Below are 57,860 nucleotides of genomic sequence, written 5' to 3' on the forward strand. Positions count from 1 at the left end.
TCGGCAGGGAAACATGTTTCCATTTAAGGAGAATGGCGAGCAGGGTGGTAAAGGCCACGACGCGTTGCAAAGTAATTGACAGATTTTTGGCCAGAGGAAGCTCAAAAAGAGCAGTCAGCGGATTGGGTTCCACATTTGCGTTAAGAGCCTGTTTGAGGGTTTGAAATATATCAGAAAAAATTCAGAAAGCTTCGGGAAAGTCCAGAACATGTGTGCGTGGTCGGCTGGGGACTGCTTACAGCGGCTACAAGCATCACTGTGACTAGGGTATATCTTATCGTATAGCACCTTCCACTGTAATAGGCCGTGCCTGGCACTAATCGAGGAAGAGTGGACCAGTTTTAAAATGTCCCTCCACTTGACCTCAGTAATGTCTACCCCCAAATCTTTCCCCATGCTGTGTGGACCATGTATGGAGCGTGGTCTGGTGGCTGGAGAGATGCCAGGTCATCTCCTGGGCACTGCCGAGGTACTGTTGAGCAAAGCACCGAACACCCAACTGCTCGGGGCGCTGGTCTCTGGCAGCCCCCTCGCTCTAACATCTCTCCTTAATTGCATGTATATAGATCCTGTCTATGCATGTGTGTATTTCGGGCCTGTGTGTGTAACATGTATAATAATAAGAGTGAAAAAATTAAATTTCCCCGTGCGGGATAAATAAAGTAATTCTTCTTCTTTATATAAATGACAGATATCAGTCGTTTGTGTTGTACGCTGAGAGACAGGAATTGGTCCATCTCAGCTTCAGGGGGGCGGTTCTGAAAATGTGGGAATTGCTTTAGGATAAATGTCTCATTTGATAACTGCATTATCTCTAAATGTATTCTTTTTCATTAGACATGATTCCCCTGATGATTTTTGCACTGAAAAAACAGCAAAGCTCTGCGAGACACAGCACTGTGTGGTTCTGTAGAGTTAAGATCCACACAGTATGACATCCGTGTAAATGCATGCCAGCACTTGTTGTCATTACTGTCAACACCTTTCACTTTGCTGTGTGCTGCACGCACAAACTCTCTGGCAGTCTCCACAGCACAAATTGGGCGTCAATGTTTGATGAACGTACAGGTCTTTTTATTTGTATTAATCAGATACAAATATATGAGAAGATATGTTTAATATAGAGGCAATCCATTGTTTTATAATCACATGCTGTAAATTAAACTCTCAGGATAACGACATACTTCAATGATATGGAAGAGGCAGAAGCGGTAAATCACACTGAACTTGCCAATGAATGCAACTTGTCAAACTCCTTTCTAATGTCTCTCTGCCAAAACATTTTGGCACAGAGCAGGAAGAAAGTGTTGGCCATACCATCGAAGCTTCTTGTCCTTCTTGTTTTGCCACATACCTCTGGGGTAATATATACATCAACGTTGAATTCTTAATAGTCAGAATCAAACTACTGCGCGGTTCGCAATCATCAAAGCTGGAAGGAACAAACAAGAAGGAGCACATTGTAGCAAAGTTCAAATTTGTATGTAATTGAGTTTCTTCTGTCGGTATCTCTGTATTCAAATCAAAATGAGGAAGGTTATTTTATTGCTGTTCCTCTGCCACGCTGCATCTGCAGGTAAGATTCATTAACTGTACTATACTATATTATACTTAACTGTTCTAAGAAGATACCCTGTTGGTCTGATGTTGCGTTAAAGCGGAACTAAACACTTTCTTTGGTAGTTTTAGGCCTTATGTTTCCGGACGAGCTCCTTTAGAATAATGAATGAATTCAATTCAATTCAATTCAATTCAATTCAATTCAATTTTATTTATAGTGCCAAATCATAACAGAAGTTATCTCAGGACACTTTACAGACTAGGTAAAGACCACACTCTATGATAAACAAAGACCCAACAATTCCCCCGTAGAGTACGGTGGCGTTGAAAACCTTCCCTATTACAGGCAGGAACGTCAGAGCTGGACGTCAGAGCTGGACTGCAGCTCTTACTCCTACCTGCTGCTGGTGAAACCTGTTATGTCAAAGGAAATAAGAAAAATACGTTAATGAAGATAATGTATTCTGTGGGTAACGGGGGCGGGATGAGATAAGCCTCTGCTTCTGCCGATTTCCCTTTCGGTCGTGTGAATTGTAAACTAATATAATGTGTGATGGTGATTTATCAAACTGACAGGCCCAAAATAAACAAATAAATAAATAGGCATGTTGGTATTAATAACACTTTATTTAGTATGTCAAATCCCATAATGAGACACTTGACCAGTTTGGGGTCCAAACAGTTTAAGTCCATTATAATAAAATAATGAAGTATAATAAAATATAAATTTAAAAATGAGTCCTGCACTGTGACAGTTTTAATATCTTTAAGAGTTGTCACTAAAAAGATCCAATCATTATTTCTAACCATTAAATCTACAGGCATGTTTATACTGTATACTGTATATATTTATATAATTTATAGTTTTGGAAAAGATGCATGTTCTGTGTTTCTTTATAAGTTCAAATTTGAACACAGAGCCCTGTTTGGCTGCTGGACTGTCTTTGTAAACAAAAAAAAGACCTGAAAAGCACTTACAGCATGTTTTATTCTTGTGTTTTAAGTGTTGCTTGTTGGGTTATTTTCATAATGAATTGATTATACAGTCTGTTATTATTATCGATTACATTGATTACAGATTGCACCTTTAGAAAAACAATAATGTATCACAGGATAGACTCATTTGTATATATTAATTCTGTAAAAATGTATGTTTTCTTGTGTCTTGTTGTGTTTTTATTAATTTCATCGTTGTATGTTATGTGGTGGATGTTCATTTTTAGCCTCCTTTATATGTTTCATGGTCTTTAGTCTGTCCTCAGGGAATTGATTGGCTTTGATTAATTATTTGGGGGGGAAAAAGAATATTTCAAATATTGGATTAAACTCTACTAACTCTTTTACAGACACTCACTCTCTGAAGTATTTCTACACTGGGTCTTCTGCAGTCCCAAACTTCCCAGAGTTTGTGATTGTGGGTTTGGTTGATGACGTTCAGATGGTTCACTACGACAGTAACACCAGGAGAGCAGAGCCCCAACAGGACTGGGTGAGCAGAGCCACAGCGTATGATCCTCAGTACTGGCAGAGGGAGACTGCGATCTCTTTGGGTGCCCAGCAGGACTACAAAAAGAACATTGAAGTTATAAAGCAGCGCTTCAACCAAACTGGAGGTTTGTCTATGTTTTACCCTTTAACTAAAAAAAGTATGTTTACAGTTGCAAACAGATGAACTGAACGTACTCTCTCACACACCGACCTCTTCCATTCCTCATTCATCCTTTGAGTTTTGCTCACACCGACTGAATTACTTAACGAATATCCAAAATTGCCTCATCATTCAATCTCAAATTTCAATACCTTAACATTAAGTGGCTCATCAGCATGTGTGAGCCAATAAGCTGGTGATTGAATGTACAAAGTTACACATCATTTAGGCATGCAGGAAAAACACAACGTTAGCGATAGAGAAGGCTCACGTTTGTCTTTGTGTTGCATTTTGAGGAGTTTGACTACAGTGTGTGTGTCTCATTGATGTAGAGGAGCTGAAGATACAAGTAATTGTTTGTTATCAGTGTTGTTGGATCAGTGTGTCTCTGTGGTAAACATGTGATATCAACTGAGATCTCTCTCTCTCTCTCTCTCTCTCTCTCTCTCTCTCTCTCTCTCTCTCTCTCTCTCCCTCTCTCTCTCTCTCTCTCTCCCAGGTGTCCACATTGTCCAGAGGATGGTTGGCTGTGAGTGGGATGATGAGACTGATGAGACCACTGGTTTTGATCAGTATGGTTATGATGGAGAAGACTTCTTAGTATTTGACCTGAAGACAGAGTCATGGATCGCTTCAAAACAACAGGCTTCAATCACCAGAGAGAAGTGGGAACATGACAACGCGTTTATGGCTAAGATCAAACACTACCTCTACCAGAAATGTCCTTGGTGGCTGAAGAGGTATGTGGCGTATGGGAGCAGCTCTCTGCAGAGAACAGGTAAAATCACGTGACCTGATGGAGTTTCTCATTTTCTCTCTATCTGCCTCCTTACCCTCAAAATAAATGTGCATGGATCACACACTCACAGCTCTGTTACACACTTGGTCTATTGCACTAATTTTGACTTTCATTGTAAACACCTATATTTATTGACACTTGAATGAAAATGAATATTTTGGTGATTTATTTTATTGGTTACTGACTTGACAAACATAAACGTAGCTGTTTGATTTTTACCTCACAATTATAAGTAGTAGAGATAGACAATAAAGGTAAGGTGATGTGCTGCTTATAGTAATTCAAATGTATGAAGTCACCACATTGATCATACATGACCTGCAAATGTGCATGCGCTGTGCTGCTATGTATAATCCAACCCATGTTAGCCAAACAACTGTAAACAATATTTATTTGTCTGCTGTTTAAGAGCAGACAGCTTTAGATCCTCATTTAAATACTTCCAGTGGATCCTGGAACCGAGACAGAAATATTAGTGTCTCTCTTTCTTCATTTCTCTCTTTTTCTGCAGTCCTTCCCTCAGTGTCTCTCCTCCAGAAGTCTCCCTCCTCTTCAGTCAGCTGCCACGCAACAGGTTTCTACCCTGACAGAGCCATGATGTTCTGGAGGAAAGATGGACAGAAGCTTCTTATGGACGTGGATCTCGGAGAGATCCTCCCCAACCACGATGGATCCTTCCAGATGACTGCTGACCTGAAACTTTCATCAGTCGCACCTGAAGACTGGAGGAGGTACGACTGTGTGTTTCAGCTCTCTGGGGTGAACGAACACATCGTCACCAGACTGGACAAAGATGTGACCAGGACCAATGAAAGTAAGTCTTCTGTCAGGTGGAGATGGCAATGTCATTTGTTCTGTGGTTAATCTTTTTTTATTTTGTTGAATAGAGATTTAATTTTTGAGTGCTTTTATGGTTCAAGCCGATGAAGTAGGAGAAGAACTACATTTATTGTAATAAATTAAATAATCACCTTATTAATTATTAATTAGGCTGATTTTTCCTCGTTTAAACAGTGGATGTGTACTGAACCCGATGGTAGTCTAGTCAGTTTCTCTTATCAATTATTTTACCTTAAGACTCTTTGCAAAACAGAATGAAAGATCACAGACAACAACTGGGGTTTGGGGGATTTACTACAAAAATATGAATACATACATACATAATAGGTTACGGGATGAAATGACACACATGAAAGGTCAAAGGATCAATGGAAGGGGTTCGTTTGTAGCTGGGCCAAGGAGAGGGTCAAGGCACCGACAGGCCAGGGAGAGAGAGAGAGCCAGTCCTGATAAAGCATTAAGGATTTCTGCTCAGACTGGAATTAGGGGTCTCGTCATGAATAGTGAGTCCCCTTTCTTTGATGACGGCAATATTTCCTACAATGGACAGCCCTGAAAAAATCATTTCAAAGAATACTGTTGGGCCCTTATGCAAGAACCACTCGTATTAACAGATTTTTACCAGTTTAAGTGAATGTGTTTCACCAATTTTCTCGTATTCAGAATTCTCTCTTGGGTAAGAATTATTATTTCTACAGATTTCAGTATTGAAACAATGAAAGAGAGAACCTTTTAAAGTAATAGCCAAAGTCCTTGTGCTTCATCTGTTCAAGTTGTGACCGTTTTTATTGTTTCCTGCTCAACAGAGAAGCCCATTGACGCGACCATCACCATCCTGATCGCTGCAGTGGTCGCTCTCGCTGTCGCCCTCGCCACTGTCGTGGGATTCATGGCTTACAAAAACAAGAAAGGTGAGAGAATAAAGGATTTTCTAATCTGACTTTTCCAGTTCTACTTTGATTTTTGTCTCTGAGTTAATGCTTATACAGAGACAAGCTTCAGATCCTCGCACACCAAAGTCCGAAGCAACCAGCAGTGAGTAGATGATTATAAGACAGGACCATCGTGATGTAAGAGAGAGCTGATAAAGTGAGAAAGTGAAAAAGTAGAAGGGATTTAACCAGTTATTAAGCAGGATGGGATCAGTATCCTCACATTTGTAACTTTGACAACTGGAACAATTTGTCAGATTTGACAAATGCGATCAAACCTGTAAGTAAAACTTATTTTTATTGTATTTTACATTTTGTGCTGAAGTTGATACATGTTTAACTCTTAATTGACTCAAATGTGAAGCAAACAGTAGAATAGGATGTGACTCAGAGCCACAGCGCCCTCTGCTGTTTTAGCCACGAACCATCCATCTGCAGATCATTCAGGAGCTCTCTGGAGAACTTCAGAGTCTGTGTTAATGTTGAGGAGCTGCCTAAATACATCAAAGTTGTTAGTTGTCGCTTCCAAACTCATCACAGTCTGACGCAGCAACCAGTGATCATAATGTCTGTGTCAAGATGACGAAAGCTAAATGACGCTAGAGAGGAGTGATAAGTAAATAAAGACCTAAACAGAACTGTAAAAGCTATTTCTAACAATGTTAGTGAGCAGGAGTGGGCGTCAGATTAATGCAGTTTTTCCACCGCATGTTATGTTTCATTTGGAAAACTTATGGATAGAAACTGGTCCTTTTCAGTGCTAACTCAGTCGAGGTTCCAGTCAATACTAAGGTGGAAGCAAATGTGTGTTGCGAGACTCAACTTATGTATATGTGTGGCTTTATTTGTGCAGTTGAAGACTGACAGGAAATGAGAGAGAGAGCGAGGGGATGACATGCAGTGAGCACATTCAGCCTCTGTACAAGGGGCACCCCAAAAACATCTGTTTTTAAAGGTGCTAAGTTTCTGCTGGTGAATACTACTAGTACTACTACTACTACTTATAATGATAATAAGTTTATTTATATACCACCTGTCAAGAACACAGGCAAAATACACTTTTTCCTGATTTAACTGCTTCATAATAAACTCATGTGAAGAAATCATAGGGAAATTATGTGTTTTTCTGCTGTTTTACAGCCACTCCTCAGTCTGACCGGCGTCTGAATTTCAATAGGGTTTGTGTAGTAATATTATGATATGAATTCAGATACATTATGATATGAAATATAACTTCAGGAACTTTTTATGAAACTTCAAATATGAGATTGTTGTTTACCAGTGGTCCCCGGTGGTGCCACTGCGGGGTACGTGAGCTCTGTGCAAAGCACCATTAAAAAACACCAACACATCGCAGACGATATGATAATAACATCCAAAACACATGATTCATTCTCAGTGGTTTCTGTGACTTGAGAAATACTTTCAAAATGACGATCTTTAAAAATACAAAAACTGCCAAATTACACAGAGCTACCATAGAGTCGGACCAAAAAGCCACGCCACTGAATACACCTTTAAGCAGGTAGCCCTGTTGTAAAGCAAATCCAAACCCCCACTGTGCTGGGCTGATGGGCCCATGTTTATCTGATGATCAGAAGATATTTGCAATTGTTGCATCTGAAATCACATGTCTTTTCTTTTTCTTTCAGCTAAAAATCCTGAAAAAAGTAAGTAAAAGTTGTGATTGTATTTAGAACATTATACTTTGAGTACATACTAGTTTACACTTCTTATTTAGTTCCTGATTTAAAATAAAAATAATAATAATAGGCCTAATAATTTGACCAGTAACCTTTATTTTCAATTTCCATTACAAATACATGGAAGAATAAATAGAGATAACCAGCAAAACATGTGGTGTGCAGCATATGAGCAAATACAAAAACTAATAATAATAACAACATTATGATGATGCGTCTGAAATAACTTATGTCTGAGTAGAAAAGGTGACGATGATGAGTGCTCATGATTTTGATTTTGACTGATGAAAATGATGTTTGTGCTTTACTTGATTATTGTTCACATTATATTCTATCGTGTTATCCTCAGAGCCGGAGGCGTCTTTAAGTAGCTGTTCTACTGAAAGTGTCAACAGTTACACACAATTGATCAAAGGTAACTAACCCGTCTGTCTGTCTGAAACACCACCTGCAGTTATGCATATTCTGAGAAACTATAAACATTTATTTCTCTATCCCAGTGGTTTCAACACCTTTTCATTTATTATATGTTATTGAGATAACATGACCTTTTGCACTGTTTATTTATGAATGCTTATTTATCTGTGCAGAGAGAGAATGACAGGGGAAGAGGAGGGTGAGCGCCACTGCACAAGAAAGTGTAAACTTTATCTACAAAGTTTACACATAATCCAAATAATCACAAAAGGGCCGCGTCACCACCAGAACGGATTCAAACGGAAGAGTTTAAAGCTTTTGGGTGTGATGCTTTTCTTAATCAATGGTATGCACTTGCTTTTTGTTTCATTATTATCTTTTAAACAGTTTGGAAACATGATTATATTTTAACTTTAGAGTTAAAGGGATGTTTGAAGGGATGTTTGAAAGGATGTTTGAAGGGATGTGGGATGTTTTCAGCGTCACACTGATAGAAATGTTCATATAAATATCTCCTGTTCGTATTTTGGGAACACACAAACATAATAAAGATGTTTGTGTTCATCTATAATAAACTCACCATAGTTACAGTTTAATTCTTCTGCTGTGGGGTTTTCTGGTTAAATCGATATTGAGACAACACAAATGTTCCTATACACACACACACACACACACACACACACACACACACTCACACACACACACACACACACACTCCTAGAGTCCGGTGATACGAGGATATAAACCTTGAGATAACACATTTGTTGAGAGAAGGAGAGGAAATGGACGGAGTTTTGCACCGTGGTGGTGAATTATTTACACCACAACATGAAATTAAGCAAACAATGATAGGTTGTATCAATGTCAGCCGTCCCTATGCACACATACATAAAATATAAGCATTTTCTTCCAGTTGTCTAAATAATTTGTTGGTATTTTGCTTTAAAACAGACGAAAAATCAAAGAACATGTTTTGATTCTAACCAGGCAGAAGCTTTTTTATTGGGTGAAGGGACTTTTTCTCTCTTAGTTTTATAAACAGAAAGAAGTTGAACATCAATTCTAAAGAAAATCACTTCTTGTGTTTGCTAAGATGAATATTAAATGCAGTTTTCCTTCTGTTTCAGTCATTTTGTACGTTTGTTTTGCTTTTCAATAAAGTTCCCAATATTCCAAATGTCTTTTTGTTCTTCCACGTGTTTACACATCTGTGACTGTAATTATATGAGAGAGTATTTCTGACCTTTGTCCTGTAAACTTTGTGATCTTATAGTTTATTAGGTTTATTACTATAGTTAATCACCCTGCTGACTTCTCTGTGAAGGTAAAGTCAGTGATCCACTCAGGTAATGAGCAGCAGCGAGCAGGAAGAGCCTTTGTCTACCAGTTTCTTTTAATCTTTAATGAACGTTAAAAATAATAATAATAATAATACAAACTAAACAAAGTGATTGAGCTGTAAAAAGGAAAGCAAAACAACAAGCAAATGGGATCCTAGGAGATAAATACATGACTCACATAACAAAATTCATGTTCAAAAGGGACAGGAAGGAATCAAACACTTTTATGGTCCAACCCCCCTCTTATTTATTTTTTATAAATATTTACAATTATTATTAAAGTTTAAGCCACACAGGAGACTCATTGTTTTATGTAATAATCATGAAGAATAATGTCTCAGTTGAACCAAAGATCTGAGTTTTCTTATTAAACCTAAAATGTTACTTTAGTAAAAGTCTGTCATCAGGAAAATGAACTTAAAGTATTAAAAGTAAAAGTATTCAATGCAGAAAAATCCTCTCATTTGAGAACTGATTATTTTTCAACCTAAAAATGACTAATTGGTTAATTGGCTGATGGTTTCAGTTTTACCTGTCGGCCTTTTTATTGTGTTGCAGTTTAATTTATAACAAACCATATTTTATCAACTCTATTTGTTTCATGTAAACAAATCCTCATTTGTAAAATAACTAATAACTTTAAAGCTGTCAGATAAATGTAGCGGAGTAAAAAGTACAAAGAGTCATGAAAAGAAAAGACTCAAGTTCTTTTAAATGTGTTACAGTACTTAAGTAAATGTATTCAGTTACATTCCTCCACTGCCTAAAGTCTATAACTTTATAAAGTGCTTGGAAACAATAAGTGAGGGTGGAAACAGAGGATAAACATGACCAAAGCAAGAGCAACATGAAACACAGCATCAGGTGTTCAAACATCAACAGAGGTGTTACATTTCTCTTGTTGGAGCAGTTTTCAGCGTCCACAGCTCCAAATCCGTTCAGGAGCATTTCACCTGTCGGACAGAGCTGACCTGATCTCATGTTGGTGTTTAAGGGGAGACGCCCTGAGTTAAATCATCATTTGGTCATTTTCCTTCTTTAACATGTCTTCTTTCAGACTGCAGCGATGAAAACATCCAAAAAAATACACATTTAGGTTTTTTATTTGACTTCACTTTGTCTGTTTGTGTCTGCAGATTTCTCTTCAGTTCACCAGATAATTCCTCATTTGCATATTCAAACATGGTGTTACAGAAAACTTGTAATGTAAAAGATAATTGTGTTAATGTCAGTAATGAACTGGGGAAGTTTCATGGTGATATCTGTGAGTGAAATATTTGACCCTGTTCACCTGCAGCGTCTCCTGTGAAGAAGCTCTCTGACTCTTTCTGCTTTAATTTGATTTATTTGCTTCTTGTTTTCAATTCAAAGTTAAACTGAGGTGAAACTCGGAGTAGCTGCTCCTTTGTGTTGAAAGGAGCCAGTTGAGGTGGTTCAGGATCATCTGGTAAGGATGAACCCTGGGCGCCTCCCTAGGGAGGTGTTCCAGGCACGTCCAGCTGGGAGGAGGCCTCGGGGAAGACCCAGGACCAGGTGGAGAGATTAGATCTCCACACTGGCCTGGGAACGCCTCAGGATCCCCCAGTTAGAGCTGGTTAATGTGGCCCGGGGAAGGGAAGTTTGGGGTCCCCTGCTAAAGCTGCTGCCCCCACGACACGACCCCGGATAAGAGGCTGAAGATGAGATGAGATGAATATTGTTTCATGGAAACTCTCTTGTGTTTTCTGATGTTGTGTGTGCTGATAGTAGACCTGATGTGTGCCAGGACCAGTGTGTAGACCTGTACTGAAACTAAACACCTGAACACAAAACACCTTATTGGATCTGGACTTCAAAAAGGAAACAAGATGCCCCACTCCATCTCACTTAACAACCAGATGGTTTGATCGCACACAGGTGTTTATAATAAGAGATCATTGAAAGTGCACTGCTGCACATCAACTGCAGGTTTGAACCACTGGGGGGAGCACCTCACCACATATCCTCACTAGAAGGTCGATGGACGCACACTTGGATTTGTGGTTTGTTGTCGATATTTTGATCAGGGCTGTTTTCAATCAGCCACACAGAACAAGAGAACAATAAGACACAACTGCACCCCCACAACCTGCAGAGTATCTGACCTGTAGCTGGGCCAGTCTCCAGAAATGGTGGAATCTGGTCGATGCAGATCTGCTGAAACCAACTCAAACTTCCTTTATTGGAAACAACTAACTTCTAAACTTGATTAATCCATAAAAAGTAGAGATTAATCTTTTTATTATTATTATTATTGTACACTCTGTGGTTTATTTATACAGGAATGTCACTGGTGTTAGGAGGAGTTTACATTATGGAGGGGAAAACATGATTTTACAACAGCGCTTATCACTGTTTACATAACTGTTATATTAGTAAATCATAATTTTAAGGGTCTGGGCATGTAATGTCTCCTCAGCCCCAGTTCTTCTCCCCATCTTCCCTTTTTGTATGGGACTACTTTCTGCATGATTAACTGATATGGATGAATATCAAAATTATAAAGCTCTAACCAAGTTTGTGTAAACTCACTGATGATGTTGTTACAATGCAAGTTATGCTGGTAAACAAACAAGAGCACAATAAACACAACACAAGTTGAGCCAACAACATGATTTGTTCCACCATTTCGATCATTTCTCTTTAGATGCAAATGTAAAATGTGAAGAATGTGTCTGTAAATACATTTGTTCAATTTTGAATAATATAGTTCACTGGTTCTCAAACTGTGGAGCTCAAGGAAACATTAGTGACAAAGTTAATACAACACTAAGAAAACACTTAAACCTTTAAGATCCGTGAAATGTATTTTTAAATGATATATATAATGTTTTGTTTCAGTGTCAGCCTGTTATGTGCTCACATTTAGAGTTAGGAGCTGAACTGTGATGGCAGGATAGTGAGCAGAGGTAAAACTCTGACATGTCAGATCTGATGCTTCCCCTTCACACAGTGTGTGTGTGGCTGAAGAAAGTCAACAATAAATAATCTTCTGATGAAGCATCAACCTTCCTGTCCGTAGCTGCACAGTGTTGGCCTACACTGCTGTATTTGAACATTGGTCTTTGTGGTGGTTCTTGAGGGACCCTGATAATTTCTGAGGTGCTACGTCATGTACAAAGTTTGAGAACCAATGATATAGGGTATTTTTTTATTTCACTGATGCTAAACAAGAAAAGTGAACGCACACTATTGTACTCAAACTTATTTTCACTTACCCCAGAATAATAAGTGCCTTATCTATATATTTATTTTGATATATAAATATATTTTTATTATTTACTATTTTATTTCTATATATTTTTGTATATTTTATTCCTTAACACCGTCCCGTATCCGTTTGATTCTGATTGTTTGAACACTGATGCTCTGTACTTTCCAATTGTGGAATAAAGAATAAAAAAAAGATATATAGGGTATTTTTATGGGGGGGCAATTTATGTTTTTCAGAAATAGGGGGGCGGGGGGTCCTTTCATCTGCGAACACAGTTGATGAAGCAGAATAAAGCCCCGCGTGTCTCCCCACCCTCTGACACAGGCTCAAATAACAGCAGTTAACTTTCACTTTTGGTTCATAACCTCAGTGGGTCACTTTGACCGAGTTACAGGTGACGTCAGAGCTCATTCTGAATTCCCATTGGCTGAGACAAGAGAGTGATGCAGCGCCACTTCTCCTCTCCTCCTCATTTCAGCCCTGGTGCTCGAGCTCGAAGGACGGTGTCCGAGTATCGGAGCTTCAGATGCGACACATCACCATGGAGACGGTTCTGGTTCTGCTCCTGGGCCTACATGGCGCCACGGCAGGTGGGTTAACTCTGTGTTTGTTTGCTTTTAAAGTTGGTTAATTGTTAAATTAAAAAAATCCACTCGTCTTTATAAACTTTAATGAGGAGTTGAAGCTTCTTGTGATCGACTTTGATGAAGGACAGCTCACAGTGAGTTTGTGAAAATCGTGTAAGTGTGTTTCCCTGTAACTTTCCTGTCTTTTATTTGAGACATTCATTCATAAAATCAGGAGCATGAACCGATACTGTCCGATCGATGTGGATGTTAAAATGGCAGCATGACTCCGCAGCTCACAACAGCCCAACACACACTCACACAACGACATTAAATATGAAATATTAAAATAAGTCGTTAAATCAAAGCGATTCTTGTCCTAAACTTTATTTAGTGCTTTTTTTCAGTTGTGTGCATTGCTATTATTCATGAGTGAGAGTATGTAAATATTTCTATGAGTTGTTTTCATGCATTAGACATAATTAAGACATTTCCACAGTCTGTAAACATGTCACTATAGTTCATCTCAGCACCTACAGGCTGCTGTTTAGGTTTGACTGTTTTATTTTGAACCAACAAGTCAACAAGTGTCGTTGTTTTCCTGCTGAAGACAAACAACTTCCTGCTTTGTTGGAACAATATTTAATATTTTTAACTAAAGTATGTAAACACCATTACTGACAGGTTAACATGAAACATTATTCATTAATGATCTTCTCTGAAATAAAACACAAACTATAAACTGTAGTCTGTGACAAAGAAGCCTAATATTTTATGATTTATTTAAATTTTAAACTCACAAATATAAATCTCATGATCGACTTCAAAAATCAACTCAAATCAGTAAAGTATTTGATCTTTTAACAGGTAATTAGATCTGTGGTGTGACAGCTTCACAGGAATATATTCACATTCAGACAGCAGAGACTTTTTACACACAATATATTTGATTATCAGAAATATCAGTTAAATATTAAATATAATGCTTCACTTTAAATCAACATATATGAAAGTGAGGTACACGAGGAACTGGCTCGGATTATTTTTGTCTTGTTGGTTTTATTTTCTTTTAAACAAAACAACTTTTTTGACGTCAGACATTTAAAATCCACAAACCGACAACAACATAAAACATGAAATCAATTATGACTCGAGTATGAAAAATGAAATGTTCAAATGTGTTTTTCTGCTCAGAGAGAAGAAACGTACGTCGTCACTGGTCACGATTTAGGCCGTGTGTGAAATAAAGACCATAAGAGAGTTTATATAATCAATATAAACAGTTTTAATGTGTTGAATATTGTAAATACAAGTTTATATTTTGGTCAAACTCATCTGATTATGAGGAGTGTAAACTAAAATACATTATTCAAGACAAATGCATCAGAAATATTAAAGGTTACATTTTTCAGTATTATTGATCACACAACAGATGTTATTAGGATGTGTGTGTTTTTGATTCTGTGTGCAGTGATTTATAAAACTGTGAAATAAAAACTGAAGTTATTTCCTGTTTTTCTCACAGCGACTCACTCTCTGATGTATTTCCACACTGCGTCTTCTGGAGTCCCAAACTTCCCAGAGTTTGTGTCTGTTGGTTTGGTTGATGACGTTCAGATAAGTCACTACGACAGTAACACCAGGAGAGTAGAACCCAAACAGGCTTGGATGAGCAAAGTCACAGCAGATGATCCTCAGTACTTGCAGAGGAACACTGAGAGGTCTGTGGGTGCCCAGCAGGTCTACAAAGCCAACATTGAAATTTTAAGGCAGCGCTTCAACCAAACTGGAGGTTTGTTTAAGTTTCACTTTCTACTGATGAAATGTTGTTTATATTTTCATCCTGTATTTTAGTAAACATATGTTCACACACACACACACACACACACACACACACACACACACACACACACTCTCACACACACACACACACACACACACACACACAGGTGAAAGTGTTTCTTGTCTCAAACACATTAAAGTCAACAGAAACATCAGTGAGACTGAGACGACTGGATGCTGCTCCGCTGACACAGTGTTCGTGTCCATCCCATAATAACCAGCAGAGGTTATTAACACTTTATCTGCACTAGATTAGATCAGAGTCACTCTACTGAACTGCCCTCAGTGAGTTGCTCCATAACAACTCTACTGCAGTTTCACAACACACAGCTGATAGAGGAACATTACTGCCTGGTTTCTCAAGCTACGGAGCAGGACTGTGAACGGGACACAGGCTGCTTCTGCTGGGTCCCCATCCGAGAGGAGGAGCAGTGTGTTTGAATAAAGCTGCTGACAGGACGACACGCTGAATGTCTCCTTCAGATCACACGTTTCAAATGTTTAACAGCAGCGCTCCACTGACCCCAGTGTGGCCATCCCATAACAAACAGACTGGATATAGTGCTGAAACCATTAGTCACTTAATCCATCGACAGAACATGAATTGACCAAATGTTGATAATCAAATAATTATGAGTCTTTTATTCAGCAGAAATATCAAACAGTTTCTCCTTCCAGATTCTCAAACATGAGGATTTTCTGTTTTATATCATTTTATATTAAATACAGTTCAGTGTTGGTCGGACAGAAGAAGCTGTTTGAAGATTTCACTTTAGCCTCTCACAACTTGTGATGGACATTTTTCTTTATTTGTTGATATTTTACAGTGTAAACAATAAATTGATGAATCAATAAATAATCATTAAATAAACAGTAAAGACAAGAAAAATTAGTTTAAAACCTAAATATGTACTAATATGTAGTTATGTAATATTTACTTGACCCATGTGTGTCTAAGCCATAATAAATATATAAAGTGCTGAAACAATTAGTCACTTAATAGATTAGATCATCGACAGGAAATTAATTGACAACAATTGTATTTTATTTTATTTATTATTTAATAATCATTTAAATATTTTATTAAACAAAAGTACCATGTAAATATGAGAATTTCCTGCTTTTCTTTGTTTAATATAATTTTAAATAAAGTAAACGGGTCATTGATTAATAAATATATATTAATAATGAAAAGAATAATAAGTTCCAGCACTAAATATAGAGCAGAAGTTCAGATTGTATCAGATGAACTCTACTGATGATGATTGGCTGTAAGTGTCTTTCATCGAGCCAATGAAAGCAGGAGCTGCAGATCCTCTGTTTATGTGTCTGTGGATCAGTGTGTCTCTGTGGTGAACATGTGATATCAACTGTGATCTCTCTCTCTCTCTCTCTCTCTCTCTCTCTCTCTCTCTCTCTCTCTCTCTCTCTCTCTCTCTCTCTCTCTCTCTCTCTCTCTCTCTCAGGTGTCCACATGGTCCAGTTGATGTACGGCTGTGAGTGGGATGATGAGACTGATAAGGTCAATGGTTTTGATCAGTATGGTTATGATGGAGAAGATTTCATAGCGTTTGACCTGAAGACAGGGACATGGATCGCTCCAACACCACAGGCTGTCATCACCAAACACAAGTGGGATAATGACAAAGCTTGGATAGCACAGGACAAACACTACCTCACCCAGGAGTGTCTTGAGTGGCTGAAGAAGCATGTGGCCTATGGGAGCAGCTCTCTGCAGAGAACAGGTAGAATCACATGACCTGATGGAGTTTAATGGACACAACAATGTTAATTTACCTCCATGTGTTTCTAACCAACAGCAACATTACAATAAATATGAACCAACATACAGAGACTCTGTGTCTCAGTGTCCACACTTTTCTCTTTCTCTCATGTTCTCACCTGTATTCATCTCTCTACATCCCTCTGCTTTTTATTTCCTCTGTCACGCTCTCCCACACATTCATCTCTGCTCTTTCCCTCCATTTTCTCTTCCTTTCTGTCTGTCTCTCTTTTCTGTCTTTCTCACACTCACTGTCCTCCCTCCTTTTTAATATCTCCCACCTCCTTTTCTCTGCTTCACTTCAGTGAGAATTATTTACATTTCATAGATATCATAGTGTATTTAAAATCCATTACATCAAATGTGGATGCTAATATTAATCTATAAAACTATAAACTGTCTCTCTCTCTCTCTGTCTGCAGTCTCTCCCTCAGTGTCTCTCCTCCAGAAGTCTCCCTCCTCTCCAGTCAGCTGCCACGCTACAGGTTTCTACCCTGACAGAGCCATGATGTTCTGGAGGAAAGATGGAGAGGAGCTTCATGAGGACGTGGACCTCGGAGAGATCCTCCCCAACCACGATGGATCCTTCCAGATGACTGCTGACCTGAAACTTTCATCAGTCGCACCTGAAGACTGGAGGAGGTACGACTGTGTGTTTCAGCTCTCTGGGCTGAAGGACGACATCGTCACCCGACTGGACAAAGATGTGACCAGGACCAATGAAAGTAAGTCTTCTGTCAGAAGTGATGAACAATAATGTCAATAATGTCAATAATGAAAAATACAATTTTAGTTAGTTTTATAGTTTTGAAATAACCTTTTTTCACCACCTGTGTGAATGTGTTTATTTTTTTAAATTGTTAAATCACCTGCCAAATGACTGATGAAGGTTCACATTTCACCAGACACCAATAGATCACCATTGTTTGTTTTTTGTCTGATGAATGAAGCAAATCCACCACTTTCACATTTTACCTTTAGATAATCGAGGGGTTCATTTTGTGCCCTGACTGTTCAGTTTTAGAAGACGAGAAGATGGATTCATTAAGTACCTGGATAAATGTATTTAAATATTAGTTCATCAGTCAGAAGAATCCACATTTGTTGTCCAAGTATGCTGACGCTGTCATTGTGCCAAAGCCAACATTCAAAACAAAGACCACAAAGTTACCAAGTTACAGACATTCAAACAGTAATTATGTACAGACAAGGAGGGAGACGACTTAAAGTTATGATGTTCTTCTCTTCTAACCGGCTTCATCTGTTCATGTTGTCACCTTTTTGTTGTTTTCTGCTCAACAGAGAAGCCCAATGTCGTGACCATCATCATCATCGTTGCCGTGGTTCTCGCTCTCGCTCTCGCCGCTGCCGTTGGATTCATAGTTTACAAAAGGAAAAAATGTGAGATTTTCTAATTTGTTTCATTCAGTATTTGATTTGTTGCTCACTGAGAAGAAGGTGTTAGAAGATATTTGACAGTTTTGAGAACTTAAATGACCTGTCTTTACTTTGCCGTTCAGCCTGTCGTTCAGCCAAATGCCCTCCATCTGAAAACAGCTCTGAACTGGAGCAGAAACTGAATCCACAGCCTCAGCCATAAACTCACCACCCTGCACACAGTGAGTTGCTTCAACTATTCACAGCTGCGATTGTTTCTTTGTCCACTGTAAAACTTCTGTAAAACCTTTGAGCTGCACAGGAAATATTTGACTTTGAAGTGAGATTATTAAGAGAAGCACACAGATGCTTTCAGAAACATCAGCAGGTCAGAAAAGGTGTGATATTAAAAACTCACATTTATTAAAATAGTGTCAAACCAATTTAAATAAACAAAGGAAGCATTTTAGGTAAATACTTTTACAAACTAAATGTTACTTTAATAATACTGTATGTGTCCAAACATTTATGTTAAATTATTATGTTTTCTATTTGATGTGATGTTCTTTTCTTTTCTGTCTCTTCAGGTTTATGGATACATTTTGCACTGGATCGAGGAGTCGTTCCACGTTCTCCTGTAAACTGGGAAACCATCAGTTATTCATCATCACGTCATAAACTGGTGAATCAGGGCTGGGAATCTGGTTCTAGATGCTCATTTATTGGAAAACAGAGAAAATAAATGTGGAAAATGAGTCGTCAGATATTTTAGAAATCATCAGATCATTAAGTTTCAAATTTTAAAAAAAGTGAGTCTGAAGTAATATTTGTTTGAATGTTGGTAAATAAAATGAGGATTATTATTTTGGGAGAGAAGTAAAAATCAAAATTCAAAACTATGAAAGCATCACAGCGCTCTTCACACAAACATAATAAAGATGTTTGTGTTCATCTATAATAAACTCACCATAGTTACAGTTTAATTCTTCTGCTGTGGGGTTTTCTGGTTAAATCAATATTGTGACAACACAAATGTTCATGTACACACACACACACACACACACACACACACACACACTCCTAGGGTCCGGTGATACGATGATATAAACCTTGAGATAACACATTAGTTGAGAGAAGTAGAGGAAATGGACGGAGTTTTGCAACGTGGTGGTGAATTATTTACACCACAACATGAAATTAAACAAACAATGATAGGTTGTATTAATGTCAGCCATCCCTATGCACACATACATAAAATATACGCATTTTCTTCCAGTTGTGTAAATAATTTGTTGGTATTTTGCTTTAAAACAAACGAAAAATTAAAGAATGTGTTTTGATTCGAGGCAGGAGTAAATAATGATTTATGTTTTGGTTTTTTTTCTTAATTAATCACAAATATGTTGCTGTTTTTGTTTAATATCTATTTTGAAACATATTTTATTGAGATTTAAAGGATTGTTGGATGTTTTCAGCTTCTCTGCACACTGATAGAAGTATTTTCTGCTATTGTTTAGGGTCAAGGGACGATTTCTCTTCATTTTCGTAAACATTTAAATTGAACAGTGACTCTTAAAATCACTAAGGTTACCTTTCTATTTCAGTAATTGGTGTTTTGCTTTTCAATAAAGTACCCTGTGTTCCAAATGTCTGTCTCTTTGTGATTTCATCTGCACATCTGTGACTGTAGCTGTAATTATGTGGATATTAACTACTGTCACAGCAACTTAATGAATGTGTCTCCGACCGGTAGATGTTAAGTTAAAGAGCCAGAACGACAAAATGATTTGGGAAAACCTCTCAGGGATTTGAGTTTTCACATGAAAAGATGATTGTAATGATGGTTTTGTCAGTTTGAGAGATTTCTTTGTGAAACTAATTAGCATTGTCTCTTATGTCTGTTTTCTCTAATAAGAGAGTTTTTCCAAAGGAGGCAAATGGGCTTAATCATGAAACATGGAGGAAAAAATAATGTTTGAAATTACATATTCATGTTATTTCTCACTCTCACTGTGTGTGTTTTATTTTATTATTTGTGTGAGACTTGTTAGATCCACTCCTTTCTTCAGGCTGCATATGCACTGCTTTGGTTTTCCCCTGTAAAAACCTGTTGCACTGAAATCTACCTGGCAACTGATGACATTACAACAACCAGGAAATTCTCCTGTTCCCACAAATCAACTGTATTTTTCTGACTAGATGTAATGTGCTGCAGGTTCCCCCTACAGTATAAAGTAACCTAAATATATAACATGTATCATTAACTTACAGTAGCTGTGATAACATCTGGTTGAAAAGTATCCTCTGGTTTTTCAAATTATTAAAAAAAAAATCCTATTTTAACTGCTGGGATTCTCAGAGCTTCACGTTAATTTAAGTGCAATAAAACAAACATAACCTTGCTGATATATAAAGATTAAGTTGGTTTTTTTTCATTAACATTATTCATTCATCAATATAACAGTATCACCATAAACCCTCATGAGCAAAACCTATGTGCTTGAGTTCTGCATAGAAACAGATGACATCACAGCTCTACGGACAAAAATGTTATAGTTTCTGATACTTATAAATCCTATTTAAGAATATACAAAGTAACTATTATGTAAATCATAAATAAGTCCTAGAGTGTGGTCCTTACCTAGTCTGTAAAGTGTCCTGAGTTAACTTTTGTTATGATTTGGCACTTTAAATAAAATTGAATTGATGTAACACTGTTTCTTAGGTGTTAATATGTATTTATTTGTAAGATGCTGTAACACCAGTTATTAGGAATAAATCTCACCCAACAGGTTTAGTTGCGAGATCTCAAAAAGGCATTTCACCAGATGTCCTTGTGATAATAAAAACTGTAAATCAGATGTTGCATCTAAAATGTTTCTCCCACAGCTCAATATTTTTTTTCACTACTACAAAGATTTACCTCATGTTGAAAATGTGACGACTCATATTAAACAACTTTGTGGTTGACAGTAAACAAGGACGGAGACATGAAGAACTGGAAGGTAATTTATAATTTACACATCACCCACATGTCAAAATAGTTTTACTAGAGGCTGAAAATGCCTTGTCTTGTCTAAAAAATAATGATTCTTCCCATTTTCAGTGAAATACTGCGTCATTTAAATTTGTATATGACACTTTACATCATTACAGGGCAGAGCAGTGAGTTGAACAGGTCTTTATTTGTAAGATGAGAGTCTCAGGATGTCTGGTTCACGCAAAAAAACACCACTGAACCATCTAAGTATCAACATACACAGTACCCATATTACATAATACAAAGAGCAATAACAAACAGTCTAAACAATTGAATGATAATTTGATCCTGCAAAGATTAACTTCATATGTAGGGAAACAAATGATTCTACGTAGCATTTCATTGATCCAAAATCAGAAATGGACACACACTTCCTTACACAATGTGCTGTGACACAAAGTGGGATCATACAGCAAATATTTCCAAGATATTTGTGAGAAATGCGACATAAATATCTTCAAATAGTTTCATCATTAAATGTTATTCAGACTGCGGTGGTTGAACTTGATTTCAAACTCAAAACATTCCCTTCCTGTAGCGGTGGATCAACTCTGACACGTCTTCCTTACACACCTTTATCCAGCCATCCTCCTGCATGTGGTACACTGGATAAACACACACACACACACACACACACACACACACACACACACACACACACACACACACACACACACACAAGAAAAACACAGATGAGCACAAATATACACACACATATTACCACAAATCAACACATAGAAACAAAAATGCCAATTTATTTCGTTTACAGACGGCAGCTTTATACATTTTATTACAGGAAATATTTCAGTCTTTGCTCCTGTTATGCTTTATTTTGATAGGCTTCAGTTTAAACCTGACAGGAAACGAGGGGAGGGCGAACGCTCCCTGTCTGGACAACCAGGTCAGGTTAGTTTTTATTTTTAGTTTGTTTTGTGCAGATGACATCTGCAGCAGAGATGTAGTGTTTGTCGTTTGTCATCGTGAGAGAGCCCTTACGTGTGTTCCTGTTGACTATGACACTTGTAATAGGACGGACTCTAGCTAAAACCATACTGCTAGTGTGGCCAAAAACAATGTCTCAAATAAAGACACAAAATATACTGAAATGCAAACACTTTTTAAAGGAGCATACTCACTGTTGACCGCCCCTCCAGAGTAGGCGTCTCTGTGTGTAGCGTGAGCGATGCCCCGACGGCCCAGTTCATACGCCTCCTCCACCGTCATGTCTTCTCGGTAACCGCTGTCCACCACGCCATAGGCGTAACTGTTGCCACAGCCGGTAGAGAACATACGGCCAGACAGACGCGTCCCATTATCATCCACGTAGTACAGACCAGGGCCCTGGAGAGCACACAGGAAAACTCACTTTATATACAGGCCATGCCTCTCTGTAGTGTACGCTTACATACCTGACTGTCAGAGAAAATATACCTAAATGGGAAGATTTTTTGTAGTGGGTTTACATATGAGGTACTTATAGTGAGTGTATGATCTACAGTAGATGAGAAGAAAAGCTGTGGTCAGGCGCAGCAGCTAAACAGACTTTAGCCCCAAAAAACCCATTCAGAAAATAAAGATCTGTCTGTTTTTACCAATTTATTTTGCCGACAAAAGGTTGTGTGAATATAAATAATAATAGTTTATAAATAGAAAAGTCAATAGAAATATGGACAATGCGCCATCATTGCTTTTTTAAAAAAAAGATTATCTTTTTAACAGTTTTTCAAGCCTTTTTATTACAGAGGACGGACATGAAATGGGGTGAGAGAGGGGGGGAGACATGCAGCTAAGGGCCGCAGGTCGGAGTCAAACCCACAACCTTCAGAGTCTTTACATGGAGCGACTGCTCTAACCACTGAGTCACCGGCGGCCCTTACCATCAACGCTTTTTAGACAGAAACAGAAAACATCCAAATGAAGCATCCCACCCACGCCTGCACTGTACTGGCTTGTACAGCAGGCAACAGCGTGGTAATGATATCAGTAAGACTCACGTACGCATACCCACAAGCACAACCACTGCTTACCTCTTTGTCCCATCCGCAGATCATGCTTCCCACCGAGAGGCCCATGCCTCTGTAACCCAGCATCATGTTACACAGCAGCTTGGAGGCAGCAGCCACAGAGATCCTGTGGTTGTTCCTCAGCCTGTACAGCCTGAATGAGACAATTAAACAAGGTAGCAGTCAAATAATAAACAAATCAATTAGTCATGCAGATGGTCCAGGTTGGTCTAAACCTGTGGCCTTCCAACACTTGGTTATTGAAAAATACTCATGACCCTTCTCGCCCAGTGTGCATGTTGTATTGTGGTATTTTTCACATTTTACCATCTCTATCTTCCACATATTGTTGCTATAGTAAAATCATTTGACATTTTTTATTTTCAATACCTATTTTCCTTGCTTCTATTTACATATTCAAGTTCATATTTACTGCAGTAGAATGTATATACTGTATGTATTTATATTCTAATTCTATTTTATTTATTATTTCTATTCAGTGTCATCATTTCTCTTTATACAGCATTTATAAAGGACAGCAAATGTAAGAACTCATTTTCCTCCTGGAGAACAATAATGTATGTTTCCATTTAAAGAGGGACTGTAAACCAGAAGTATTGTTATTATAATCGAGTGTATTGTTAAGTTATATAATACCAACTATAACATGCACGTCCTCACATGAGCTCCACACAGGGAGGCTCAGTTGGCCTCTGGGGGGTTCAAACCCCGGACCTAAAGCCCAGGACCTTCTCACTGTCACCATCCAAACCACTGAACCTCTTTGCTTCAGTCAAACAGGACAAACTCACTCACAGAGCTTTCTCATGTTTATTTCCTTTCTAATATTCAAAACACTGCACAACAGACCTGCATTCTTTGGCCAGGAGTCTCTCCCAGTACTGGCAGTCTGCAGCGCTGCCTGACATGGTGCCCAGCAGGTAGGGGTTGATCTCTATGACCTTGTTGACATCATTGGATGCTGCAGAGCGTGACACATTTTGGAAAAAAATGAACATTTAGTGACCAAGATTACAGGTTAAAGCATGAAGTAGCCCACTGTAGCAGCCCCTCACTTACACCATTTAGTTCATGGTGCCTAATTTTTACATTTCAAAGCTCCACGCTTCTTCCTGATGTGTGTGCCTTGGGGTGATGATGTCTTTTTGATGATGTACAGTGTGCTGGCTGGGCAATATGACCGACTGGGTCATCATGTCACTCTCTAATCTTCTTCCTTTCTTTACACAAATGAAAAGGCTGATAGACTATGAGAAATGACATGCTTTTCACACTTTGCAGTTCTATCTTTTCTAACATTCTTCCAGGTCTGGAAGAGAAAATATAATTGTTTCATACTTTTTGCAGACATGCGCATTTACCTAAGTAACGACCAGCTGAGGCTCTGGAGTCCACAGCCACGATGACTCCGTGTCTGAACTTGAAGGCCAGGGTGGTCGTACCGTGGTTCAGGTCTATACACACACCTCCGTCACGGTTGCAGGATTTGAGAAACCCTGAAGGCTATAATGGAATAAAAGAAGACGCATGGTGCGTAATGGTGCGTGTGTTAAGAGAACATTCATTCATTCATCTTCAACCGCTTATCCCGGGGTCGGGGTGGCGGGGGTGCTGGAGCCGATCCCAGCTGACATCGGGCGTAAGGCGGGGTACACCCTAGACAGGACGCCAGTCTATCACAGGGCACATAGAGACGTACAGAGACAGACAACCATTCACACCTACGGGCAATTTTAGACTCATCAATTAACCTAACACATGCATGTCTTTGGACTGTGGGAGGAAACCGGAGTACCCGGAGAAAACCCAGAACATAAGAGTAGAATATCCAGGACTAATAATCTAATATTCTTTGAAAGCAAGTCGTGATAGTTAAGATAGATGCATGATATGACATTTCATAAGAAACACACACTGAAAACCACAGACGCGTGAAATAACTTGAACCACGCCGCGCGTCTGACGCGTCACGCTCGTACTGTAGCAGCGGATACGATTTTGTATTAATTTCTTATCAAAACTCGATGAAATGATACTCACGTCTACACCCAGAGGAACTGCAAATTCTTGAGTTTTAGTGCCAAAACTGTAGTGGTTGATCCGGTCGACGAGATGCGTCTGTCCTGCTGGAAGAATCTGCCCTCGGAGTTCAGTATAAGGCTTAAAACCAGTTACTTGGAAAAGAGCCATTATGTATCAAAGTGTACAAACTATGCTATGGTTATATTATTTAGTTTAGGTGTCAAGTTTTCCAAAATGACGAAGGCGACTGACAAAGCGTACAAGGATAGTTTCCTTGTACGTGACGATGAATTCGAAAGTGAAAGGGTTTAAAAACTATTTAATTGTTTTAGCCCTGTCCTCGAAAATAACATGACACATTGGTCAGCAACATTAAATAAATGTGCATCTATTCATAAATATATTTGGGCAATCCTGGCTCTTTTTTTGTTAATCCAAAAGTTGATTAAAAGAAACAACTTTGTAATATTCGTCTTTTTTAAAAATCACATAAACCAACAGGAGAGCACCACATTGGTCTCGTCATCGGTCTCTAAGCAGAAAAGAGGAGCTCAGGTTTGGGACAGCCCGTCAGCCATCATTATTGATGCGTGCTTTTGTAATTATTAAAATACACAATCTAATGCAGTTTGAAGTGCTCATGATGTAATACGACACATACATTAATATTCAGCAGCTTATAAGCCCCTTTTTTATTGGGTCTGGTATCATAAGGGCTGCTTTTTAATAAATAATTACAAAACAAGACAAGAAATTAGGCATGCAGGGCTCAAACTGAATTTTATTCAATGTTTTTTCATTGTTATTCCATATAACGTGTCAGAATATTCAGATTAGTTAGCGTAGCAGCAGTCTCTCTGCTAACTGTAGTGCTGCAGTAACTCCTGCAGTATTTCTGGACACATCACAGTGAAGCATAGCTGCAGAGTAGAAACCATGGTGATGATGTTAATGAATGAGACTACTTATATTTCATATCTGGTAAATAACAAGTTAACAAAATTACAGACTAAATGTCGATGCTATGTGGTGATGTTTGTGATTTCAGGCTGTATCCATCTGCTGCACTGTCTCCTGTACAACCTCCAGTTTTAAGGGGACTACTTTCTCTGTCAGGACCGGTGTCGTGCCTGGATGGTATTTGTATTTCAATTTCCTACGAGAGAAACAGGGAGAAAGAAAGAGAGAGATTTGAATTAAATGTGGAGTTAATCTTTGAAACTGAATCAGAAAACCATGGAACTATAAATTCACTTGTGTCTCTGAAGTTTGATCAATCATTAAAATTGGTTGTTTTACAGAATAAATCCTACTTGGATGATTTTAATGAAGTTGAGGGTATGCATGTGTGGCATAGCTAATGGGGTGATCAGTGTTCAACAGTGGGATTTAACACTTGCGTTTTGGTTTTAAAGTTGTTCCAGAATTAAAAATCTAAAGCTCAAATGTCTTCTCTTAAGAAACTGTCCAGGGAGCAACTCTTGAATAAAGTGACACTAGCCCACCTGTTGTCTTTGTACTCTGACTCCTGGTAGGGCCTGATGTAGTCCACCCCCTGCCTGGTGATGACACAGATGTCGATGTTGTTGCCTGAGCCGAGGTCATTCATGATGCCTGCGTGGATGGCGACACGCACCAGCTCCTTCGCCTTGTCCAGCTGCAGGAGTTATGAGAAATGATGGACATAATGGAGCGAGGGACAAACGGATATGCAGAACAGAGATTTTTTCAATTGTTTTCATAATCTAGATTGAGGCTTATCAGCCTACAGCACCGTCACACTGCAGTTATTCACTTAAAGATGTCCCATGTGTGTCATTATTTTCTGATCATGTCTCAGTGATCAAAACAATTATTGTAATGATACACGACAGCAGCTGTTCAAGTGGCGTACCTCCAGATTGGGTTTGAACCCGTCCTCTAGAATCGCCAGAGCAGCCAGATCACCAGATCCTACATGGGAACAATGTGAATGAAACACATTGGATGACGTTAGAGGGTGAATAAAGTGCAAAACTGTAGCTAATAAAAATGTATAATGTTATTCATAATGGTAAAAGAATGATTAAGTCACAACATTTCTGAACATAGAACATGTTTCAATATGATCTGACATTGATGGTTGACCTAAATCAAACGATTTCAAACGCTCTGTATCTGGTTTGTTTAAAATCTATTTTATATATTTATACAGAAAATGACACATTTGAAACATATAGCACAAGACCAGGTGACAATGGCCAGCATGACTGAACAAAGAAACCAAGAAAAACACGTCTTATACTACTGCTGCTTATACTACTTATAGTGTAATGTCACATACCCATTGCAAGGTAAGGCACCTGATTTACACTCCCATATGGTCCCACTGTGTACAGGTGGTTCCCAGTGCAATCTACTCCTCCCAGTATAAGACTGGCACCAATTTGGCCGTGATACCTGAGGAGCACAGAGATCAAAAAAGGGGACGTCAGATTTTTTTTAATGAACTGCGACTTTAACTCATTCACACATTTCTATATACAGGCAACACAAACCGGTACAACATGTCCTGGAGTATGTTGACGGCCATGATGACACGAGGGTTCCTCCCGCTGTTCAGAGAGAAGATGGTGAGGTTGGAGGAGAGAAGCTCAGTGGTCTTCTCTGTGTCTGCTGCTGTACCTGCTCCACAGCAACTATGGAAAGAAAGAGAGAAAGGGATTAGAGAGGTTTTGAAAGAAAAGATGAGGGAAAAGAAAAAGGGAGTTGGAGAGTCAGAAAGAGAGGAAGAGGAAAATGTAGAGGGACGACTTCTATCTCAAGCCATTATTTTGCTTCAACAATCACAGACGTCCATCATACAAAAGTCGACTGATTTCTTCTCCCACAGTGGCCTCAAAAGCCCAGAATGCAATGCAACCACAACTTGCATCTTGGGCAATGTTTATAATTATGTGGTTCTACTTGACACTTAATACAAGATCACTGTATGGCATTTTGGGATGTGTAGACAAATCACAAGTAAAGGAGGCAGTTTATGTTAAAATACCAGTTAACCAAAAAAGGAAATGACACTTAATTGCAAAACAAAGGTACTTTAAAGGTAGATGTATCCGCTCTTGGTTTCAGTGTACCGTGTATAAGACCTACTATATATTTGGAGCAATGTAATGTATCTTGGCGCACATCTTATCAGCCACCACTTCACTGGAGGTAGCTCTTGTGTCTGCTCCCAGCACCACCCCGTCCTGCACACACAGATGAATTGAGATTCTAAGCAAGTTTATAACGCAAATTATTACAAATACCCTTTGTGTGCCTTTGGTTAAGGCATTATAATCTCAGTGGGTCCAGTGGAGCTGATAGATAACTGTGAAAGAACTGGTGTGAAAATGCGCAGAGTGGACACAATGTTTTTGAAGCTATTTTGAAGAAGTTAAACTACAGAGAAGTTGCCCTATAAGGAGACATTTGGCCAACTAAAGGTTCTTAGGAAAAGTAGCTCAAACTATGTAAAAACAAACATCTAACACAAAAAAGTCAAATGCCAAAAAATGCCCATTTGTTCACAGTTCATAAATGAAACAAATAAAAGACTGTCAGCTTTGGTTTTGTACATAATGTCCATCAATCAGACACTTCCAGAAACTAGCGTGCAGGTGGGGAAACTCTATCAAGCAGGTTTTTTTGTTAGCCAGGTAACTTCTAAAATAGCATGCAACATAACTCTGAACACTTATTAATAAATATTCAGGCAGCTTATCCATTATGATGCTGTCGTTGTGTGAGCACGCTCGCCCTTCACATGCACTACACAAAGGTGAAAGGTCAAGTGTGTGGTGGCTTCATGCCTTTATAGAGGTCAGGTTTGGAGAAAGATGGGCTGGTCAGTGGGGTTCAGTTACAGTAGAGATGCAATGATAAAATAATAATAATAATGATAATGATAATAATAATAACTCCTTCCTTTTAAGGGCACTAACTTGTTTGTAGTTTTAGTATTAAACTACACAAAAAAAGATAACAAACTAATTTAACTTCTTGAACTACGATGCAAATATGAATGTAGTTAAACTGGAGAGGACATACATTGCATTTATATTTTTAAAGTTAATATGCACTATGAAATGTGTGAGGAGAGACTGATGTACTGATGGGAGCTAACAAACACATCTGGTAGGCAAAACAATATAAAGATACAATGTTAATGAACTAAAAAATAAAAAAGTGACTGTTTTGGTCCATTAATATTTTCATCACTGCAGTTTACACAGCTTTGTACTCGCCTTGAACACCACTCCTGCTATGGTGGTGCCTGTTTTCAGAGGTTTAGGTGTTTGTCCTCCATCAAAAAGTCCCTCTAATGCAGCATTCCTGAGAGAGGGATGGAGAGAAAGAGGGAGAGATTGTAGCAGGGGGGGCAACTGAAATGTTAGAGATATTATTACTGTAAACACATCAATGTATTGTTTCACTAAATAAACTGATTAAACAAGCAGGAAAAAGTTACTTTCGCTTTTGATCCCGTTGAAAGCTCAGCGGTGCCGACAGTTTGATTCTTTTTTTTTTTTTACTGACACAGTCTGCTGCTCGGAAGACATAAAAAGAAGCTCATACCTCGCTGCGTTGTCGAAATTAAAGCCAGCTGCAGGAGTTTCGAAGACATTTGATAGCGCCATACTGGATACTGGACTGCGGCTTCTGCGCGCGTCTCAATGCGCCTGAGGTCGCTGTTCTGAGCGTCACCTTACCTTCTTCTCTTTCGATTTTGGAGTGAAAATGGAGAAACGCAGCATGGACTCTCAAGTCCAAGGAGTCAGCACGGGGGTGAGTACTCTGGACCGGTTCACCCGTATCTTTATGAAGCAGCACCAAAGCCCTGTACGCGTAAAATGATCGATAGGCTGATTCGGCGGATAAACAGGTGATGTTATACCTGAATAGTAACCACACACAAAGGGAAGTGACAATGACTGGACATGCTATATTATCTGTGAATTGTTTTAATTTTATGTTTAACTCTAAACTAGTTGAATCATCACATTTATACAAAGAAACGACTGGCTATAGTTTCATTTTCAGCAAATATCCTCTTAAAACTCCAAATCCCAGGGTTCCTAGCACTGTGGAGTCTGTTGAATGGACACAGAGCCATGAGAAATGAAACATGTTTGACTCTGTTTATCTTCTGTCATATTTTGCCAAATATAAAATAACTAGTTACCAACACACTCCTCTCTCCTCCTCAGACCACCATCCTGGCTGCCACTTTTGATGGAGGGGTCGTGATTGGTTCAGATTCCAGGGCTTCAATTGGAGGGTGAGGATGCTGTGACATTACACTGAAGTTGCCTTTCACACAGAATAGAGACTGCTTACTTAATAACATTCATGATGAAGATTCAGGTCCATAAGCTCAAATGGATACAACTTGAGTTTTCCCCTGATGTAGATAAACTTAATGATGTCTTTTTAAGGTGAGGTATTACTACTTTTACAAATTAACATATGTCGATTCTTCTTCCAGAGCTGATGAAGCTAGAATTCAGTGTTGGGAACAAGTTCATTCAAAACTGCACATTCAGAAAGGTCAATGGCCTTTTCAGCACTAACATACATCAAATAAGCTATCGAGACAGTTTTTTCGTGTATCAACTATTAACAGAGAAATCCAGGAGAGTCGCTAACAGCCGGAAGTGTCTAACAGTGATTAGCTCGGGGAAGTACGGTGAAGGCATTAAAACAGCTTTTTTTAACCACTAATGCTGCTGAAAATAACAACAAAACCCTGCAGCAGCATGAGAAGAGTCCCTACACAGAAAACAAAGCACCAACAACGTAATTAGTGAGCCCAGAGTTTATTAAAAGCGTGATTTAAAGACTTACCTACTGGCCCCTGTACCAGCTCCTCTCATAGTAAAGTCCATTCAAGTGGATTTCCAAATGCAATCCAACATTTTTTGTGTATTAGTGGTTAAAGAAGACGTATTAATGGCTTCAATGTACTGCCCCGAGCTAAGCAGAGTTAGCCACGTCCAGCTGTTAGCGACTCTCTGGGATTTCTCCGTTAATTGTTCATACACGAAATTAACTGTCTCCATGACTTATTTGACGAATGTAAGTGCCGAAAAAGACCATGGGATGATTTTACTTTAATGAAAGGGCTGTGTATTGTTTGGCTGAATAGTCAATCACTACATTATTGATTTTGAAGCATGTGTGAGACCTGATTCCTATGTTATGAGGATTGTATTGGTTTAATAATATCACTTTTAGCCTGAGATTAAAACAACCTTTCATTCTCCCTGCACAAAATGCGTACAGTATGTAGTCTGTCTGAGAGGTTTCTGCATTGTGGCTTTGCTCATCCTCTCTTTGTCTCTCTCTTCAGTGAATTCGTATCATCGAAGACCATCAACAAGGTGATTCAGGTTCATGACCAGATCTTCTGCTGCATGGCTGGCTCCCTCGCAGATGCTCAGGCCGTCATCAAGGCTGCAAAGTTCCACCTGTCCTTCCACAGGTGCCGGACACACACATGGATACATCTGCACATATTATAAATGTGCACACAGAGAAAACATGTTCATTACATTTTCACATCACGTTATAATAAAATTTTACCAATTTTTATTCCAGGCAAAGAAACAACCAACAATATCACACAGTTAAAGGGATAGTTCTGTTTTTTTTTATTTGGATACTAACTTCTAAAAATAAGATATACTTATTTGGTACTCATCGGAAATATACTTAATAAAAGTTATACTGACAAGTATACACAAAAGTCTGAGGAAACTTGGTTTATGCTTGTACCTAAGCACTCAGGTATACTGAGGAAAAGTATATAAATAAACTATACGTTAACTTGTAGTATACGTCAAAGTCTGCTTTCATAAATAAAAAGTGAGCCAGAAGTATATTACTAGTAAACTAAAAGTATACCTTAAGTTTCCCGGTTTAGTCGTAGTAAAACAATGCAACCAGGGATCACAATATTACATAGTAAACAAAGTATTACAGTATATATATATATATATATATATATATATATATATATATATATATATATATATATATATAAGGCATACATCTACACTTAATTTCCTTCTCATTTGCGGAGTGGTATTTGTACACCTTATTTATTTGCAAGGTCTCTATTTGTAGTGACCTGCCTGCAGAAAAAGGTATCTCTGGAAGGTAAAGCAGTTAAAATATTCTAAATATAGTTATAAAAACTTAAACAGACATTGTTTTTTTTAAAGCAGACCTTATTTTTGGTAACTAAAAGTGCTGCCCCCGTCCACAGCAGTACACTGGCCTGTGGTAACACACTGACTGTGGATAATTACCTCATACAACCACACTTAAAGAAAATCACGACTTTCCCTTTAACACATTTGTCACACCGATTCTTCACCTATAAAACATAAACTGAGAATGAAAGACAACACACAATAGGCCCAACATTTCTACTTAAAACATCCCAAACTCACTAAAAGGTCTCTCCCTCTGATCAATCCACAGTGTCCAGATGGAGACTGCTCCTCTGGTGATAGCAGCGGCGTCTGTGCTGAAAGAACTGTGTTACAAAAACAAAGAAGAGCTGCAGGCCGGCTTCATCACAGCAGGCTGGGACAGCAAGAAAGGACCACAGGTAGGTAGTGGTTATGAAGACAGTCAAACCTCAGTCCACCTTGCAGCTCATGGCTTCACCACTGATATCCTCTGTCCTTCTCCAGGTGTACGTCGTGTCTCTAGGTGGGATGCTTGTCGGCCAGAAGGTTACCATCGGTGGCTCAGGCAGCACTTACATCTACGGCTATGTTGACGCCAAATACAAACCCAACATGAGCAGAGAGGAATGCCTACAGTTTGCCACAAATGGTACTGTTGGTTTATTTTACTTGTGTGCCTTAAACCTAAATTAAGTTTATAATTGTTTTGTCAGGAAGTGCATGTCAGGACTTAGTTTTAGGGGGAATCAGGTTATGAATTCATGAAGATGAATATGTACAAGAGTATAGCAGAAAATGTGAAAACTAGTGTTCAGTGAGTTTGTTTGTTTTGTAAAATGAGAGTTTGACATAATTGTAAACAGTTAAAGGTCTTCAACAGCATACAGAGATCGCTCAGTTGTCACCACTTAACCTGTAAATGTTACAAACGTTTTTTTAACTTCCTCTGTTTTCCTGCTCTTTGTTCCTGTCTCCCTCCCTCCTCTGCTCCATCCCTCTGTCTCTGCGCTCACAGCTCTCGCTCTGGCCATGGGCAGAGACAACGTCAGCGGGGGCGTGGCTCACCTGGTGGTGATCACGGAAACTGGGGTGGAGCATGTGGTGGTACCTGGTGACAAGCTGCCCAAGTTCCACAATGAGTGACTGCCTTTGAATAAACAACTACATTTAGATTTATATTTGTTTTGTTTTTTTAAGTAATTCCTTGAAAATCATTGAACTACAATTTGATCACGTATTTGCTCCGTACAGGACTGCGTTATAACAAAATTTACACACACACACACACACACACACACACACACACCCTCACACACACACACACACACACACACACACACACACACACACACACACACACTTGAGGAATTAGTTTCCTGTTAATTAAATGAATGAACAGTGGTGTAAAAACAGTTTCATCTTTCTTATGGTAAGATGCAGACTATATACAAAAGTATACCAAGCTACAACATTCTACTACTCTGAACTCATAAAAATGTTCAATATAAATAAGGTTATCTCTGATTTTTGCCTGTTTCCAGATCAGGTTTTCTGTTTTTTTTTAATGTGTTGACATTTGTGAAATGAAAATAAACATTTTGCAAAAGTTCTTCCTCTCTTTCTTTATGTGAACTGTGTGTTTCAGAATGTCTTCATGGATTTGTGATGTCTTCTGTAAATTACTTGTGCACAAAGTTCCAGTGAATACTTTATATTTCAAGCTTTTCGTGGCAATGCAACGCCTGTGCCCGACACAATTAAACAGCCACTGAACAGAGACGTGCGCACACTTCAGAGTGAGGACGGAGGACAATTTGACTTTCAATTTCGATTTAATTCAGGGGAAAAATGGAGTCCGCCTGATGTGTGATTGTGCTTGGTGATTGTGTGATCTGCTCATCCAAACGCGTCGAAAGCAGTTTGAGAGATTTAAAGAATTCAGACAACAAGAAACTTTTATAACCTCTGCTCGACTCTGAACGTTTAGGTTCACGCGTCAATTCACTTCCCTGGCAGACATACGGTCGTTGTTGTCGCGAGTCTCAGCAGTTCATCGGCATGTTGGAAGAAACGGGGCCAGAGTGGCTGTCGGAGGAAGTGAAAACCGGGGTAAGTAAGATTTTTAATGTTTGAGAGACTTGGTGGTCTCTGTTAATGTGCGCAATGCTGAAACATGACATCCTGTGGCTGTCCTTGGACATGCGGACAGTTACAGGTGGCGCGTAAAATGGATTATAAATATGTTTTGTATCTTTTATCTCTGCAGACAACCATCATTGCCATAGAGTTTAATGGCGGGGTCGTGCTGGGGTCTGATTCGCGAGTGTCTGCAGGGTATGTTAGTTATATGTGCAAAATCCTTCCACCTCCATCTGTCCTGACATGCAGTATCTCCTCCTCTTTTGGATTAGATGCATTTCAACTTTATTGTCATTGCACAGGAGGCAATAAAATGCTTGTAACCAGAAAGAGAAATGTGCATACGAATGGTGATAATAAAGGGTAAATATACCTAAAAGGTATACAGTATGACAAACCCACACTCACATACACACTCCCTCTTCCCTCCCTACAGGGACTCAGTGGTGAACAGGGTGATGAACAAGCTGTCACCATTGCATGACAAGATCTACTGTGCTCTGTCAGGCTCTGCAGCAGATGCTCAGACCATCGCTGAGATGGTTAACTACCAGCTGGATGTTCACAGGTAAATACACACTCAAAGAAGACCGACAGACCCTTTTATAAAATATCACATAATGGCAAAGTATAGTCCAACTCTGTTTTGAGGTGCCTTCCTGATGCTAGCTTCATGGAAACAACAGCTAAGAAAATAAGGACTTTTGCTCATCTTTCATATAATTGCTCAGATAACAGTGTCCCTTAATGTTCTGTTCCTGAAAAATGATGAATACAATAAAGACAATTCCACTGAGTGAAATATTTTGGCTTTAAAAATGTAAACGTTTATCAGGATTCAGCTCCTCACTGCTTAAAACTTTGTCCTTTTCTATTTTTATTCAAGATCCAGTTCCAGTATGTTGTTCTTAATGTCTTCCTCTGTTAGTATGGAAATAGATGAGGACCCCCAGGTTCGCTCAGCTGCCACTCTGGTGAGAAACATCTCGTACAAATACAAGGAGGAGCTGTCAGCACATCTCATCGTGGCCGGCTGGGACAGAAGAGATGGAGGACAGGTTAGTACCACAGTTGGCTGCAGTCTGGAGAGGAGAGAGTCAAACTTTAAACAAGAAAGAATACTGGGAAAAAGTAATGGTATTAATTTCACAATTAATGTTGCTGTAACTTCTGCTGTTGAGTTTGCTTAAGGCTAGACACTTGCTTTTATAGGTGTTCAGACTGCTATTGGGTGCTTTACATTATGCTAATGTGAGCTTCCTTATGTACTCACTCCTTCTGTGACCCAAAGTCGTTTCCCTTGTGTCATCATGGAGGATCTTTCAGTCCCTTGAATGCACCTCAAGGAGCGAGGATGCTTCTGGAGGAGTTAAGAGCGAGGAAACACATACCCGCAAGTCTTTGATCAAGTGGTGTGATGTAGAAATGCTGCATCTCCAAGTGACAGAAACAGCTTTACAGCATGTCATAATAAACTGAAGCTGCTTAAGACTGACGCTATGGAAGCAATTGTTTCTCAACCTGCAGATTTGACTCCTCCGTCCCTGCGTCCTTCTCCTGGGAGGAGCTGAGATGCGAGGAATAGCCCGGGAAGAGATGTGTTAGCATAATAAAAAGCACTTATTGTGACCTGTGTTGCTCTCCTCTGTTCCTGTGCCCTTTGACCCAGGTGTTTGCAACCCTAAATGGTCTCCTGACAAGGCAGCCTTTTGCAATTGGTGGCTCTGGCAGCGCATATGTTTACGGGTTTGTTGATGCAGAATATCGCAAGGGCATGAACAAGGAGGAGTGCCAGCAGTTTGTTGTCAACAGTAAGTTTTTTTTTTCCACAGAAAGCTTTCTTTTTTGGTCAGACAGCACGGTGGAAGGTGAAAGAGAAACCAGACGTTTGCTGCCTCTTGCTTAGAAGAGCTATCTATTCTGTCTCCTTGTCTTATTATAAAATATTTTGTCCTCAGTTGTCTCACAACTGTTCCCTTATTCTTGTAGCTCTCTCTTTGGCAATGAACCGTGATGGCTCCAGTGGCGGCGTGGCCTACATTGTCTCAATTGATGAACACAGCACGGAGGAGAAAGTCATTCTAGGGAACGACTTACCCACCTTCTTTGATCAGTGATAAATATACAGTTTCGTCTTTTATCTCTAGTCTGCGAAGCCACTGTTGCGCAGGATGCAATTAGGTTACATTGCTCACATATACACACACAGACACATACACACACACACACCCTTTTTGGACTCAGCTGTCAACTAATTCAGCTAAAAATAGTGGACAAGAATACTTTAACTAATAATTTGGAATATGAAAATGCATTGCTCTGTGATTCCCAAAGCTATTTCAATTGTAATATCAGAGAGCCTTGTGTTTGTCGGTCATTTAATGGCTGTTGCACTCTCAGATCATCTGATACTGCTGATTAAGTTTGTGGTTAATCACTAAGAGACTTTGACATGTAACAAGGAAGAAGGTTCTCTCACCAGAGGGATAAGGGCAGACATTTTGTTACCTCCATCCCTTGACCGGGCTCAGGACAGCTTCACAGTGTCATTGAAAGCGTCACAGTCTATCAAATTAAATGTTTCTCCAGCCACCAGGTCGTCCAAGGTCATTTCCTTCTTTTAAACTTATTGCAAGACTCATTATTTAGTCCACGAGGCTGCGACATGACAGTAGTACAACCAAGCTCTGTTTTAATGGGCCTGAGTGGCAGAGAAAATAAAAGTAAATTTGACAACACTTACTGACATTCCTGTAGCCCTAACCATAAATAGTCCCACAGAAACACTTGCACAGTTTTTCTTACATAAGCAGCAGCATTTGTCTTTGAGGTGTTCAGTCTGACGAACATTTCAGCAGAATCACATTTGTTGAGGCATCACCGGATTATGTCACACTTTTCCAGCCCGGTAATAAAACTAGATTAAAATGTCTGCTTTAGCCTGGATGCAATTCAAATCATGTTTAAATGTACATTCAGAATATACACTATCATATACATGTTTAAATGTGAATTGTGTGGAATTTCCAATAAAATAAAAGCCTTTGTGAATAAATGTTTACTTTGTGCTTTCTCTTATTTACAGTGAATCCTTTATACACTGTTTTTATGTTCTGTAACTGCAGTTTTCATCCAGGTGCTTAGTAAGGATGATGATGATCATAAGAAATATGTGCAACAGTGTCCTGAATTACAGTGATGATGGAAGAACTACTCAGGTATTTTGCTTAAGTAAAATTACAAAAGCATTAGCATCAAACTATGCTACAGTCGATAATATAGGCTTAAAGTAACAAAAGTATAAATACTTACTATGCAGAATGGCTCATTTCAGAATATATAATATATAATGTATTCACAGCTTTAATGATGCAGCTGGTAAAAGTGGAACTACTTTTATACTTATTTTAGATATTTGATACTTTATATACTGCTGGCTAACGTGTAAATTTCATCTGGGGACCAATAAAATCTTATTGATTTAACAATATAATGTATGTATGGATTTTATTTTGTATCGTTAATCTGAATCTGCAAAGTAACTAGGTGCTAAAAAGTACAATATCTGCCTCTGAGATGTAGTGGAGTAGTAGTAAAAAGTAGCAGAAGATAGAAATACTCAAGTAAAGTACAAGTGGACCACTTTAAATAAAAGTAATAAGTAATAAATACTTGAGTAAATGTACTGAGTTCCCCTCCACCACTGCTGGATTGTCTTATTCAAAGTTTATTTCTAATTCCTGCAGTGTGCGTTTGTGGGGAATCCCTGATTTTGATAGAAAATGAAACTGAAAGTGGATGAAGGCTACATCACTGCGCTCGAGGCAGAGCAGGTCATACGAGGACAACTGTTTCTGGAAAATGGCAGTTAATACGGCAGCAGTAATCCGCATGGTGGTTGCTTTTTTTCTAGCACTTTGCATCGATATTTCCCTGTTTTACGCGTCAGGACTCTACAGAGTCTTTGGACATCTTGCGCGTGTTTGGGTTTCTGCGGCTCTCCGGTGTTTGGCACTAACGGCTGTCAGTCGGCTCAGTCTCGGACAACTCAGACCGGTGCTGGTTCGTTTTATAACGGTGCACAGTCTTCTGCCCGCGGTGTTTGAGACCGGGAACAAAGTGCTCTACAACGAGGAGACCCAATGTGGCTCGTTGGCGAATATGCACTGCTGGCTGATGTGTGCCGGAGCCTCGCTGGCTGGCGCACTCTTCTGGGAAATCACCATCCCGGACACCGATGATGCGGCCAACGGTAAAGAGCAGAAGCAGAAAGCCAGAGTGCTGTTTGTGAGAGTCCTACACCTGTACCAACCCGACTATCTCCTGCTGCTTGGAGGGCTTGTGTTCCTGACACTGGCTGTGTTGTGTAAGTAGCTGCTGCTGCTGCTGATGATGATGATGATGATGATGACATGATATCATTATTATTATCATTGTGTCTATGAACACAATGCATAGTATTGTTTAAAACACTATTATTATTTTTCACTATTTGCCCTTTTTGCAGATATTTTTAACATTTAGTCTCAATGTGGGAATTCAAACACTATGGAAGGGTAAACTTGGGAATACACAAGACTGCCCATTCATAATTATGATTATACACTAGTATATTATCAGCCAATGTTGTCCTGTCACAGACATATCAGTATTAATGAGTATAATGTGTCAATATGAAAACTTTTTTACAGAACATATACTGCAGAAAATGATGCTTAGTGTGAATTTAAAATAGTGTCATATAGCTATTATATATATATATATATATATATATATATATATATATATATATATATATATATATATATATATATATATATATATTGTCCTTTATTTAAATTCAATGATACTGAACATTATGGGGACTGAACTTGCCAAAATAAAAAAAATAAATTGGCTACATAAATAAATAAGCCTATACCTCAAAACATCCCATATCGGTTGGGCCCTAAATGATTATAATCTCATGTTCATTTGCCTGGTTGGTGTATCTCCATCTCTCTTAATTAGTCTGATTTTGTGAACCTGTGTCTCATCTCAGGTCAGATGTTCATCCCGTTCTACACTGGGAAGGTCATTGACATCCTTGGCAGTCAGTACCAGCCAAATGAATTCATATCTGCACTCCTCTTCATGGGCCTGTACTCTCTGGGGAGGTACGTACGGAACAAAGTTTCCCTCATAGTCTTCCACCAGCATGTGTCTGTAATGTCTAACCTATTTTTCCTGACTGATTTATCAGCTCTGTGAGTGCAGGCTGCAGAGGGGGGTTATTACTTTGTGCCATCAGTTCCTACACATGCAGAGTGAAAGTCAAGCTGTTTGGGGCTTTGACCAAACAGGAAATTGGATTCTTTGAGACCACAAAGACAGGTAAGGCTCTCATAATAAAGCATGCAAATATACTGTGAATAATTTATCAGTGCACATGAAGGGCAGGGACAAGACAGGTCAAAATTAAATATACTGTATATACAAGCAGAATAGGCAGCACATTTCAGGATAAAACGTCACAGGATTGGTAAGATAGATACAACTAGACATAACGAGACAAGGCCAGATAAAAGAAACAAGACAAAAGAGGATCAAACATGAAGAACCAGAGAAGAACATGACAAAAGATCATTTCTATTCATTTTCTGTGTAGGAGAAATCACAAGCAGGTTGTCTAAAGACACCACCTTGATGGGAAGAACAGTGTGTCTGAATGCCAATGTGCTGCTGAGGACATTCATCAAGACACTGGGCATGATCTCCCTGATGATGAATCTGTCCTGGAAGCTCACATTCCTCGTGTTGATGGAGACGCCGATCACTGGCCTCATTCAGAACATCTACGACAAACACTACCAGGTAAAAAGCAGGTTCAAATGTGCATGATCTCCATTACCAATAAATTATTCCCAGGCATTTTTATTTAGCAGATAGGTCCTTAAGTCTTCCAAAAGATAAATGATGCTCAGAAAGAGAAAACTCAATGTTGTTCAATTGGACCAATGCACAAGGCTATTATTATTATTATTATTATTATTATTATTATTATTACAATTAGCTTAAGTACTGCGATAAAAAGAAATAAAATGAATTGTCCTATTTTATCCATTCCTCAGCGGCTGTCCATAGAAGTGCAGGACTCAATGGCTGAGGCAAATGAAGTTGCGAATGAGGTAGTATCCGGTATTCATGTGGTACGGAGCTTTAACACAGAAAAACAAGAGGCCCGTCGCTATGACAACCGTTTGATGGACACACACACCCTCAAAACCCGCCGGGACACTGTCAGGGCGGTTTATCTGCTCGCACGAAGGGTGAGTGTGTCCTTGTTTTGTAAAATTGTACTTTTTTTTGGATATCAGGTGGTGTTTGATTATATCATTGTGTTTCACCGTATTTAACAGTATTTGTTCCTGTGTGTGTGTGTGTGTGTGTGTGTGTGTGTGTGTGTGTGTGTAGTTGACAGGGCTGGGCATGCAGGTCTTGATGTTGTACTACGGAAGGCTGTTCATCCGGAGTGGACAGATGACAACTGGCAACCTGGTTTCCTTCATCCTGTACCAGTCAGACCTCGGAGACAACATCAGGGTACACAACTGATTGATTTTAATAACCACACACATACGCTTAAAAAAATACATGATTTGAAATTTCTCTGAAAAGAAAAGTGTCCTCAGGAAGGATTCACATTGGCTCTTTAGCTTTTTAGCAACCATGTAAACATACCGTGCCTGTCCTACATTATTCTGAACATGTGGTTCCATTTAACATACTGCAGCTCTGACTATCAATGAGAACGTGTTACTAAGCCATCAGTTCTGTGACTGACTCTTTCAGACACTCACCTACATCTTTGGCGACATGCTGAACTCGGTTGGGGCCGCTGGGAAAGTGTTTGAGTACCTGGATCGAAAACCTCAAGTCAGCACGGAGGGGAAACTCAAACCTGATCAGCTGAAGGGACACGTCAGCTTCCGCAACCTCAACTTCGCCTATCCTGCATACCCCAACAAAACCGTGCTGCAGGTGAGGTCTGACCGGCAGGTAGACAAGAGGAATACTTTGGTTTGAATTGAGTTCATGAAAATAAAAAGAATTGAAAGATAGATTATCAGACTTATGAGATAAAACTTTATTCTTCCCGAGGGAAATGTGGTAGTGACTGGCTAGCTAACTGAAAACAACCCTAAGCTAAAAACTAACAATAAATAGAAATCATTCATAAAGGAGCAGGAAAAGAAACGTGCAAACGTAAAAATAAACTTATAAACGACAGACACAAAACTTTCTTGTGTTCATCTTTATCTCCTTATTTCAGGACTTTTCTTTGGAGCTGAAGTCGGGTCAGATGACGGCACTGGTTGGTTCATCTGGAGAAGGAAAAAGCACCTGTGTGAGTCTGCTGGAGCGATTCTATGAGCAGCAGGATGGAGAAATCCTATTGGACAATGAACCACTGAAATCCTATGACCACCGTTTCCTCCACCAGAAGGTAAAAATCAGATGATGCACACCACTGTCTTCATCCGTCTTTTATCTGTGTTTAAACTGTTTTATAGTTTCAGTGACAATCCTGCAGAAGCAGACAGAGCATATTTAGCCTATTTAGACCAGAATGCAGTTCACCATGACACATGTTGCTTGTATTTAGTAATGGGCCTGAGGATGAGATCGGAAGAACTTAGGGTTTACACAGTAGCTAAGCTCATGGCGCTTCTTTGGGAGCTAATCAGTGAGCTAATAGAGTGCTGCAGGAGTGAGTCCTTAAACCCTTAAAAGTTAGCATTTTTGCACTTCTGGTTCCCATGTCTTTCAAAAAGTTTTAAATGGAGGGTCTATTTGCATTCGACCCCACACCGACATCACACCTTCTACTAGTATAAAGAGCAAAAGTACATTCTCTTGAAAGGTAAAAATGGCTGAGTGGGTTATGAACTAGACTTTTACCCAGGAGACCCGGGTCAGAATTCTGTCTGAAACTTATCTTAAAATCTATATATTCTAATGACATGACATGACATTGTTGGCTACCGACATATGTTAGCTTTTTACTCCTAGTGATTGATATTCATGCTTAAAAAATCATAAAGTGTTGTCCATTTGTGAAGATTATCTTTTGGAAATAATCCTGTAATTATCATAAACGTTTGTTTGCAACCAAGCTTATTTTCTGCAATAATCCAAAGTCTGGTCCAAAATCCCTTTTCGTTGAGGGAATCAGGACGATGCTAATGTATATATCTAATTGTGTCAGACGTTTTTGTGTGTATGTGGCTTTTATACTGTATGTATCATGTGAGTTAAGTGTGCAGTCAAGCTGATGAGTGTGTTTTGACAGATTGCAGTGGTGAGCCAAGAACCTGTTCTCTTCTCTGGCTCCATCAGAGACAACATTGCCTACGGGCTTGCTGACTGCTCATTGGATGAGATCCAGGAAGCAGCATGCAAAGCCAACGCACATGACTTCATCAAGCAGCTGGAAAAAGGCTACGATACAGGTGAACTCTTTTAACCATGGTTGGATGCAGACGCACAGTAAAAACCTGCTTTGGATGTTGGAGGAAAGTTGGATGAATGAGGGAAGAGAATGTCATCTGTAGAGCAAGATTGTTTATGAAATTATGTATTTTATCTTAAACATTTAGATTTGAGTAGATTACATTTGTGCAAAATAAAGGCAAAAGATGCACCTGCGGTACTTTGGTGGGTTAATGCTCACTATACTTCTAGTATTTGCGTTTATGTCCTCATATCTGTCTGCATCACCCTGAATGTCTGTCTGTTATGGTTTTCTCAGAGGTGGGTGAGGGTGGCGGCCAGTTGGCCAAAAGCGAGAAGCAGCTCATCGCCATTGCTCGAGCTCTGGTCCGAAGGCCACAGGTCCTCATCCTGGATGAAATAACCAGCTCTCTGGATGCTGAGAGTGAAAATAAGGTAACTTCTGACACAGTGAAATAGAGTTCATATGTGGATGAAGACCTAAAGAGTCTCCATCACCAGAGTGAACTAGTCTATGAATGGTCGTCTAACAGATATGTAGAAGAAGCGCTGCATGTGTCACAATTGCCCTACTAAAATCAAGCAATATAAAGAATATGCTTTTCTTACAGTTTTTAACAAGATTTTCAAGACCTGCTTGACATAAAATGTGTTTTATTGCTCAAAGTAGAAGAAAACTAAATAAAAAAAACGCAAGTTTGAATTGATCCGATACCACAATATGTATCCCTGAAAGGAATCTAGTTTATTAATATTCTTAAATAATAATAATAATTCTATAAATTATAACTGACTGTCAAGGGAAAGAAAACATATCAGAATGTCTGTAAATAGAAGTCAAACAGTGTCATAACTAAATGCATTTTTGTTATCTATCTTGAGGAAGTGCAAGAAAGTGCTGCACTCTTTATTTTTGCATGCTCTCCCAATGAATACCACAGTAGTGATATTAGCAAAGTGTAAAAGCTTCATAGATCTAGTGAAATTGTGTACATTTTTTTTTTATTCTGTTATATATCACTGTACATAGTCGAATAATATATATCTAAATTTTAGTATATTCTGACATTCTTTAGCTTCCACCTGAAAAGAAAGAAAACTAAATAATAAATATGTTTGTGACTGCACAGATTCAGAGGGCTCTGGCTAGTTGTCCAAACCAGACCCTGCTGGTGATCGCTCACAGTCTGAAGACCGTTGAGAAGGCGGATCAGATTGTTGTGATCGGTGACGGCAGAGTTCAGGAGCGAGGGACTCACCGGGAGCTGATGGACAGGAAGGGGAGCTACTACAAACTGAGAGAGAAACTCTTCACTGAGGGAAACTCGGCACAATGAATTTCTGCGTTAGCTCCGTGTAAATAGTTTTGTTTAGTTATTGAAAATGAATAAATATAGACATATAATATCTGTTTTTTTAGTAATGTCATTCTGTAATGCAGCCTCAACTTGTAAACTTCTGTTCTTATTTATTTAGTTGGAATTCCGTAAATTCATCAAATTAAATGTATGAGTGACTTTTCTCTCATGGATTTATGTCCATGATCCTTCTTTTCCTTTTCATATCCTTGTATTTGAACCAATAATAAAAGTTTGACATGACAGCACAATTGACGCCATAAAAACTTCATTTATTATAATTGGTCAAAGGTTGCCTCATGGGTATCTCCCAAATAAAAGTTTATCAGCAGTATCCGACATTTTGGATCATAGACAGTGATCGCAGTTGGTTTCTGATAAAACATTTGGTTTCAATTATATTTTTCAAGCCCTGTATCACATATTAAAAAGTCCAAACACATTTTAACATGCACAAGAATGGTCGGTGCTCGAGGAATATTTTAACTTATATGCAAGAATGTGCATGTATAGTTTATTTTTTCATCAGAGTTTGTGGGTTTCATACAAGCCCATCTGGCTCAGCTTGATTCATGCTGAACTGTGAGATTAAAAGAGGAGAAACACATCACTCAAAATGACTAAGATTAAAATATTAAATCAAAATAGTAGATAACAATAATAATAATAATAATAGTCGTTGGAGTGTCTGTGTCTGACAGAATGTTGATGCGGTGCATCAAACATTTGTGCGCTCAGGGTTTGGTTTTTATTGTTTGAGCTGACATGGAAAGTCCCTGACTACCACTGTTGTTTTTTGGAAAATTGCCTGATCACAAAGGTACAGTGAAGCAATACGCTGCATTATGTCAAAACACCACCCCCTCCTTTCGATAAAGATCAGGCTCAGCTTAGCCAGCATGACACCATTTTGTGATATCTCTGCGTTCACAAAATGGTGACTGAAGTCACATGCCACAGATGAGTTAGGCATTTGTTTCTCCCGGGGTTTAATGGATGATTTTCTTTTGCTTCTCGAGAATTGTTTGTCCCTATATTTTGCTTGCATCACCTACAATGTGTCCTCATCCTAGGATGAACTTGTTTTCATGTTTTAAAATAATTTCGTGGATGAATCAACACAATTTGTGGTGGTTTGGCTGAAGCAAGCTATTTTTAATTGTTCTTAAAAACCTGACAGTTTCACCCATACAGACAGTTTAGATGTACAATCTAGCACGGTGACTCATCAGTAAACTTGGCTGCTTTCTATCAGCAATCGTGTGCCGCCTGCAGGTCATAAGGGCTAAAAGGCACCAAGTGGAAAAGCACATTTATGCCAACAGTTGCCGCCATCTTAGGGCGAGACCTGTAAGAAAACTGAAGACAAAATGGCCAACAGCGTGCATAGATAGTTAGAAAATATAAAACAGATAAAAGAGGATATGACTATGTGATAAAAAAAGATCATTCTAGAACCTCAGCGTGCACCTATAAATACGGCATATGTGTGTATACAGGTCTTTCAATGTGCGTATGTGCCGGTTAACTTTTGCCTAACCAGTTCGGCACCAATCCACCACACTGCTGAGCTGGAAAGTCCCTTCTGTGCTCTCTTTCACTTTCTTTCCTTTGTTTTGTATTCAGTGGCTGCCTGACCCAGCCAAACCTAAACCAAGCCCAAGGTCTTGTGACTGAGAGCATTCTGGTTTTACCTCTACCACTTAAGTATTCAGCTCCTGTTTGTTTTTTCAGCAGTTGTCACACACATATATATATATATATAAATATATATATATATATATATATATATATATATATATATATATATATATATATATATATTCGGTCTGATACCATACATCTGCTACACCACATGTCAAAACTGGACCATATGCATGTTTCTCTCTAATGACTTCCTTAACTTTTAGGCACTGATGACCCCACCCGGAGCAACAGTCGATTATACGTAGATTTGGTTTGGCAGCTTTCATAGGAGACACTATGACATTCTCATTAGAACACTTTAATTCAAGTTATAGACCAGCTGTCCTGCAAATATAAGTATATATAAATATATACTAATGCAGCAGTGTGAAAACAGTCCATCATTTGAAATCCTACTTAGTAAAAGTACAGAAGTATTATCAGCAAAATGTAAAGTATCAAAGTAAAAGTACTTTTGTCACTGTGAATAATCCCTAATTGCTGTTCTTGTGTAGTGTAAGTCAGAGACATCTCAAGATGCCCTAATTAGACACTGTTTTATTGTTAGGGGTCACAAGCAAAAAGGCCGGATATCAAGTACATCAAAAGTACAACCCTTTAGTAAATGTACTTGCAATGTACTTATACCACTTATACCACCACTTATACCACATATTTTCTATTGTATTTTTCATCCCTAAAACACTTTAGCTACTTGGTACAATCGCCAGCACAGAGGATTGTGAATCAAAAGTGTCATTTTAGGATGCTAAAGAGTCACTTACACTGGCTTCACTGTAACATAATACTCGTTTCTTTTCTCCTCTTTAACCCAAACGTAATAAAGGAACTGAAGCAGCATAAAGCACAGCAGAAATAACACAGATGTAGCTTCTTTTTCCACACCTCATTTCATTTTGTTTGACAAATGTTTGACAAATGAATAGAACAGAACAGAACAGAACAGACAGGGGAAACATATTGCTAAAAAGGTATAAAAGATATGTGCAATTATTTACCTTTTAGAGTAAAGTGATTGAGATATGTCATAATAATTTTCTGGATATTGGGTTGGGATATCCTGTTAACTTGAGGTGAAAAACAAACAACATACGTATAGCACTACAATGCAGTGTTTTTTACAGAGCAGGGAGATATCTGTACTGCTTTATAGTCAGGTAAACCCCTATTGTGTTTTTGAATCCCCTAACTTCCCCTGAGGAGTGTCGCAATTGCAGCATTTACTGCAGCAGTTTGTCAGATTACTCTTGAGACATCACACAGTTGATATGTGGTTTCCTCAATCAAAACATTCAATCAAACATACACCACATGATCAGTTCAGGTTCGTCTCGGTTATGATCACAGATAATAGGCTACTAAAACACTGATATGGTGTCTGTTTTTCACTTCAGAAAGCTCAATAGAGGCAATAGAAACTGATCTTTTGTCAGCTTAAAAAAAAGCAACTCTGACCTGTGCCACTGGGTAACAGCGCCTCGGTTGGTTGCATTTGCACTTTTACCAACAACCATGTGATTTCTCGGAAACCGCCTACCTGGCAGATTGGTGAAAGTTAGGGGATTCACAGAAGCCCAACAAAAGGTGAAATCATCAGTCTTGACTGCCATCTAGAGGGAGCAACAAAACAATTCGGACAATTTAAAAAAGCACCCTGACTCATAAACCACAGTGGGTTGAGAAGTGGTTGTCAGAGGTATTGTTATGTATTTTCAGTTCTTTGGACAGTTGCCGAAGTTTCACATTGGATGAGCTCTGGTTTGTGTGGTCCACAGGAAATCACAAGCCTGTAATGTGGATGTAGTAATGTGCAGCCACAGAGCCACATGAATGTAGACAAAAAGATCAATTCCTCTGCTCAAAGAATCCATATTGTGCCTTATTTCAGATTTTCACTCGTCACCAGACAGACTTTATAAAATCTGTATATTTTAACAGAAGGTTTTAACACAGAGACTTCTTTATCTTGTTCATATTTAGACTCTTCAATGGGGACAGAAACTGGCCGTTTGAAAGGATTGAAGCAGTTGTAATTTCAGTTACAGGGCAGTCTCTTTCCCCAACACACACCACTGCACACTGTCTTATAAATAAATAATCAGAGTAACAGTGATTCAGGTGTGTCAGGCGTAATATGGTGGGAGGGTGACATCATTCGTAAAAACAGAGCTGTGATGAATAGCATTAGTACAGTAAGAGCAAGAGCGCCCCAAGTGCTTATCTCAGGCATTTTTTTAACCAGACAACCACGTGATTTCCTGTAACTCCTCAGGCTGGTGAACTGGCAACTGTAAACTGGCTGCCCAAACTTATCTGCAAAAGATATTAATGACAGATGTCGAGTGCCCCCTAGTGGGATTAAATAAGAAATGAAAGAAACACACTGAACCAAGATAACATAAGATTACATAACAAGATGTTATTGAATCTTGGCAGTTGTATGTTGCATTTTGTACTAACAGATATACCAAAACAAACTCAGTTTCAATTCCTGCCAAGGTTTCAAAGTGTCCAGAGACACGAGCCGGCTGATTGGCTTATTCACATGTCGAAGTAAATAAGCCACAAATTGATTGATAACGTGCATCTCAAGTGTGTACATCTTCTTCTATATTGGAACAAGCCACTTTAGAATACATTTCATACTTTTTTCCCTGAGTAGCTTTAAGTTGGTTGAAATCTTCTTATTCCAAACTGTCTGACAGTATCACATTTGTATCCTGTATATGAGTTTGTTCTAGCTCTTTATTGAATTTAGGCCTATATATTCACACTTATTTTAAAATCAACGTATTTGTGGCTCCACTCAAGAGAAGAATTCCAATTGTCTCATGCATCATTTAATACACATTTTCCTAAACGACAGTTCGGTTTCACAGATTGACTTTGGGATCTCCAATAGAATAAACAAGACTCTAGTCCTATGGATTTGACCAGAGATTGGCTGCGCAGCGTGGGTTTGTAGTCACTGGCAGTTCAAGAAGGTTAAGGAGATTAAGGGGTTGATCACGGTTCAAAAGTTGATTAAAGGAATTCAACGATGTGTCACTGTTTTTATGTGTGTATTTAATAACTTATAGTCAGATTTATAGTCTGATATCTAACAGTAGGGTAGAGGTAGAGTACCTGGAGGTGTGTGCACACAAACCACACAAACCACAGGCTGGTTTGTGTGAGAAAGCCTGCTGTGCAACCACAGTAGTAATATAGACTGCACAGTGCACCTGTTGAGGAAAACACGTCTGCAACACCAGGACCCGGTGGCCCTTTTGCTTTTTTTTTACAGTAAAAAAGAATAATATGAAGAGCCGAGGAGCCAAACGACCGGGACAACAACCTCATGCTCATGGACACTTCAGACATGTTTGCCGTTGCAGGGATACAAACAAGGAGCAAAAGTAAAATTATATGATTACCAGTCTCGATAAAACTGGATATTTGGCGCACCAAATTTCCTGTCCAGTCTGCTATGGAAAATGTGCAAACACATGCGTCTTTGTAAAGTTATTTTTCACGTCAATATTTCAGCTGTGTTTGTTTTAAATTCAGAAAAACCGCATGGATCTTACTACCTTATTTCTGAACTATAATTTTCTGAATAACATTTGAATGGATGGATCTACAAAAAACATAGTGGGGTTATTAAAGGAACAATTTTGCGTGCTGTACTCATTCCTTTATGTGCTTTGCATGTAAATGATGCAGGACAGAATCCACAGCGTACAGGAAAATGTATCTGAAATAATATCAGGTGTCAGCTTTCTGACTTATTTGGATCAAGTGGTTATCTTGCAATATTTCTCTTGTGAGTATAAAATTGAGGTAAACAATTTAAAAACATGTATCTGTTTAAAAAGACTTTGGAAGAAAACATCAGAAGATGAATTATAAGCAATAATAAGTCATATTTTCATTAATGCTGAAATGGCCACATGGTGAGAAACAATAAACCACTGAACTAATTAAACATTAAAAGAGCACGGCATAAACACTGACTTTGTTATGAATCTTTCAGAATAAAATTACTTAAGTATCAAACTATTAGAGCCCACTCTTTATTCAGTTGCTTTGGTCCCACACTTACAGGGATGACTAAATAAAATATATATTTTATTAACTGCATGCAACATTTCTGTACTGATCCTAATAACCTTACATGCAACTGTGTCATAAACTTCCACTCAGTGGCCACCAGATGGCGACATAACACAACATATTTCAATAACTTTAAATGTAGTAGCCAGGAGTGGTCAATAGGTGGCACATTAAAATAATAGTTGAACCTAGTAACTAACTTAATGTTTAATCTTGAAAATGAAAATAGTGTTTTTCTTTGTATGAGACTGTCAGTATAATGTAACCTCTTATCTATACCAACAGGGTTATGTTCTTTCCTTATGCTATTACTTATTACGACTAATCCCCAATCACAAGATCATCCTTAATTAAAAGAAATCTCAATTCCAGGACAAGGTTTCAGATAATCCTTTTTCTTGGAAGCAGTATTTGAAACTGTCTGCTGAATCCTGATCCAATCAACAGCTACGAGAGCATGGTTGGAGCACATGGCTCATATTTTGTCTTAATGTTTTTTATTCTAAAAAGAAGGCTGTATCATAGGTACTTATCCCCTCACACTGACAATTAGGTAAATATATATATATATATATATATATATATATATATATATATATATATATATATATATATATATTATGTTGCTGAAAAAACACACACAAAATGATCACAAAGGGATGCTAAATGACCACAAGTATACACAAAAATACCAAAAATGACCACAATCAGACACAAAATCAGCACAAACGACCTCAAAGACTACAAAGAAACAATACATTACAAAGAGACAACAAATGACTATAGTGATACAAAATGAACATGAAGAGATGCCTAATGACTGAAAACAGACACAAAAAGATGAGACATATGATACAACTATAAAAGGACGTAAAATTACCGTCCATTTAATTTAGTTAGTGGGTTTCCTTTGACGTACAGTAACGGGGTGATATCACACTGTTCTCCAAAGTGTTTGGATATTAAATATGTTTTTGGTCACTCCTCTTCAGTATCATCTCTGCTTTGCTTTTGTATATTTCAAACTGCAATAATAAAGAAACCAGGTTGGATATGAGAGATTTCCAACCAGTTACAGCAGTTACTATGAAAGGCTTTCTCCTTGATTGTCCTGTGGAAGAGATACAGGTGGGGAAAGGAGGCACCATGGGACGACAAACTAGACTTTCACACCTGAGTCCTCTGTGTGTTTTAATGTACACAAACACACAGAGGGCTCAGGTGTGAAAGGGTTCTCTTTCCTCTTCTTACTCTTTTTCTGACTTTATACTTTTCCACTCTTTCTTTTTTACGCGTGCAGTAAACAACAGCATTGTAGCTACACCCTACCAACAAAACTACAAAGGCTCAGCGACATATGCTCCATAAGAGATTACAGGATTAGGAAGGATGTTGCAGTAATCTTAATCTTGTTTCATGCCAGTGATCATCTTCATTGATATTATCTGTACTAGCATTAAGCATTTCCTGTCCTGTAGCTGGTTTCTGCGGTGCACAGTTGCCGTCTGAATGCAATCTAATTAGAAATGCTTTGTACGTTCAATACATCGGCTACAGCATTGATACTATTCTTATTTGGTAGCTTTACTCTCTCCACGCTCTCTAGTGAACCCTCTGAAAGAGAAAGTCCACCTCCATTCACATTCAAATCACCTTGTAGTTCCTGCTCCCTTTTTTGAGAGTATAATGAAGTGTCCTTGCTCAGAGTCACACATTTACAACTCTCTTTGCATGACTGCATAATTAAGCAGCTGTTGTTTTCCTAGACCTGGATAGTCACCTTCTAGGAATCAAGCTGACCATGAACTTTGGTTTACCAAGGTATCTCTAGTCTTTATTTTTATTCATCGGCTCAAAATTAGATAAGAAATATTATCCTATATAAACATTAAAAGGATGACACTGAAAGGCCCATAAAGGCTACATCTGCACTGCTACATCTAAAGTATCTCTGTTTAAGATTTAATCTCCATCCATACTACGTAAACACACATCACAGACCATTAAGGCATCATATGGATGCATGTGCGTGCTGGACATGGGAATGGTTGCAAATTGCTTTAAAAAATAGCTCTCCTAACTGTGCATCCATTAGAAGAAATATAAAAGAAATTAACTGCACAACAGCTGCTAGCATCCACATCAAGGTCAGAAACTGCTGAAATGAATTATCCATGTCGAATCAGTCAAGGCTGATGTCATCCGTTTTCTTCAGGAAAAGGGTCATGTGATACATGTGAGGACTGATAAGACCAAATCAGGAAGCAAAGTGGGTCTCTGCCTCATCGTTTCCAGAGGTCTTCGTTACCAGCCGTGCAGACTAAAGTGCAACCCTGGAGTTTTTCAACTAAAACAGGGTCAGCCTTGAAAAGGTTGCTGTTTTAAGGGCTCAGAAACATCAGAGTGTGGCTGGCATGCGCAAATGTAGTAAAAGTTATGCATGTTACAACGAAAATGCAATAATGTGGATATATCTTAAGGCACTAGAATAAATAGAAGTGGATGCAGGGACGTGTACCTACAGGGTCCCTGCTAATACTACAGTGTACTTCTTTAGTACCAAGGGCCACTCATGCTATAAATGCAGTCATGCAGCTGTAATGCTCATTGGATAACTCATATAAATACACATAACTGCTGTAAATATTTTTTTTTATGTGTGTTTCTGAGAATAGAGTCAATATTATTAGTAGAAAAGAGAAAGTAGATAGAACACAGGTAGACTATGTTTTTGAATACAGGCTTTGTAAAGCAAACAATAACACGCTGGGCTGCAAAATGAAAATAGCTGGAAAATGGAAAGATCAACATGCTGGTGCCAAATACTGTGATTCCATGTACAAAACACTTCCATGAACAAGAATAATGTGAGTAGCACTGCTGACAGAGTGTGGGTGTTTGTGGGTGACATGAGAGTCTGTTTACTTGCAATTGACATTTTTCAGAGAAAATGTGATATTCAGTGCTACAACACTGAATAGGAACCTTAAATGCACAGTGCTCTTTTATATCTGAAACCTGCTGCTTGCATCAGTTGTCAAAGAGACTGTTGTTGCTAAGGAAGGCTCGCTCGCAATAGTGAGAGGAAGTGAAGGGACTATGGCTCTACAGAACTGTGCAAACACAACAGCCGCACAAAACACTCAGAATACATTTATTTTGTTACAGTCTATTTATGGCCGTATGCAAACAGCATAAAAACAATCCAGGAGTTTGTCTGTCGATGCTGAACCAGTTTACAGTATATCAAAACTCTGGCAGTCTATGACTCAGGACAGAGGTGTGGCGAGGGAGAGAGCTGCCTTGGCAACCATTTCTGGACTGATTGTCATCATGTGACAAGCTCTGTAAAAAAACAGAGAACACAGGGAGAGAGAGAGAGAGAGAGAGAGAGAGAGAGAGAGAGGGAGAGAGAGAGAGAGAGAGAGAGAGAGGGGAGAGAGAGAGAGAGAGAGAGAGAGAGAGCACGCTGATGAGTCAGAGGAGGCTGATTCTGATGTAATCCTTCGACCCCTCCCTTCTTCCAATTCCCCTTCATGGCTGTTCCTGGTTCCCCATCAAATATAGAAATGTACCAGGAACACAAAATGTTGTGCATTAAATCTAATTACAGATCAGTGAATGATTTTTGGCTCGCCCATACTTTTGGTATGTGGGGGAAACGTTTTGGTTAACAATGACAATTCTTAATCAGGCCTTCACTGATTTTTCATTAGATTTTAACATCATAATATGGATCTCTTTGTTCAGTATTCAAAGACACAACAAATGCTATTTAGTTTACAAGCAATGTGTTATGGATTGCAAAATGAAACAAGATTATGTCTCAGTTAAACTTTGCTCATAATCACATTTTTATCATTTGACTTGTGCACTTTGGTTCTCGATCAGCTGCAGATCACCGGCTGTGTAGCAGACTCAATGTTCATCAGACATCAGACAGTCAGATCCGCAGACGGTCCTGTGAGCAGACAGGTGTGGAACGTAGCTTTGAACCAAAGGTTTAATAAAAACACGCTGTAGTGCAGCCTCCACACAAATGAAGGTGCGATTAAAGAATCAGACTAATCCAGTAACAACAAAAGCAATGTGCTTGAGTTTGGGAACTAAAGATATGTCTATATAATAAACATCAATTTGTAACCGGTTTTTGGTATTTTATGTATTTGGATTGCACCTTATTTGCACTGTACTGTTATCTATTTAAAAAAAATACATATATTGCCCCTTCTCTATGTTGTATCTTGTTTTCTCTTGTATTTCTTTGTCTTCCAACTTTGTTTTGCAACTGCTGCACAGCAATTTCCCTCGGGATGAATAAAGTTTCATCTCAACTTATAATGTTTGTATGGAGGTAAAAATAACTGTACAAGTAAAAAAAAGTAAAAAAAACAATTAGCAAAAGTATTATTTAGCCAATTGTGTCGTTCAAAACACACACACACACACACACACACACACACACACACACACACACACACACACACACACACACAAACACACACTGCAATAAACAGTGTTGTTTTTTGTGATCAAGTTTTTTTTATTTTTGTTTTGAGGAGGATTCACAAAAATTAAAATTATAAGTGGTTGAAGACACCTAAACACCCGGTCCAACCCACCAACCCCACCCATCCATATCGCTCCCACAATGCACCCCTCACAAGAAAAATGAAAGAAAGAAAAACAATATGGGACAAAAAAAGGTAGATATGTCGTATTAGAAATAAATATACATACATAAATACATACACATACATAAATACCTATATATACATGAACATACATACACACATATACATATACAACAGTAATACTGTGTATATTGTTATATCCTTGGAATTAATTTAGGCCTATTTGGTTCCTTTTTTATTAATATTAATTATTATTATTCAATCTGGGTCAAATATGTGAGATAAGACTTTGACATCTTCTTTGTGGTTTTGGAATACACTTCCATGTGGGTTTTAATAAACATAGCTGATGTAATAATTTCAATGGGACATGATGCACCATGTGTTATGTCTTTGCTTCATAATCAGAGTGAGACAACTTGTGTTACTCTAAACTGAAAACACACAAAAAACAGCCTATATTTGTGCATGGACATCAGGAACCCCAGTTTTGTTGATGAAGGTTTTACACGTGAATTAAAAGAGAACTGTGATATGGATCCTTCACATAGATAGATAGATACATAGACAGATAACGACCAAAGGCCTATTTTTTTGAAAGCCTCTTTTATTCTTACAACATGAGGTCGTGTTCATCTACTTCTTCCTGCTTTAATTTGAAAACCAACACTCGTCAGCTCGTCTGCAGCTGGATCCAACCTCCTTCCCAGCGAACCCTGTGCGGGATCTTCGCGTTTCTCATGAAAAAACCACCAAACTGCTCTTAGATCAGCCTCTTGCATCAGTGCATCGTTGGCAATGCGTCTTCACGGCAGGGACGCATGCGCAATGCGTCGTCTGTTGCAACACAACTGAGCTCGACAGCAATCATTCATCTGGAGAAAACAGACTTTACTGACCCTTTTTGAGACAAAGCTGGGAAACTACAGAGATGTGAAGGAGTATATGGACCACGCCGTGGATTTTCATAGAAGAAGTTTGGAAAATAGCACAATCAATAATACTGCGAGTCGTTTTTGTCACGTGGTCAAGCTTGGCCAATCGGGGCGAGCCAAATCCAATGGAAAGTATGCTCTTTGTTCGGATATTTCGCCAACTTTACCACCAAATCTGAGGCTAACGCTGGGTTTAGATCACAGCATGTGCATATGGAGGGGATGCTTTTATGAGAGGACACGCCGTGGATATGTTTTATTGCAGTTTTTGCGGAGTGCCACGTGTCGAAGTTTTGATAAACAGTGCGCGCAGCTTTATCTCATCACATGACTCCCCTCCCCCACCCAGCGCAGGGAGTGGGGGGAAGAAGGCGGACATGTTTGAGGAAAATGTGTTGGTTAAAAAGTATCGAGGTGGAAGAAGACAAGAAGATTATTTCAAGAAAGGCTTCGCGTTATTTTGGGATTTACCAGTCGACATTTATATGTATTTTAAATCCAAGGTTTTTATGTCATACTTGAAAAAAATATCAATTTCTTTGTCTTTTTTTAAAAATTTAACTTTCCTTTTTGAACCAATGTTTTTCTACAGCGAAGTTTCCAATACTTAAATAATATTTTATGTTGCAAGGATCATTATTTTTGCTTTTTAATCGTCTATTTGAGTGACATTGTGAGGAATTTGTAACCTTGTGTGTGGGGGATGGGCGCATGTGGTTAGGTAACCATTTTGTGTGGTTGAATTGTAGATTTTCTCAGTCGGTTTTTAAACATCCGAAAAGTTGAGTAATTATGTTTTAAAGTTTGGCTTTTAATCCGTTTTTGTAAACTCTCAAAGACCAGGTTTGATATTTTGACTCTTAAAGACTCCTATTTGTCAATTTCCGTTTTGATTCATTGCTTTTATTTTATTTACTTGTCAGTTATTGTCTTTATAGTTTAGTTCGGTGAAAGCAGCGTTTACTTTGATCAAATGTAGTCTGAGGTCAGTGGAGGAAAACTGCTGTGTCATTCACTGGATTGCATGTTGATCTAATGATCACGTCTAGGTGTGGTCTTTTAAAAAAAACTATTCTTCATTGACGTAAATGGGGCCTCGTCGTTACACATGCAGCTTTAGTTGAAAGCGTGGACTTCATCCTAGTGAATTGCTGCTGTGTTGTTTGTGATCCATGGAGGCCTTGTGTGGCTTTGTGCTCTGAAACAGTGACCTTTTTCTGCAGCAGAATCAACGCTACTTGTTTCAGTTGTGATTGTACGCGAGACATGTTGCGTTTTTGCATCATGTTTTCTTGACGCTTTACCTTTTTTTTTAATTTGTTGCAAATGATTCTAGTATGATACTTTGTGTCACTGTACTTAAAGATGGCGGCCTCTTCCAAAGACAGAAATGCAGATATTCTGGTAAGCGGACGGAGCTCATGGGGAGAGGCTCTTTGCTCTCGAGGGGGTACGCGTGACCTGGTGGAAGAACCAATAGGCTTCTTGGTATTTACCCTGGAAGCCCGCGTTGCAACCTTATTGACCAATCCCCGCCGTCCCTTTGCACACGTTGACGTAATGTAATACGATAAGGAGGAGGGTGGTTTCGGTGGCCCCGCATTTTGCAAAGGATTAAATAGTGGAGCCAGTTACAGATCGCGTTTCTGTGTACTGAACAGGCTGAGCCAATAGTATTGCACCGTTTCCTTGATGGACACCGAGATCTTGCGAATAGGTTGGCCCGAAAGAGCGTCTGTAAAGTCTCAGTATCTAGGGGTGTGCTGGCTTTGACTGACATGGTAAGTAGCCAATAGAAACTCAGAGGGCGTGGTCAGTCTGAGGGAGTCCAGCCAATGAGGCGCATGCTCGGTCTATAAAATAACGGGTGTAGTCGCATCGTCGCCATTTCAACGGAGCAGATTGAAGGAGTTTCCTGTGGTGGGGGAGCGGAGAACACTGACGAACAGAGACGGATCCAGGTCCGAGTCTAAGCTAAAAAAACAGAATCCGGATCCATCCTGGTGGATATGGCTGTTAACCCGCTCCTTGACAGGTATCTACCGGTAAAATTGACTCTCAGCTTTCCATCAGAGGGATTATTGTAAACATTTCTCATGAGTTTTTTTTGAAAATATCGTTTTCGCTGGCAGCAGCCTGTGTGTTGCTGAGTGG

General features: G+C 38.8%; 7 protein-coding genes across 9 annotated transcripts in view; 5 read left to right on the top strand and 2 right to left on the bottom strand.

Annotated features, from left to right (window-relative positions):
• The first annotated feature begins 1,404 nt into the window (after positions 1-1,404).
• On the top strand, positions 1,405-19,686 carry LOC310955405 (uncharacterized protein). Its single transcript, XM_083925224.1, has 15 exons — positions 1,405-1,576; positions 2,907-3,173; positions 3,708-3,986; positions 4,519-4,821; positions 5,654-5,758; positions 7,432-7,449; positions 7,832-7,897; positions 10,376-10,386; positions 12,950-13,061; positions 14,563-14,829; positions 16,346-16,624; positions 17,085-17,387; positions 17,965-18,063; positions 18,183-18,281; positions 18,627-19,686. The coding sequence occupies exons 1-14, from the start codon at positions 1,528-1,530 to the stop codon at positions 18,260-18,262; spliced, it is 2,238 nt and encodes a 745-aa protein (XP_083781350.1). The 5' UTR covers positions 1,405-1,527; the 3' UTR covers positions 18,263-18,281; positions 18,627-19,686.
• A 1,379-nt stretch (positions 19,687-21,065) lies between these two features.
• psmb8a (proteasome 20S subunit beta 8A) lies at positions 21,066-25,407 on the bottom strand. Its single transcript, XM_083925893.1, has 6 exons — positions 25,144-25,407; positions 24,465-24,606; positions 23,953-24,064; positions 23,107-23,236; positions 22,216-22,420; positions 21,066-21,684 (listed from the first exon to the last, which is right to left on the bottom strand). The coding sequence occupies exons 1-6, from the start codon at positions 25,291-25,293 to the stop codon at positions 21,596-21,598; spliced, it is 828 nt and encodes a 275-aa protein (XP_083782019.1). The 5' UTR covers positions 25,294-25,407; the 3' UTR covers positions 21,066-21,595.
• Positions 25,408-25,898: 491 nt separating this feature from the next.
• Positions 25,899-29,909, bottom strand: LOC310955836 (proteasome subunit beta type-7-like). The gene is made up of 8 exons (XM_083925894.1): positions 29,725-29,909; positions 29,394-29,481; positions 28,258-28,355; positions 27,663-27,803; positions 27,449-27,564; positions 27,020-27,078; positions 26,631-26,782; positions 25,899-26,281 (listed from the first exon to the last, which is right to left on the bottom strand). Exons 1-8 carry the CDS (start codon positions 29,784-29,786, stop codon positions 26,170-26,172), a joined length of 828 nt encoding a protein of 275 aa, XP_083782020.1. The 5' UTR covers positions 29,787-29,909; the 3' UTR covers positions 25,899-26,169.
• psmb12 (proteasome 20S subunit beta 12) lies at positions 29,757-33,954 on the top strand. The gene is made up of 6 exons (XM_083925896.1): positions 29,757-29,934; positions 30,357-30,427; positions 31,499-31,630; positions 32,635-32,764; positions 32,850-32,994; positions 33,361-33,954. Exons 1-6 carry the CDS (start codon positions 29,887-29,889, stop codon positions 33,486-33,488), a joined length of 654 nt encoding a protein of 217 aa, XP_083782022.1. The 5' UTR covers positions 29,757-29,886; the 3' UTR covers positions 33,489-33,954.
• Positions 33,955-34,188: 234 nt separating this feature from the next.
• Positions 34,189-37,513, top strand: psmb9a (proteasome 20S subunit beta 9a). The gene is made up of 6 exons (XM_083925897.1): positions 34,189-34,454; positions 34,612-34,679; positions 34,921-35,052; positions 35,413-35,542; positions 36,154-36,295; positions 36,474-37,513. The coding sequence occupies exons 1-6, from the start codon at positions 34,404-34,406 to the stop codon at positions 36,599-36,601; spliced, it is 651 nt and encodes a 216-aa protein (XP_083782023.1). The 5' UTR covers positions 34,189-34,403; the 3' UTR covers positions 36,602-37,513.
• An 837-nt stretch (positions 37,514-38,350) lies between these two features.
• Positions 38,351-44,397, top strand: tap2a (transporter associated with antigen processing, subunit type a). The gene is made up of 11 exons (XM_083925883.1): positions 38,351-38,850; positions 39,526-39,640; positions 39,727-39,857; positions 40,132-40,337; positions 40,595-40,792; positions 40,938-41,066; positions 41,316-41,504; positions 41,797-41,970; positions 42,817-42,976; positions 43,276-43,412; positions 44,108-44,397. Exons 1-11 carry the CDS (start codon positions 38,376-38,378, stop codon positions 44,312-44,314), a joined length of 2,121 nt encoding a protein of 706 aa, XP_083782009.1. The 5' UTR covers positions 38,351-38,375; the 3' UTR covers positions 44,315-44,397.
• Positions 44,398-55,613: 11,216 nt separating this feature from the next.
• Positions 55,614-57,860, top strand: part of brd2a (bromodomain containing 2a) — an 11,727-nt gene continuing 9,480 nt past the window's right edge. For all 3 annotated transcript variants that reach the window (XM_083925880.1, XM_083925882.1, XM_083925881.1), the window contains exon 1: positions 55,614-57,741. In XM_083925880.1, the coding sequence (XP_083782006.1) occupies positions 57,716-57,741 (26 nt within the window). In that variant the 5' untranslated portion in view covers positions 55,614-57,715. The remainder of the gene's footprint in view (positions 57,742-57,860) is intronic.

This window comes from Echiichthys vipera (assembly GCF_963691815.1).
Source record: "Echiichthys vipera genome assembly, chromosome: 13".
NCBI classification, from domain to species: domain Eukaryota; kingdom Metazoa; phylum Chordata; class Actinopteri; order Perciformes; family Trachinidae; genus Echiichthys; species Echiichthys vipera.

Excerpts from the sequence above, each read along its gene's own strand:
- tap2a (XM_083925883.1), top strand. The coding sequence starts at position 38,376 with ATGGTGGTTGCTTTTTTTCTAGCACTTTGCATCGATATTTCCCTGTTT. Across the intron at positions 41,067-41,315 it reads ACCTCGGAGACAACATCAGG|ACACTCACCTACATCTTTGG; the intron begins GTACACAACTGA and ends TGACTCTTTCAG. Across the intron at positions 41,505-41,796 it reads CCAACAAAACCGTGCTGCAG|GACTTTTCTTTGGAGCTGAA; the intron begins GTGAGGTCTGAC and ends TCCTTATTTCAG.
- psmb12 (XM_083925896.1), top strand. The coding sequence starts at position 29,887 with ATGGAGAAACGCAGCATGGACTCTCAAGTCCAAGGAGTCAGCACGGGG. Across the intron at positions 31,631-32,634 it reads TTCCACCTGTCCTTCCACAG|TGTCCAGATGGAGACTGCTC; the intron begins GTGCCGGACACA and ends ATCAATCCACAG. Across the intron at positions 32,995-33,360 it reads CCTACAGTTTGCCACAAATG|CTCTCGCTCTGGCCATGGGC; the intron begins GTACTGTTGGTT and ends CTGCGCTCACAG.
- psmb9a (XM_083925897.1), top strand. The coding sequence starts at position 34,404 with ATGTTGGAAGAAACGGGGCCAGAGTGGCTGTCGGAGGAAGTGAAAACC. Across the intron at positions 34,455-34,611 it reads CGGAGGAAGTGAAAACCGGG|ACAACCATCATTGCCATAGA; the intron begins GTAAGTAAGATT and ends TTATCTCTGCAG. Across the intron at positions 35,053-35,412 it reads TACCAGCTGGATGTTCACAG|TATGGAAATAGATGAGGACC; the intron begins GTAAATACACAC and ends TTCCTCTGTTAG.
- LOC310955836 (XM_083925894.1), bottom strand. The coding sequence starts at position 29,786 with ATGGCGCTATCAAATGTCTTCGAAACTCCTGCAGCTGGCTTTAATTTC. Across the intron at positions 29,482-29,724 it reads AATTTCGACAACGCAGCGAG|GAATGCTGCATTAGAGGGAC; the intron begins GTATGAGCTTCT and ends TCCCTCTCTCAG. Across the intron at positions 27,804-28,257 it reads TACATTGCTCCAAATATATA|TTGCTGTGGAGCAGGTACAG; the intron begins GTAGGTCTTATA and ends TTCTTTCCATAG.
- LOC310955405 (XM_083925224.1), top strand. The coding sequence starts at position 1,528 with ATGAGGAAGGTTATTTTATTGCTGTTCCTCTGCCACGCTGCATCTGCA. Across the intron at positions 1,577-2,906 it reads CTGCCACGCTGCATCTGCAG|ACACTCACTCTCTGAAGTAT; the intron begins GTAAGATTCATT and ends ACTCTTTTACAG. Across the intron at positions 14,830-16,345 it reads GCGCTTCAACCAAACTGGAG|GTGTCCACATGGTCCAGTTG; the intron begins GTTTGTTTAAGT and ends TCTCTCTCTCAG.
- psmb8a (XM_083925893.1), bottom strand. The coding sequence starts at position 25,293 with ATGGCTCTTTTCCAAGTAACTGGTTTTAAGCCTTATACTGAACTCCGA. Across the intron at positions 23,237-23,952 it reads CTCCTGGCCAAAGAATGCAG|GCTGTACAGGCTGAGGAACA; the intron begins GTCTGTTGTGCA and ends TGTCTCATTCAG. Across the intron at positions 22,421-23,106 it reads TCTGCGGATGGGACAAAGAG|GGCCCTGGTCTGTACTACGT; the intron begins GTAAGCAGTGGT and ends TGTGCTCTCCAG.